This window comes from Onychomys torridus, chromosome 2, assembly GCF_903995425.1.
Source record: "Onychomys torridus chromosome 2, mOncTor1.1, whole genome shotgun sequence".
Lineage (NCBI taxonomy): Eukaryota > Metazoa > Chordata > Mammalia > Rodentia > Cricetidae > Onychomys > Onychomys torridus.
Window position 1 is genome coordinate 116,337,452 of NC_050444.1, and position 61,111 is coordinate 116,398,562.

General features: G+C 42.2%; 1 protein-coding gene and 1 pseudogene across 1 annotated transcript; one reads left to right on the forward strand and one right to left on the reverse strand.

Annotated features, from left to right (window-relative positions):
• Window positions 1-13,874: 13,874 nt before the first annotated feature.
• LOC118578893 lies at window positions 13,875-14,320 on the reverse strand (annotated as a pseudogene).
• Window positions 14,321-15,661: 1,341 nt separating this feature from the next.
• Alg6 (ALG6 alpha-1,3-glucosyltransferase) lies at window positions 15,662-58,509 on the forward strand. Its single transcript, XM_036177036.1, has 15 exons — window positions 15,662-15,757; window positions 22,064-22,325; window positions 32,373-32,457; window positions 37,310-37,399; window positions 38,492-38,580; window positions 40,930-41,012; window positions 41,772-41,836; window positions 43,295-43,480; window positions 44,063-44,198; window positions 46,051-46,136; window positions 48,158-48,242; window positions 51,300-51,370; window positions 53,798-53,866; window positions 53,967-54,165; window positions 58,014-58,509. The coding sequence occupies exons 2-15, from the start codon at window positions 22,244-22,246 to the stop codon at window positions 58,209-58,211; spliced, it is 1,524 nt and encodes a 507-aa protein (XP_036032929.1). The 5' UTR covers window positions 15,662-15,757; window positions 22,064-22,243; the 3' UTR covers window positions 58,212-58,509.
• Window positions 58,510-61,111: the final 2,602 nt, after the last annotated feature.

The following is a 61,111-nucleotide window of genomic DNA, read 5'->3' on the forward strand; positions in this document are numbered from 1 at the left end:
TCATCCCAAGGGCTAGGGTATTAGACCGATACAAAGAGAAAACAGAGAAAGCTAGCTGAGCACCAACATTCTTCTTTCTTTGCTTCCTGATCTGCAGAGAGGTGAGCAATCTCCCCCTGCCACATTTGCAGAGATGTGCCCAATCTCCCACTGCCACATCTGCAGACATGTGTACAATCTCCCACTGCCACATCTGCAGAGAGGTGCACAGTCTCCCCCTGCCGCATCTGCACAGATGGCAATCTGCCCCTGCCATCTACAAGTGCGTTTGCAGCCATGCTTCCTCACCCTGATGGGCTGCACCCTGAGACCATGAGCCAGAACAAACCCTTCCTTGAGTTCCTTTTGCCCAGGATTTTGTCACAGCGATAATAAAAGTCACTAATATAGGAAGCTAGTATCAGAGAGTGGTGTCATTACTGTGATGAGCCTGACCACGAGGTTCTTCATTTGTGGGAGGAATGTTGAAAAGTTTAGAACTTTGGGCTGGAGAAGTCCTAGAATGTCATACATGAAATTTAGTGGACCATTCTGATTTGAGCTCAGAAGACTAGGATGCCAAGAAAAACCAAACAGTGGAGGCTAGGCTCATGAGGTTTCAGAAGGGAGCAAAGGACTTGTGAGAAATGAATTAGAGATGGTGTTCTATTTTGGCAGTGAAGTTGGCCACATTTGCTCTTGCCCTAACAAGTTGGGTGAGGTAAAATTCAACATCTATAATTTTAAATATATTAGTATAATTAAGGAGGAGCTTCACATTTTGCCTTGAGAGCAAGACTCGACTCATCAAAGGCCCTGGCTTGTAAAAAAATGTAAATTCCACTGAAAGGAGAGAGACTGAACTAAGCATGCCACTGAAGGAGTTCCTACTGAGGAATAGTCATCTAGGGAAATATTTTCCCAGGTTCAGCCAGCAAGGCACACAAAGGGTACACTTTTAGCTGCCAGTATAACTTGACAAGTCATCTATGTGATGATAATTTTGCAGGCATGCAAAATGCAAAAGTTATGGAACTGTGGAAGTTGCAGAAAGCTGCTGAGGCAAGGCAATGTTTGGCACTATGTAAGTACAGATGCCCAGGTCAGATTCCCTGAAAGGATGTCATGCGAATTCATTGAGTAAGGCTGGGAAGGGAAAGCCTATGTTGCGGTAGATACTCTAGAATATGTGAGATACTAGGACTGTGGGCTCTGCACTTAGGAAAGCCATGGGCTTGGAGTAGCACTTGCTCAAGAGAGAAGCTGTATGTACTGCAGATAAAACTGGAAGGGAAGGGCTACTCAAGGCTGTTGGAAACCAGATGATGCCACCAAGAGTCCCAGATGCTGAACATAGAGCTGCATGATGTGTTTTCCCTGCTTAATCTTATTTTAGTCTGATCTTTCCTTGGTATGTTCCTATTCCTCCCTTTTGGAATGGGAATGTTTAACCTATGAGTATTTTTAAAAATTAATTAATTAATTAATTTTTGGTTTTTTGAGACAATGTTTCTCTGTGTAGCTTTTGGAGCCTATCTTGGAACTTACTCTGTAGACCAGGCTAGCCTCAAACTCACAGAGCTCTGCCTGCCTCTGCCTCCTGAGTGCTGGGATTAAAGGCGTGCACCACCACTACCTGGCCTACCCTATGCTGTTTTATATTGGAACTATATATCTTGATTTTTTAATTTTATAGTGGCTCACGGATAATAAATTCTGTTGGGTTTTAGAAAAGATTTAAAGGTGGGCTTTTGATGGCACTAGAACTGTTAAGTGGGAGTTTTTAGAAATGGACGAAATAGAATTTTGCATTATGAGATGAACATGATACTTCAAAGGCTAAGGAGGAAAGTTATGATTTAAAATGATTTGACTGGGTGTCAAGTTGACAAGTGGCGGACCTGAGATAGTTAATTGTCATTGCCAATTTAACTGGGTTTAGAATGACCTAGGAGATGTACCTCTTAGCATATATTTCTGTGAGAGTGGGAGAGGAGGGAAGACTGTTGTGTGGCCTTTTTTCTTTAGCCTTAACATGTTTATCTCATTGCCATGTTGCCTGACCTAGTGGCTTTTTTTTTTTTTTAAGATTTATTTATTTATTACATAGACAGTGTTCTGCCTGCATGTGTCCTTGCAAGCCAAAGAGGGCACCAGATCTCATTATAGATGGTTGTGAGCCACCATGTGGGTGCTGGGAATTGAACACAGGTCCTCTGGAAGAACAGTCAGTGCTCTTAACCACTGAGCCATCTCTCCAGCCCCTCTAGTGGCCTTTTATGAAACTTGGACAGGAATTGAGTAGAGACTGAGGCAATGTTTACTGATACTGGTCATTTCTAAGTACATCACTGGCTAAACTCAGCCAGTAAAACTGGTTCCAAGGGATCTAATGCCCTCTTCTGGCCTACTTGTGCACCTGCACTTACATGGTGCACATGCAGACATGCAAGATACATTCACATAAATAAAAAATAATGTTTTCAGTTACAAAAACATGAGTGCCCAGAAGTTGAGAGTACAGCTTAGTGGGAGATCACTTGACCAGCATGGGTTGAGGGGCAGGAAAAAGAATGGGTATGCTAGGAAAGTCAGCATATTAGCATACACCTGTAATCAAAGCTACTTGGAACTCTAAGTCAAGAGGATCATTAGTTCAAAGCCTGCCTGAGTTACATAGTGAGTTCAAGTCCACCCTGAACTACATAACAAGACCCTATGCCCCCTCTAGAAAAAGAAGAAAAAGAAAGAAAGAAAGAAAGAAAGAAAGAAAGAAAGAAAGAAAGAAGGAAGGAAGGAAGGAAGGAAGGAAAGAAAAGAAAAGAAATCCTAGGCAGAGTGGTACATGCCTTTAATCCCAGCACTCAGGAAGCAGAGGCATTGGACCTCTGTGAATTCAAGGCTAGCCTGGTCTACACAGTGAGTTTCAGGTCAGCTAGAGCTGTACAGTGAGAGCCTGTCTCAAAATTAATCAATCAATTTTTAAAAAAGTGAGGATGGGCTTAGGGATACAGCAAGTATAAAAACTCTTTCTAGCATGTGGAAGCCCCTAACCTAATCTGAACAACAAGAAGAACCCCAGGGATCTCAGTTTTATTGACTTTCAGATCTGCAAAAAGGTGTCAAGGATATGAAATTTAGAAACTGATTTAATTAAAAAATAAAACTAGATAAAAAAAAAAAAAAACAAGTTCAAAAGCAAAATAAAATTAAGAACACTAGTTTGGTGGGCTGGGATACAGCTCAATGCTTTTCTAGAATGCAGGAGGTCTTAGGTCCAGTCCCCAGGACCAAAAAAAGAGGAAGATTTGTGTTTCCTGTAGACTTAGCCACACAAAGTGGGAGTTTTATGGACCACACTTTAGTAAAAATTGGTCTCAAGTTTTCTCATCTGTAGGAAGGGGTTAATAATGCCCATCTACCATTCTTTCAAAGGGACTTTGAAGGTCAAGTGAACTGCACACAAAAGCCTTTTGTCAGTGCCTGCATGGTACTTAAGGATGTGGCAATTCTAAGGCTACACTATTTAGGTAACTTATGCCCTGGAAGGGGAGAGGGTGGGATGAGACTTGACAACTTCAGAAGAATGGACAATGGCAAGAGAAGGTCAACCGAGGAAGTGCTACTGACAGGAAAGGAGACTGAGTCAAGGAACAATTGTGAGCAGATAAATAGTTGTCATTAGAAATCAGGACGTCCGTATAGTCAAGGGGTCCATATAGTCAAGTGCTTGTTTTCTTAGTGAACGGAAGTGCCTAGGGGAGACTAAAAGCTACTCTTAAAGTGTGACTTGAATCTAGACATGGTGGTACACCCATATTCCCAGAACTTAGGAGATGGGAGCAGGCAGAGGAGGAACTGAAGTTCAAAGTTATTCTGGACTACATACCAACACTGGGGCCAGCCTATGCTATCTGAGACCCTGTATCAAAACCCAAAGATTTGTGTGAGGAAGTTTGCTTTAATCTCTGAGGGCTGGAGAGATGGCTCAGAGGTTAAGAACATTGGCTGCTCTTCCAGAGGACCCAGGTTCAATTCCCAGCACCCACATGGCAGTTCATAACTGCTTGTAACTCTAGTTCTAGGGGATCCAACACTATTGCACAGACATATAAGCACACAAAACACCAATGTACATAAAATAAAAATAAATAATTAAAATTATTCTAATAAGATATATATTAGTTATGGTTTTAGGTAACAAAATGTCACAGGCCAAGGGGTGTAAATAACAGAAAAATGTTTCCTCAGGATTCTGGAACATGGGGCTATGCTGTGGTATGCCACTGAAACCCTAGAACTCTGTCTCAAAAATACCAGAAGAGTTCTGGAATCTTCAGATCTCACATCAAAGTGCCTGAAGGATTTATCATTCATTCATTCCCATCTTCCTTCCTTCTTTCAACTTTTAGACAGGATCTCATGTAGCCAAGGCTAGCCTCAAATTCACATGGCCACCTCAAATTAAGTAGCCAAGTTGACCTTGAACTCTTGATCTTGGCCTTCCTATCTCCATCTAAAGAGTCCTGGGATTACATGTATGGCTACCAGGTCCAGTTTGTTGCTGGAAATAGAGCCAAGAGCTTCATGCATATTAGGGCAAGCTCTCTACCAACCATGCACCATCACCATCACTGTCCCTGAGGGGTTGACTTCTTCCCAGCCCCTCTCCTAACCTCATAGGTGACTTCTTCCTGTCTTTATGTAATCTTTGTTGCATGCATATATATGCCTATGTCCAATGTTCTTATTTTTAAAATTTATTTATTATTGATGTGTGTAGTGATTTGAATCATAACTGTCCCCCTAGGCTTAAGTGTTTGAACAGTAGTTGGTCTAGAGTTGGTGACAGTGTTTGGAGAGGTTATGGGAGGGACAGCCTTGCTGGAGGATATACACCACCACCTGGTGAAAGTTTATTTATTTTAACATTTATTATTTATTTATTTATTGTGTGATTGTGTGTGTGTGTGTGTTCCCACATGCATGAGGTCAGGAGTTGGTACTCTCCCATCATGTGGGTTCTGGAGATCAAATTGAAGTTTGTGTCTTTAGACTTGGTGGCAAGTGCTGAGGCATTCCTGGCCCTAAGAGATGGTTTATTGAGAATGGAGAAGCATTACTGAGAATGGGTATGGTCAGAGGGCACCAGACCACAAGATTCAGGACCTTTACAAGCCATATACATGGTACCCAACTCTCCTAGGTTGTGGATCATGGCTTTTCTCCAGCTCTTTTTTCTGGCATACTGATTCTCCACTCTCCAGGGCCAGCTCTGAAGTCACAGCTTCCCTCAGAGAGCTGTGGTGCAGAGCACTTTGAGGGAAGCAGGACCAAGAGCAGTCAATGTTCTACAGAGAAGTCCATGCTCATGAAGGGTGTGGTTCCCAGGTATGAGGGGCTACAAGACTTTCCCTTCTTCATCTATTAGTTGGAGAAAAAGCTTTGGATTTTCTATAGTAAGAGTTGGCTGAATCCACATACCACATGAAATTTAGTTTGATGCCCTGTAGCCTAGAAAACAAATATAAAAAATTTAAAAATTCTTTGACCGTTTCATACATGCATTTAAGGATATTCATCATTTTCACTCCCCATTGCCCTCTCTCTCTTGCTTAAACTCCTCTTCTATGCAGCCCTCCTCCTACCCTCGTGTCTCTGTGTATGTGGCCCAGTGAGTTTCATTAGGTTGCTTGCATTAGGTGGGAGGTTATTTTCTAGGCCACATATCAGTGGACACATCACTGAAGAAGTGATTACCCCTCCCCTAGTATCCATTATTTGGCAGTAGTCTCTCAGGGAGGGATGAAGCCTCATGAACCAACCCCCCCCATCTTATCTTTTTCATTTTACTTTCTTTATTTTCATTTCTATTCATCTATTTAGTTTACATCCAAGCTGCAGCCTCCCCTCCATCTCTCCTCCCATTTCCTATCTCCCAATTTCCTCCTCTTCCATCTCCATCCAGGAAGGGGCAGGTCTTTCATGAGTATCAACAAAACATGGCCTATCAAGTTGCAGTGAGACTAAGCACCTCCCCATGTATTAAGGCTGGGTAAGGTGACCAGAGGGGTCAAGGACATCACAGGAAGGCTCACACAATCAGCTAACCTGGGCTCATAGGGGCTCACAGAAACTGAATGGACCACCAGGAAGCCTGCCTGGGACTGACCTAGACACCCAAGCCCCTCTTTTTATGATGGAATGTCTCATATGCTCAGTCTTGAGCAGGTGACCACAGCTGTAGTGATTTCATAGTGCAACAGCGGTGTCACATCCAGAAGACAGCTTTTTGTGGCACACTTCCCCATCCTCCAGCTCTGACATTTTTTGTGCCCTCTCTTTCAAAATGTTCCCTGAGCCTTGGGGACTGATATAGATGCCCCATTTAGGGCCAAGCATGCCGCTGTCATTTATTGTTGGCATTTTGACCAGTTATAGGACTCCCTCTTTATTAACCACCACCAGCCGCCATAAAAGTGCCTCTGACAAAGGCTGAGAGTAGCATTAATCTATGGATAATAAATATGAGTATTTAGAAGACAGCTTGTGCCTGGCAAGATCACTCAATGAATAAAGGTATTTACGCCAAGGTTGACGACTTGAGTTCAGTCCTTGAGACTCCCATGGTGGAAAGAGAGAATGGACTCACAGAAGTTGTCCTCCTGCCCCCGCCTCCCATCACACACAATAGATGTGATAGAAGTATTTTAGAAGATAGTAGGACTATAGGGGCAAGAATAGTTGCAGGGATGGTGGATTTGGGCTGAAGGCAGACTGGGAAGAGAAAGGAAGGTGAAGGTGTACCATCCGGCCAGCCCTGTGTTTCCGAAGGCTGGCACAGGGGCCCTGGCAACCAGGCAAAGTTATGACATTAGGGTGATGAAAAATAAGGAGAGGGAAAATGGATAAATGTTCTGGTTTGTTTTCTGATAGTGTGACTAAATGCAGTTTGGGGGAGTAAAATCTGACCTGAGATAATGATAATCAAATAACATCTTTAAATTTTTTCTTTTACATTTATGAATGTGTGTGCATGTGTGCTTGTGTGTGTGTTTATGGGTGGGTGGGCATGGGCATGGGAGTACAGGTGCTCTTACCGAATCCCCCTGGAGCCGGAGTCACAGGTAGTTGTAACCTGTTCAATGTGGGGGCTGGGAACGGAATGCCAGCCCTCTACAAGAGTATGTGCTCTTGACTGCTGAGCTATCTTTCCAGCCAGAATAACATCTTAACTAAGATAGTTTAATTACACACACTTCTTGAAATGTTATAAATTACAAACTAAAAGGAATTTGGGGTAGCTTGACAGGTTTAATTTATATGACCATTTACTTATAAGTCAGTTTGGTACCAAGCAGACATTCAAGCATATGTACATAGTATACATGCACATAGTCCTATATAAAAATAAATTTTTTGTTTTCACACTGATTTTTAAAGAAGTTATTCTTTGATAATCTCATATACTAATACAATGAATTTAGATCATATCCCTCCTCCTGCTCCCTACCTTAAGTCCTCTAGGACACCCCCTCAACATCTCCCTCTTAACTTCTCTCCTGCTCCACCTCCTCCTCAGTCTCCTATAACCTACTGAGTCCAATTAGAGCTGTCCTTTGTTCCTGGATGTTGGAACATGGGTACCTTAACATGATCTACAACACTGAAGAAAATGGACTCTCACTCCCCCAACAGCCACCAAATGCCAATCAGCTAGGTGTGGGACCTTGTGAGCCCCTTCTCTATTCATGCTGGAGTGTTGATTGGCTTGGTCTTGCTTAGGTCTATGCCAGCAAACATGTGCTATGTGTTCATGGGTGCAAGAGCCCTGCCACGGCTAAAAGACTTCCAGTAGAATTTAAAAATATAGCAAAAATCCCAAAACATTTACTATAATTATTCAGTTTTAAAGGTAGAGTATTTATCTGGTATTTTATAGCATAAGGAAATCCTTAATCTAAAAGCTATACTTTAAAAGACATAACTTGATTTCTGAGGCACAGAGCCTAACCTGGTCATTGAGCAAGAAGACTGAGCAGGCACTCATAGTTTGGATTTATTTAAGTTATTTTTAGAGATTTATTTTAGTTTCAATTGCATCTCTGTGTGTCTCTCTGTGTGTGTTATGCATGTGAATGCAGGTGTCTGCAGAGGTCAGAGGTAACAGATACTCTGGAAGTGGAGTTACATGCGGTTTTAAGCCACCCACATGGGTGCTAGCTAGAAACCCATCTTGAATCATCTATAAGAGCAATATGTGCTTTTAAAATGACTGCTTTAAAAAATTTAAATCGGGTAAGAACTTTGAAAACCTGTTTTGAAAGAGGAGAATACACATAGACAGGCAATAGTGTGCATGTCCTGTGCACATATATGAACACATCTGTGCTTTGACTGGGTCATAATAGTAAAATCGAGGCTGATGAAGTAGGTATCTTGGGTGTGATGGCAGCTTGTACTCCCTCACAGTCTGCCAGCCTTTTCTCCACCTGCTACAGGAACTGGGGACTACCTGCTCTTCTGCCCCTTACATTTGTCAGACCAGGTTGTTGCTGGGTCTGCCCCTCTACCGTCTATTACACCTAACAGCCTTTGGCTTTCCTTTCTCATCCTCTTCCCCCCTTTGGGGGCAGGCTCAATGTAGGAGTTCCACCTGATGAGAGTGAAGACCCCAGACCTGCCACTCCCCCTCCTGCAGGAGGGAATCCCCAACACCAATGTGTGTAGATTCCCCTCATGCTCTCTCCTTCCCCACCCTTCTTTTCTACCACAGCAGCGCATACATCTGAATGCCTGGTCTGGCAGCCATCTGTAGGGTCTGTGGTGATGTACAGACAGGATATCTCTCCCGAGGCTGCCATTTTGAGATCTCTTTGAGGCTGCAGCAGGAGCTCTTTCCCACTCTCCTACACAGCAGAGGCACACTCTAAGTGCTAATGGTCTTCATCAGCCCACTTGCATTTGGAGCCTCTTGCCTCATCCCGCTTCTAATTTGTTTATCCTTTTGGCTTGGAAACCATCCCAGGCCCATACCTGGGACTCCTTTACATTTCATTGATTGATTGAGTGAGTGAGTGAGTGAGTGTACACACACACACACACACACACACACACACACACACACAGAGAGAGAGAGAGAGAGAGAGAGAGAGAGAGAGAGAGAGAGAGAGAGCTCAGAGGATGGCTTTCAAGAGTCAGGTCTCTCCTTCCACCATGTGGGTCCCAGGGATTGAACTCTGGTGCTTAGGCTTCATGGCAGTGAGTGCCTTTCCTGCTCAACCATCTCTCTGTCCCCATAGCTGGGGGTTTTGATGGAAAGCAAAAGGAGGGAAGAGGAAACACAACCAGAAACAGATTAAAAATCACCAGGCTTTTATGTCCAGACCTTTTTGAGAGGGGGATGTCGAGGCAATAATGAGGGGAGGGACAATGTCTGCATAAAGCAGGGACAGCCTGCCAGGTCCAGTGATGGAGACACTGACCCAGAGCTAGTCAGCCAGTGAGCAGCCAATCAGGAGCGGGGCAGGTAGTCCACTCTTCTCACCCCTTGTACAGCATTCTTGTAGAAGAGGGGTAACTTCAGTGGCACCTCTCCCTGGAGTGTTCCCCGACTCGGGTCCATCCTGGACTGTATCCTGTATTCCCAGCACCTGTGTAATTCATCATCCGATCCTGCCACGGAACTCAAGGATATGGATCATCTACTCTCCTCTTGTTTCAAATGACAGCAACATTCTGTTCTGTATCATACTTCTTGGTTTTGGGAACCTACTACCCCATGATCATATTGCCTCTGCCACGTGCAGTAAGTTTTGGGGCCAACTGAAAGTTGTGATCACCCCTACCAGATCCACTCCTCAGCTCTAGTCTGGAGTCCTTAATAAGCAGCTTTCTGGGAGGAACCCAGCTGCTTCAGCAATAGCCTTCTGCATAACCTCTCTGGCGGCCCAGTCTCCTAAAGGCAGCACAAGTTAATCAGGACTTAGAAGCATGAAGTCACCCTGGTTTGCCTGTGGCACACCTGTCACAAGGCCAGGTGCTTTGCACATGGCTACTGTCGTAACTTCTCATGTTAGAATTCCTGCTAGCCTGCCTGGCTCTGGGAATGCACCTCACCATTGTCCCTGTTCCACTCCCAGCACGCCAGTGTTTATGAAAGCTGCAGCTCCATCAAACAGAGGGAACTGGGTTTAGCCTCAAGTTGAGAGCATGCAACTTCAAAGATGTACTGAGGCGGGACAGGCGGTGCCGCTGAAGTTACCCCTCTTCTAAAAAGTTGCTGCTTAGACACAGAAAGAATGCTGTACCAGGGATGAGAAGAGTGGACTACCTGCCCCGCTCCTGATTGGCTGCTCACTAGGCTGACTAGCTCTGGGTCAGTGTCTCCATCACTGGACCTGGCAGGCTGTCCCTGCTTTATGCAGACATTGTCCCTCCCCTCATTATTGCCTCGACATCCCCCTCTCAAAAAGGTCTGGACATAAAAGCCTGGTGATTTTTAATCTGTTTCTGGTTGTGTTTCCTCTTCCCTCCTTTGGCTCAGTGTGGAAGAAGCAATCTTATCTTAGTGACTGTCTGCTGAACCAGACTTGTCTCTGACTCAGGGGAGATAGTGGACTTTCTAGGAGACACCATGCTGATCTAGACTTTTCATTCTTGGATTGCAGTTTGTGTGCCATTTTTTTTTTTTTTTATCAGAACAATACCAGAATGTTTTATTTGCTTCTACAATAGCACAGGATTAGTCTGCATCTCAGCAATATCCCAAATAGGAAGAAGGTGTTATTGAGAGTTGTATGCTTCATATGCTTCTCCATCCAATCTGGAAAGCCTACAGGAGGAAATGAGTGCTCAATTTCTTCACTTTTTTTTTTCATTTTTCTTTATTAAGAATTTTTCTACTCACTCTACATACCACCCACAGATCCCCTCTCCTCCCTTCTCCCACCCTACAGCCCTCCCTCCAAAGCCACCCCACATTCCTACATGCCCCAAATCAAGGTCTCCCGTGGGGAGTCAGCAGAGCCCAGCACACTGAGCCTAGGCAGGTCCAAGCCCTTCCCCAGTGCACCAAGGCTGTGCAAGGCGTCACACCATGTGCCTGAATTTTTTAATGGCTCTGTTAAAATATAATTGGCATAGAATGAACTGCATACCCTTTAAACACACAATTTGGGGCTGGAAGGATGGTTCAGAGGTTAAGAGCACTAACTTCTTCCAGAGGTCCTGAGTTCAATTCCCAGCAACCACATGGTGGCTCACAACCATCTGTAATGACATCTGGTACCCTCTTCTGGCTTGCAGGAATACATGCAAACAGAACACTGTAAACATAATAAATAAATCTTTAAACACACACACACACACACACACACACACACACACACACACACACACAGAATTTGACAAAATTGCTATAAGGAGACTCCCAAAGCTCTTATCAGAAAACAAACACACAGGTCACTCACAACTGTTTCCTTGTGCTCACTGACATGGTCCTCTTTGCTCTTCCCACTGTCTCTCCACAGCCCAGGACAGTGCTGGTCTTTTCCGCCATGGAGTGGCATCATTGATAGAAATGTCAATGACTTTTTACAGTGCCCCTTCTTTGTGGCTCCTTTCACCAGAAATGACTATTGCGACCCTAACCTGGATTTGTGTGCTACTGAGTTATTTGCTAATAGTGTTCTGAGTATTGCGACCCTAACCTGGATTTGTGTGCTACTGAGTTATTTGCTAATAGTGTTCTGAGTATAACAAAATTTATTCATCTACATGTTGAAGGGATTTGTTATTGTTTTCAGTTATTAAATATGACATTTTTTTTTTTTTTTTGGTTTTTTGAGACAAGGTTTCTCTGTGTAGCTTTGGAGCCTTTCTTGGAACTCACTCTGTAGCCCAGGCTGGCCTCAAACTCACAGAAATCCGCCTGCCTCTGCCTTCTGAGTGCTGGGATTAAAGTTGTGCACCACCACTGCCTGGCAAATGTGAAAATGGTTTAAAAAACAATAATAGGAATATATATATATATATATATATATATATATATATATATATATATATAAACCTACAAACACAGGAGCAAAAAAAGACAATCAAAATCCTGAAAACTGACCAATTAACCATAATAATCCCTTAGACAATTTATTAGAGTGACTTCTTTCTCCCTCTGGCCTGTGAAGGACACACACACACACACACACACACACACACACACACATTTACCCCTTTACACCCCACACATACACACACTGACCCCCCATTTACCTCCACACTTACACACACTCACATATCACACATACACACACCCCACACCTCACACATACACACACACTCACCCCCATTTATCCCACACTTACACACATTCACACCCCCCACATACACACCACACACACACCACACACATATACACATTCACATTCACCCCCCAAATACACACACACACACACACACACACACACACACACACACACACCACACACACACACACACACACACACACACACACACACTTCATGAAGTGATTGATAAGACAGTTGAATAGTGAAAGGAAACATAAAGTCAACTGAACAATAATCAGCAAGCAACACAGAGCGGGGCTGTACAGCTCCCGGCATGGGGGCGGGTGGAAACCTCATCCAAAAGATAAACCAGATGGCCCTGGTGAAAGTCTGGCATCCTATCCACAGGACAAGTCCATAGTTCCTGCAAGCCTCAATGTCTTTGGGGTTCTCATGACACACTGATGCTTTTGGCAGAGGTCAGCAGAGGAGAACAGGTTTTTCCTGTCACTTCTTCTGTCTTGGAGGCCTATGTCTGGGTGCCAGTTTGAGAGGGAACCTATTGATTGAGACTAAGCTATCCCAAGAGCCTGATAACAAGGAACAAAGAAAGTTCGGGAGCCTGTGGTCAACTGCTACATCCCAGAGTGGATGGACAGATGGCGGCTGCAAGAAGCAGGCCTGGTGTTGGGGAGAGCTGGATGTTCGGGCATGCTGACGACCAGCTGGGCTTGCACACCATGTATAAACATGCTATATACTTTCTCAGCTCAGCTTTCTCCTTGTGGGTTAAACATACAGTCACTTAAGTACAGCTGTCTACTTCTCCATTAGCTCTCTCATGCTTCGGCAATAAAAACATTTCATCTATCTTTAGCTCCAGCTTCTTCCCTGGGTTCTGATTCACAACTGGCACCCAAGTATCACTATTTTGTTGTGTTGATGTCACACATCAAATTTACTATAGCATAGCATCTTCCCCCGAGGCAGCTCTAATGTTCTGGGTTCAAAACCTTTGGAACCATTCCCCAATCTTCCTTCCTTTTCACTTCACTTCTGCACACTTAGTATGTTACAGAGACCTGGACACATCCCCTCTTGCTCTGACCCTTTCTACTTCTCACCCTCGTCTAGCTGTGAATTACTATAAGACCTCCTCCACCTTTCCCTCTGACTCATCTAACCCATTATCACCAGTTTAGGTTTCCTCTAGCCCAGCACCATATACACTTGACTCCCTGCTAAATGTCACTTAACGGCCCTTGCTGATCACCAAATGATTTCAACACCACCGCCTGCAGCTCAGAGTTCCTCCACCTCTTCTCATTCATTAACCACCATGAAAGCAGGGAGAACTGTGCTGCACTTTTTCAGCTGCTCTGATTCTGGTGTCAATCATTTCCACTGTCTAGATTCTGACACCCACGCTCTTGGCTTTCTCTACCTCTGTCTAGTCTTTCTTTCTTTCTTTCTTTCTTTCTTTCTTTCTTTCTTTCTTTCTTTCTTTCTTCCTTCCTTCCTTCCTTCCTTCCTTCCTTCCTTCCTTCCTTCCTTCCTTCCTTCCTTCTTTCTTTGAAAATGTTAGCATTTAATTAACCTCCTTGGGTGGCTTCAAGCCACCAGGACACAGGCACTTCCAACACCCTTTATCTTCTCTTCCGCTCTTCCACTGAAAAATTTGGCTTTCACCATGACAGGCTGCTTAGGAAGCTTTCCCTTTCCCAGAAGTTTGCAGTAGCCGGATCGCACAACATCAATGATGGGAGCAGCTCCGGTCTTGTTCTTTGACGCGTGTCTGCTCACTGACCAGTGTCCACAGTTTATCCAGGTTGACAGTCGGACAGAAGCTCTGGTTCCTCTTTGAGTGGTAATGTCTCATACCAACTTTCCCAAAGTAACCTGGATGATATTTGTCGAAGTTGATCCTGTGGTGATGCATGTCTCCAGCATCCCGGCGGCCTCCTGGGGTGCTTGCGGTGTTTACCGATGCGGCCGTGGCCGTGGCCGTGGCTCACGTGGCCCTGGAGTTTCCGGGTCTCCCACAGTCTGGATGGCATGGCCGCAGCAGATCGGAAAGAGCCAGTTTTTCTTTCAAAGCCAAGGTGGCTCATCCAGGAAGAAGCATTTCCTGATAGTTGATGGTTTACATGGAGCCCAAGTCTTGTCTTAACTCCTGTGGGTTGTAATGTAAACACCATTAATGTGAAGTGTGCACTTCCTTCTACTGCTTTCTAACTTTCTTGCATGGGAAGTCCTTTTCAAAGAAAATTAAATATTGTGAGAGCAGGGATTTGGTTATAGAATGTCATATTTCCATAATAAATATTTTTTCTTGTGAGTTAAGATCTCCCGTAGCCAAGACTGGCCTTCAATTCCTGGGGATAGCTACTTGCAAAGACAGGCAGACATGCCTGGAATTCATTGGCCAACCAGGGTAGTCACACAGGTGAACTCCAGATTGAGTGAGAGATGCTGTCTCAGAAAATAAGGTGGAGATGCATTGAGGAAGACCCCAGTGTCGATCTTTGGCCCCCATAAGTACACACAGGTACACATACCTGCACACACACACATACACACACTAACACACACACACACACACACACACACACACACACACACTTCAAACAAAGTAGTCCTAGCAATAGCCAAATATTTGTTTTTACTTATATCAGTTAGTGACTGTAGAATGGCACAATTCAGGAGCAGGGTGACGAAAGCTGGGGAATATTATTTTTGGCAAATGTGGGAACAGGCGATTCAAGTTGCCTGATGGGGCATGCAGAGTCTATTCTGGGATGGAGTTGTTTTTGTTTTTGTTTTGTTTGTTTGCTTTTTTGGCGGGTCAGGAACAGGGTCTTGCTATGTAGCTGTAACCCCTGATCCTCTTGCCTCAGCCTCCCTAGGGCTGAGATTGTCACCATTTGTGACAGGCTCGACCAGAGGCTCTAACGGTTTCTCCCTAGAAGAGACTTCCCAGCCTGACTAGGCAGTAGTCTTTCCTTAGCTCCAAGAAAGTAGGCTGGCTTGGTGGCTGCTGGAGGGCACTGGCCCAGGAGGAAGACCTGCTGCCTGGGGTGAGGACTGACCAAGGGCTCGCCACTGCGAAGCGGGCAGGAGCCGCCCCTCACAGGAATCCATGGGCTAAGCAGCCGCTCGGGCCTTGGCCGTGATCCCGGGAAAGAGGAGCAAGGGGCTTTCCACCTGCCCCTGACCTAACCCCAGCCGCCAAACTTCTCGGGTTCCAGGGCTTGGACCACGCCCGCCGAAAGGCGGCAGCCCTGCCTCGGCCCGCTCAGCCCCGCCCACCGCCGAGCCCCTCCCACAGCCCACCCACCGCCCCGCCCCGCCGAGCCCCTCCCACCGCCCCGCCCCCTGGCCATACAGGCTCGCTTCCGTGAGGGGCGACGGAGGCGCGCTTGCACCGTGGGCGGTGAGTGCGCAGGCGCTTTCGCTGGATCTCCGCGGGCGCCAATTCTGGAGGCTAGGAGCTGGTAAGAGTCTGGGGTTGCCGAGGTCTGGAGCCGGCGGCAGGCGTGGGGAGGTGCCGGTAGCCGGTGCGAGCCGAGGCCTCGGGGGCTTGTCGCAAGGCCTTGTCCAGCCCCGTGGCCCTCGGCGTGCGGCCGTTCTGCAGTGGTGACGCGGCCTGGTGGCCCCGGTGATGGTGATCCTGTCCCCTCCGTCCTGCGGGTCTGTCTCTCTCCCGAGCTAGGTAGGGGGCGGGAGTCCCCAGGGCCCCTCGTCTGGGAAACGGAGCACCCTGGGACTAGGCGGCCTGGCCCCTGTCGTGATGGCGCCAGCTACCTGCTTGTGGCTTCCTGAGAAAGTTGCTGAGCTGTGCTTGCAAGTGGAACCCCACTCACAGTTTGATGGGGACATCGCAGGGCGCGGTGGCACTGGGAAGCAGAGGCAGGCGGAACTCTTGGAGTTCCAGGCCAGCCTGGTCTTCATGAGCGAGTTCTGGGCTAGCCAGAGCAACACGGTGAGACCCTGTGTCTCACTGAATGACCACATAGGACTCTGAAAAGTTAGTCTTCCTCCCCTCCACCCCCCATCTCCTCCCTGCCAATCCCCTCTATTTAAGTGTGTTCCTGCTTTCTGCCAACGCTAGCCTAAGTGTGGAAGGACACTGAAAAAGGACTAATGATCTTTGCTCTTAACAGCATTTTTGTTCTAAATGACAAGTAAACGACATTTCCTCCTAAGCTGCTTTGTTGGAATAGTGTGCTTGCAGAACCATACTGTAGATAACTGTACTGGGAATTGTTGCTCATTGATTTATCCACCTAGTGAACACATTTTTACTGTTACTCAGTTCAAATAACAATATTCATAGCATCTTAGAAGACCTCCCCAGAGACCCTTTCCCCTAACCCCTTAGGTAACTTTTTTTATTAATTTGTAACACCACACAGGTGTGCCGGCTAGTTTATTGTCAACTTGACACAAGCTAGAGTCAATAGGAACTTCAATTAAGAAAATTTGGCCTATGGGCAAGTCAGTGGTGCATTTCTTTTTTAATTTATTATTTATTTATTTTTATTTGTTTATTTATTTTTGAGACAGGGTTTCTCTGTGAATCCCTGGCTACCTGGAACTTGCTCTGTAGAACATGCTTGCCTCAAACTCATTTGCCTCTGCCTCGCAAGTGCTGGGATTAATGGTATATATCACTATGTCTGGCTGCATTTTCTTGATTGATGATTGATATAAGAGGGTCTAGTACATTGTGGACAGTGCCACCCCTGGGAAAGTAGTCCTGATTGTATAAGAAAGAAAGCAAGGTTGAGCAAGCCATGAAGAGCAAGCTAGTAAGCAGCACTCCTCCATGGCCTCTGCTCTAGTTCCAGTCTTCAGGTTCCTGCTTTGTTTGAGTTCCTCTCTGCCTTCCCTTCATGATAGACTGTTACCTGGAATTATAAATGAACAAGCCCTTTCCTCCCCAAGTTGCTTATGGTTGTGGTGTTTATCATAGCCACAGAAACCCTAAGTAAGACAAAAGTGGAGCCCCATATTCTTTGGTGTCAAGCTTCTTTTATTCAAAAGTATGCATATGAGAACATGCTGTGTGCCGAGGTGGGGGTACACCCCTTTAATCCCAGCACTTGGGAGGCAGTGCCAGGTTTAATATCTCTGTGAGTTCGAGGCCAGCCTGGTCTACAGAGCGAGAGCCAGGACAGGCACCAAAACTACACGGAGAAACCCTGTCTCAAAACAAAACAAACAAAACAAAACAAAACAAAACAAAACAAAACAGTGCTGTGTTGTGAAAATACAGTTCTGATGGAGAAAAAGTGGGAAGAAAGCTAAAGAAGGCAGTCGTACAAACGGGGAGGAAGTTTTCATTAGGGAGGAATGGTCTTTCCAAGGGATGACTTTATAGCAGAAGGTTGACGGGGAGCTGAGTTACAAGCATGAAGAGAAACTGAGCTTGGATGAACTTGACAGGTTCTCCCAGAAGAAAGACCTGTCGCAGAAGGTGTGCGGGGGAGATGCAGCCAGAGGCAGGCAGAGGCCCGATAGAAAAGGCTCTGGCTAGGGTGTAAGGGTTTGAAGTGTGCGGATGTAAGAAGGATGGTCTTGATGTTTTCCACATGTTTGCGGTGTGAAGGTCCATCCATTTCCTTCATCAGAGAGGCTCTGCAAAGGTGCCAACATGTCTTTGTGGCTGGGAGACATTGACTCAGATGTAGAAGACACCATAGAAATTAGTCATTCATTCCAACTCCTGGCTTTTCTTTTTTGGGACACAGTCTCAATATGTAGTGCAGCTGTCCTGGAACTTGCTCTGTAGATCAGGATGGCCTCGAACTCAGAGATCCATCTGCTTCTGCTTCCTGAGTGCTAGGATTAAAGGCATATGCTACCACCACCTGGCTTATTTCAACTCTTAAAAATATTCCCGGAGGGCTGGGGAGATGGTTAAGAATGCTTCCGTTGCAGAGGACCTGAGTTCAAGTTCCAGCACCTGGGTCAGGCAGTTTACAACAGACAGTTCACAGTTCCAGGCGACCTGCCACCTCTGGGCTCTGAGGGCACCTGCACTCTTATGGACATATGCATATACCACACATACACACACATATACACACAATATTAAAAAATAAATCTTAAACATTCCTATGAAGTCAGGTGTAGTGTATACCTATAATCCTAGTGCTTAGAAATCTGAGGCAGGAGGATCCCAAGTTTGTGGCCAGTCTAGGCAACATAGCAAGACCCTGTCTCTACATCTAAAATATTACCATCCAATAGTCAACCAGTTTCTGTTTGAACTTGAAGAGGCATTTCCTTCATGAGAAGTCCATTTGTGTTTGGACACCTATCCTCACAGATGCTTTTTCCAGTGTTTATCTACTTATTGATATTGGGTGTTGGACCCAGGATCTATATGTATAGAGCATGCATTTTACTACTGGCCTACACTCCTAGTCAAGTCTCCCTGTTAATAATCAGAGCCTGGTAAATGGGCCATCCTTTATAGGACCAGCAAAACGGAAGACTGTTAGTAGTTATCCGTTGTCTTTAGTCAGTCAGCACACACTAGTTATCAGTTGCCTTTAGTCAGTCAGCACACACTGGTTATCTGTTGCCAACTAGTCAGTCAGCACACACTGTTATCTGTTGCCTTCTAGTCAGTCAGCACACACTGGTTATCTACTGCCAACTAGTCACTCAGCATACACTTGATTTTTCCCCCACATTTAGGTACAGTGCTTTGAATGTACTTGACTTTATAAATTCTTGTTAGTTCTAGAGTAAGATTTACTCCATGGTCGCTAGAGAAAACTTTGGATCTGAGTGTTTCATCTGTCACATAGTTGTGTCTTCCACCATTGTGCTCTTGGCAAGCTGCGTCAGCATGATACCTATTAAGCATTCCATTGTTTGTAAGTTCATGATGCTGATGATTCAGTGTTATCAATAGGCTTGTTTTTATTAAATAAAACGATCTAGAACAGAGGACAGTTCATTTAACCTGGTTGTTATCAGTCTCCCAAGTTTGCTTTGTGTTGCTATGGTAACCACCATAGCCATAGCCGACATTAGGAAAAAAGGTTTGTTTTATCTTATAGGTTATAGTCTATCATTGAAGGAACCCGAGGGAGGAGCTTGGGCCAGAAACCATTCTGTTGCTTACTGTCCTGCTTCCTGGCTTGTTCAACTATGTTTCTTATGCAGTCCAGGCCCACCTGCCTACTGTGGTGGTTTGTAAGAAAATAGTCCCCCAAAGGGAGTGACACTATTAGGAAGTGTGGCACGATTAGAGTAGGTATGCCCTTGTTGGAGGAAGTGTGCCACTGTGGAGGCGGGCTTTGAGGTGTCATATATCCTTAAGCTGTGTTCAGTATGATACACAGACCACTTCCTGTTGCCTGAAAGATGTAGGATTCTCAGCTGCTTCTCCAGCACCATGTTTCCCTGCATGCACCATGCCCTACCATGATGATAATGGACTAAACCTCTGAACTGTAAGTGAGCCACCACAATGAAATGTTTCCCTTTACAAGAGTTGCCATGGTCGTGGTGTCTCTTCATAGCAATAGAAGTGCTAACTGAGAGAACCCTTCTCTATTAATTAATTAGTAAGCAAGAAAATGTCTCGCTGACATGGCCATAGGCCAGTCAGAGCTGAGCAGTTCTTCAGTTGAGGTTCCCTCTTCTTGGGTAACTTTAGGTTTATGTCAGGTTGACAGCTTAAGCTAACTATGACCATCAATGATTTCAGTTTCCTTCTTAGAATATTATTTAAGCTACATGTTAATTAGTTAAATATATATGTATTTAAGCTACCCAGGAATTAGCATTTGAATTATTAGTTTGAAGTATCCTAGCATATGGTAATATTTTATTTGTACTGAAATGTGATTTTATTTGTATGTTAATAAAGTTGCCTGGGGGTCAGAGCTAATAGCAAGCCATAGCAGAAGCTGGGTGGTGATGGCACACGCCTTTAATCCCAGCACTTGGGAGGCAGAGCTAGGCGGATCTCTTTGTGTTCAAGGATACAGCCAGCATGGAGACACACGCCTTTAATCTCAATACCAACCATAGAAGACCTGGAGGTCTGTACAGACAGGCAGTGATGAGGAGGTCATGTGGCTGGGTTTACAACCAATGAGAAGGCAGAACAGAAAGTCAATAAAAGGACAGACACACAGGAAATAGGTCTCTTGCTGAGGGGAAGGACAGCAGCAATAGTAAGGGTAAGAAAGGGTTTTCAGCTCTTAGCTATTGCTCTGACCTCTTGGGCTCTCAACTCTGCATTTGGCTGTGTTTCTGTCTTAATAAGACTGTTCATCTACACTAGGAGAACTATGTTATGACATTGCAAGTCTGACTACAGCACATGTGCTAGACGAGACTTTAGTGATAGACCACAAAAGCATGGGAGTGGATGATCGTGGTCTCTAACTTGTGCCAAATCCAGAGTCCGCACTGGAAAGTGATTTCACTTTAGTTTTGTCTTGCCTCTGAGATGGCAGATAAAGCAGCAGTCGAAGGACCAGAGGAGCATCACAGTGCAGAGGAAGGGTGTGTATGTCATCTAAGCCATAAGAATGGAGTTATAGAGAGAGCCTCCTCTGTGCTTTGAGTCATTCTCCCAGGCTCCGTTAGTTCTGGCCTTGCTTTTGATATTTTAAAAAATTGAAAAATTACAATATTTTTTAGTATTAATTTTTTAATATTTTCTTTTTTTATTTATATGTGTGGCTGTGGATGGGTGAGTGTATGCCAAGCATGCCAGTGCATGCAGAGGCCAGAAGAGGGCATCAGGTCCTCTGGATTGGGGTTAAGGTGACTGTGAGCTGCCTGCTTTCGGTGCTGGGGATGAACTCGGCTCCTTTCCAAAAGCATCAAGCACACCTAACTGCTCAGCCATCTCTTTAGCCCCCTGATATTTTTAAGTAAGAAAGTAATTTAAGTTTAAGAGGTAGACTGTTCCAATTTTCTCCAAAAATTCTCAGTTGAATTATTATTTGTATTTGTTTAATATGGCTTACAATTTTTCAAAGGAAGGTGTCCATTTGTTTCTTGCTTTTAGCCTACCGGCCTATATCTGGGATATGCTTCTGTGATGTGAGTATTTACTAGTGTGTGTGAGACCCTGGGTTCCATCCCCAGTACCCCAGAAATAATATAACAAAACACACTATTCGAGCTAAAGAAAAAAAATAGAAAAAGGAGTTTTCTGGGTGGTTAGTTATTATTTTGTTTTATTTTTGCTTTTGCAGGTTCTTTTCTAAGACTTGGGCCATTCTTACCTATTTGTCTTGGAAAGTTTATTTCCCTCCCAGGGAAGCTGATGTGCATGGTTAGCACACAGATGGTGTGAGAGAAGGAACTGAAAACGAGACTAGAGAAATTCCACCAATGGAAGGTTTTTCTAAACTAAATGCAAAGGCAAAACTCCTCCTTTGTACCAAAGATAACTTACCCTTTCCCCACCTCTGTGGACTCAGTGTGCAGGGTCATGTCTTAGCCTCCCAAGTGCTAGAATTGAATTGGAGGTGTGTGCCTTTTACCTGCTGTACATAGATTGTGCCACTATCCACACCTCTCAGAAATTCTCACCTATAAAAGCAAGCCTTTGTCTGTCTTATCTTTAGACATGATTGCTTTGCATTTTACAGAGAATTGCCTTTTGCAGTGTATTTCTCAATCCTGGAGATAAAGAGCCTTTGGAACTCTTCCCAACCCACTCCCTCTCCCCTAACCTCCCATTTGTCTGAGTGGCTTCATGGGTTCCTTGTTACAGTGCTGCACTGATTGAAATTTTGGTTCTGTTTTCTCCCTAGGCTACTTCTCCACAGACATGATTGATTTTTCACTGTGCTGAAGCAGAGCATCCTTTAAAATCCTCTCAAGCTCCTAACTTCGGAGATGGTGACATTGCTTTGAACAAGGAGACCAGTGACTGACTTTGTGGGACGTGTTCTGGTCTTGGCTTTTGTTTTCCTCCCCGAATTTGGAGAACCATGGAGAACTGGTACTGGATGACACTAGTGGTCTTAATAGGACTCACAGTGCGGTGGACGGTGTCTCTTAACCCTTACTCAGGTAGTGCACTTTTCCTGTTCGAAAGACTGGTAGACATTCCTGAGTGGGTTGCTTCTGCTTGTTTTGATAACTGTTTATAGTTTTTGATTGAAACAGAAGAATTTGATGCTTTATTAAGAAAATACTGGGGTTGGGGATTTAGCTCAGTGGTAGAGTTGCTTGCCTAGCAAGTGCAAGGCCCTGGGTTTGATCCTCTGCTCAAAAAAAAAAAAAAAAAAAAAAAAAAAAAGTGCCTGGCATGCCTTTAATCCCAGTACTCGAGAGGCAGAGATAGGTGGATCTCAGTGTGTTTGAGGCCAGCCTGGTCTACAGAGTGAGTTCTAGGAGAGCCAGGGCAGTTACACAGAGAAGCCCTGTCTCAAACAAACATCCATGCATTTAATTATAATGAGAAAGTATAAGAGGTAAACATACTTTGTGATATGAGCAAACAAAAATGTATTCTAGCTTGGAATATGACAGATGGAGGTCTTGAGCTAGTCCTTGAAGATGGTCTTGGAGACAAAGGTTTCTGTTGGTTGATGTTGTTTGTGGTAGAGAAGACCCATGACTAGACTGAGAAAATAAAGAGCAGTGGAGAAGAAGTAAGATTCAAACGAGGGATGGAGTATGACCCTGCAGACCGGGGTGGGGTTGGGGGGGGGATAGCAGACTTAATTCTGCAGGTATGTAGTTAGTGCTTTGTTGCAGGTATCACATGTGCCAGGTGTGAGAAATAGAAAGTGAGTCATAGAACCCGGTTTCAAGTAGACAGTCACTGTAGGGTGTGGTAGTTAAGATTTAGTTATGTTGGAGGTACAAGGGTGACAGAGAGGTGACTGATGAAAGTGTACCAGTGCAGATTTCAGATAAGATGGCTGACTTGGGGGTTTGAGGGATTAATCAGAATTTGCTAGACAAATGGAATGGGTACAGTGTTCTAGAGAATAGGGACTTGCCCAGAAACGTAAGAGAATATAGTTATCAGTATGTAGTATTAGAGTGACCTAAAAAGCTAAAAAAATATATTGAGATTAAAAATGGCATCAAGAGGAATAAGAATGGAAGAAAAAAAAATGCAAAATCGATTGTGTCTGTGGAGAAGTAGCCTAGGGAGAAAAAAGAACCAAGATGGAGCTCAGCATCAACATTTTTGGAAATGGCTGGGATTTTGGCTGTACATTTATATAGGCAAATTTGGTTCTAGAAAAATTTTCTTGTTATAAAAAAGGTTGTAGGAAAAAGGTCAGAGGTAAAGAGACAATAACACCAGTAGCAATGACAGTGTGTTTTGAGCATTTACTGATGTTTGGCACTGTTTTCTTTAGGATTTATTATAAACACTGAAGCTGGGGTAATATCTAAATGTACAAACACAAAGTGGGACAGTCCTAAAGAGTAGGGGTTTTCATACTGGACCGTTTGTTCTTAGCTTGCAGTTAACATTTGCCTGTGCTAATAAATCGAAGCAGAATTTGGAATAAGGAAAACTGAACTTGTGAAAAGGCTCAAGGTCTGAGCCTGGTTCCTGCACCCACATGGTGCTAGTTTCTGGCTGTAACTCCGTTTCCAGAGGGTCCAGTGTCTTCTGTGGCCTCCGTGGGCACTGTGCACATGTGGTACATAGATGCACATGCACATGTAAATGACAACTGGGCTCGGATGTGATGACTTGATTCCAGCTAGCACTTTTGGACTCTGCCCTGAGGCTTCTGAGAAAGAAGAGGACCTGACCAAGACAGTGAAAAGGTGGATTTATATTATGATGGTTGTGACAGTTGCACACCTACACAGTGGTGTATTGATTGTGTCCAGCAACCTATCTTCCACCCCTGCTCCTCGGGTTAATTCGTATTGTTGAGGCAGTTAACAATCACTTAAATGTTGTGTAGGAAAGCACGGGCTTGCTTCTTAGTTTGCCTGTTAGTTGCCTAATATTGGGGAAGATATTTCATTTCCCTGAGCTTTTCTACAAGGTAGGACTGTCAATACATGTTTCAGCAAATTGCTTGAGGGATTAGTTCAAGTAATAAGTATGAACTGTATTTTATATAGGAATAGAATCAGCACATTTATGGCCATGTCACACCTCTATTGATCATCATATTAGATTATTTAACTCCAAAATATGGCCAGGTGTGGTCACACACCTGTAATTCCAACACTCAGGAGGTAGAGGCAGGAGGGTCAGGAATTCAGGGCCAGCTTTGGCTACATAGTGAGTGCAAGGTCAACTTGGTTTTTATGGGAGCTCATCTTAAAAAAAAAAACCAAAGAAACCCTCCAAAATATTATTATTTGTTGTGTAGCCAAAAAAGAGGTCTTGGTAATTATTAAGGCTTTAATAATAAAGAATGATAAATGGTATCTTCCCTACAGAAGGTAACAGTTTGGTGGGCAGGGTTGGTATACAAATATATATCACATTAAAATTTAGTGCAGTATAAAGTGACTAGATTTAGAACACTAGATGTTTTCTAATTCGGCTGAGAAAATCTTGGTATGTTTGTTAACATTTAAGTATATTCTAAAAGATTTTACTAGGTAGAAAATGGATAGAAGAACATTCTGGTATAAGAAAACATGAAACAAAGCTGAGACATTTTTGAAAGATGGAGGAATACAGAGATGTGTGTGTGTGTGTGTGTGTGTGTGTGTGTGTGTGTGTGTGTGTGTGTGTGTTAGGCTGATGGTAAGCCAAGCTAGTTGCGAGGGCAGGAAGGTCCTAAGATCCTACTTGTTTTTACGAGCTAGTTCTAGAAGCATCCTGGACTTTGGAGTAGGGTGAGGAGAAGTAAATGGGATCATCTGTGTGCAGTGACCACAGTGTGCTCACCACGTGTATTAGTATTGTTTCATGAGCTGGTTATGTGGTTCAGGTCAGCTACCAGGCAAACAAACAACGAAGAAGGGGTGTGGAAGAGCCATGTAAGCCTCCTAGTTGCCTAGCTATAGCTACAGAACAGCAGTTAGTGAGGAGAAGGGCGTGTGCTCTCATGCTGTGCTTTTTTATATGGGTGCTGGGGATCCAAACTCAGGACCTCAGGCCTGTGCAGTAAGCATTTTGCCAACCAAACTGTCTCCCAAGCCCCAAGACATTTTTTCCCCCAGTGCTAAGGATGGAACCCAGGGTCAAACATGCTAGGCATATACAGTATCACCCTCCATCTCCAGCCCACATGTGAAGAACTGTGACATGGGAAGCTAAGAGAGTTAATGCATGGCAGATGGAGAGTTGTCTCAGCAGTCAAGATCTTGTTGCTCTTGCAGAGAACCTGGGTTTAGTTCTCAGGACCCATATTGTGCAGCTCCCTATATATCCAGTTCTGGGAGATCTGATGCCCTCTTCTGGCCTCCAGAGGCACCTACATGCACATGGTACACATACGTACCTACATATACTCAAGGCACACATACAATAAATACATATTTAATTTCTTTATTTTAATTTTTTTAAATAGATATATTTTATTTTCCTTTTGATTTATTTTCTTTTAAGAGTGTAATTAAGAAGCATTTGTTAGAGAGGAAAAAAACTTTTCCTTCAACCCTTCTAAGTTGTCTGTTAGAGTATGTGTAACAAAAGATGTGTTCAGTGTAAGCTTTATGTGACATGGGGGCCTTCATGAGGAAATGAGAAACCAAAGGAACACTTAAACCTGGGTGTTTTGCACTAGGTCTGATAAAGCGTAGACAGGTTCAATCCTGCTGCCACATAATCTAGGTGTGTTGATGCATGCCTATAGTCTAAGCACTGGGGAGGTGGGAATGGGGTGTGGGGGGAATCAGGAGTTCAAGGTCATCCTTAGTTATGGAGAGTTTAAAAGATCAGCTTGAGCTACCTGAGATGCTGTCTCCAACAACAACCAGAAACAATCAGAAGGGATGGATATAAGCTGATAGTTTCTTGGTTCTTCTGGCCTGGCCTCCCATTTTTTGGAGATAAGGATACTGCAGAGCACTTCTTGCTTGGTGGTCTTGTGACTTGCTTTGGGGAAAGGTCAGAGAGACCTGTCTGCGCCTGCTGTTTCTCAGATAACCTCAGCTTAATATTTGCATTGTGTCACTTTGGTAGTATGTCCCAATCCCTGTCATACTCAAGTATAGAAGTTCAGGTTAGTGTGCGTTCATTTTACTGAATTATTCTTTCTTTGAAATGTATATATCATTTGGGCAAATTAATTAAATACATTATTGTAATTTAAATTTTTTTAAAATTTATTCTCTATTGGTGAAATTATTAAGGCCACTCCACGTAGTTAAAAGGGAGGTTTATTTTGTGGGGTAACTTACAAGCGAAGGGATAGTTTACAGGGTCTGGGAAAGGCGAGGAACAGTCCAGCGGTGTTCTCTGGAGAACTCTGCTCGGTCTACCTCCAGCGTCCAGGGTCCAGGAACTAAGAGCAGGCACATCTGGATCTCTTTAGCGTCCTCTATCAGCTCCTCCTTATAGGTGTGACCCTTACCGAAGCCTCAATGGAGGTTGGAGCTTCCAGGTCTAAGCTGGAATGGCTACCCACTACAATTCTCTTTATATTTTTAGTGTTGCTTTTTCACAGAACTAAGATACTGAATATTGTAGGTTGTATTAAACGACCTATGGGGAATAGACAGGTTCTTATTTTAGTATCAGTTTGTCATTTCTTTTCTTTTCTTTTTTTTTTTAACTTTTTTTTCAAAGACAGTTTCTTTGTGTATCCATAGCTGTTCTGGAACTTGCTCTGTACACCAGACTGGCCTCGAACACACAGAGATCCACCTGCCTCTGCCTCCCAAGTGCTTAAAGGCATTCACCACCACTGCCCAGCCAGTTTTGTTATTTCTTACAGAGACTTACAGTACCTCTTACATTCCACCCAAAGTATTATAACAACACTTTGTTGAGGAGGGCTGTTTTTTGTTACTTCCCTCTAACCCCCATCCCAAGTCATATTGGTAGCTAAGGGAAGCATCATTTAAAAAATCAGTTTTTGCAAAATATCTGTTATTAAAAAGCATGACAGCATGTGATTTAATTGGTTGATTTCATTTGACTTACCCATTACTGTTTGTGAAAGGTTACATGTTCTTACCAGAAACAAGAAGAAATCCATGGAAAAATGTAGTCAACTCTTCTCCTAGAATGTTTAAAGCATGACTGTAAAGTATGTTTTGTCCACAGGTTGCTTATTCTTTATATTTAAACACAGTTTTGAATAATTTGGTAATTAATAAAATGAACATTTTTTTTAGTGCTACTTAGTCCCATTTTCCTGGGAGCATGACAGAATTGAGGTTCTGTAAATGCACGTTGGTATGTTTTCTTTCCATGGCTCGGAATCTCATGTGAGTAAGTTTGTAGAATTAATCACTGTGGAAGGAATTCTTTTGCCCTTCTGAGTGAAGCTCCCACAGGCACAGTTGGGCTGTCCTTCTGGGTTGCTTTGAGGGCACTTTAGCAGTTTGAAAAACTTAAGTACTAATTTCATAGCCAGTGTCAGCTGAATTTATTGAAGTAGGTCAGACTCTGGATAAAAACTTGTTTCCCAACCCTGAAGAGAGTCGTTATCCATTCTTCTGTTTGCTAGAGAGTGTAATCAATTCTCCCACGCCGACCACACGATTTCTAGAGTAGTTTTAGGAAATCCAGATAGTTTGATTTTTTTTTTTCAGGTATAGGAAATTACCTGCAATCTTTTCTGACTTAATTATCCTAAGGGCATTGATAAAAGAAAAAAAATTAACTGATTTCTCCTTCCAAAGAAGCCATATATCCAGTGGTTGTGTCATTAGATTGGATTCACACACACATATCCATGTCACATGAAAAAAATGTAAAAACCCTAGGAAGAATTCTTTTCTTTTAAGAAATTAGTTTTCCTCCTGTTGAGTTTAATCGAGTACCTTTTAAAATTACTACATGTTTAACATGTTGCTTAATTTGATTTATGGAAAACATTTTTTTTTTTTTTTCTGTTCCAGTAACTAAACTTTCTACCTGGTTATCAATCAGGAAGTGGTGTAGGCATATGACAAACATGATATGGAAAGTATACATATCATGAGAAGTCAATAATTCACCTTTTATATGTTATATTATATGTTAATTTGTAAAGGGGGACTCATGGGAGTTGGGACTTGAAGTGATTTTGTTTGTTCTTTTGAGACAAGGCTTGCTTTTGTACAAGGGTGTTTGTACTATGGGTCATTTCTTATACCAGTTACTCAATGTACATGCTGTAGAGCTGTTAGTCTGATCTCAGTGTACACGCTATAGACTTGTTAGTCTAATCTCAGTGTACATGCTGTAGCCTTGTTAGTCTGTTCTCAGTGTACACGCTGTAGACTTGTTAGCCTGTTCTCAGTGTACACGCTGTAGACTTGTTAGCCTGTTCTCAGTGTACATGCTGTAGAGCTGTTAGCCTGATCTCAGTGTACACGCTGTAGACTTGTTAGCCTGTTCTCAGTGTACACGCTGTAGACTTGTTAGCCTGTTCTCAGTGTACATGCTGTAGAGCTGTTAGCCTGATCTCAGTGTACACGCTGTAGAGCTGTTAGTCTGTTCTCAGTGTACATGCTGTAGAGCTGTTAGTCTGTTCTCAGTGTACACGCTGTAGAGCTGTTAGTCTGTTCTCAGTGTACACACTGTAGACTTGTTAGCCTGTTCTCAGTGTACACACTATAGAGCTGTTAGTCTGTTCTCAGTGTACACGCTGTAGACTTGTTAGTCTGTTCTCAGTGTACACGCTGTAGACTTGTTAGTCTGTTCTCAGTGTACACACTGTAGACTTGTTAGCCTGTTCTCAGTGTACACACTGTAGAGCTGTTAGCCTGTTCTCAGTGTACACGCTGTAGACTTGTTAGCCTGTTCTCAGTGTACACGCTGTAGAGCTGTTAGTCTGTTCTCAGTGTACACACTGTAGACTTGTTAGCCTGTTCTCAGTGTACACACTATAGAGCTGTTAGTCTGTTCTCAGTGTACACGCTGTAGACTTGTTAGTCTGTTCTCAGTGTACACGCTGTAGACTTGTTAGTCTGTTCTCAGTGTACACACTGTAGACTTGTTAGCCTGTTCTCAGTGTACACACTGTAGAGCTGTTAGTCTGTTCTCAGTGTACACGCTGTAGAGCTGTTAGTCTGTTCTCAGTGTACACACTGTAGACTTGTTAGCCTGTTCTCAGTGTACACACTATAGAGCTGTTAGTCTGTTCTCAGTGTACACGCTGTAGACTTGTTAGTCTGTTCTCAGTGTACACGCTGTAGACTTGTTAGTCTGTTCTCAGTGTACACACTGTAGACTTGTTAGCCTGTTCTCAGTGTACACACTGTAGAGCTGTTAGCCTGTTCTCAGTGTACACGCTGTAGACTTGTTAGCCTGTTCTCAGTGTACACGCTGTAGAGCTGTTAGTCTGTTCTCAGTGTACACGCTGTAGAGCTGTTAGTCTGTTCTCAGTGTACATGCTGTAGACTTGTTAGTCTGTTCTCAGTGTACACGCTGTAGAGCTGTTAGTCAGCTTTTCTGGTAATTACAGATTGTTTCTTTAGAAATTCCAGCATTCAAAAAGTACTGGTAGGATGTAGCCAACTAATGCAAGCAACCAACTTCATTAAATCTGGAGAAAATCTGGGTTAGAATTCAATGAGCAGGTCTGTTATTATTCAGTGTGACACCTACCGACTGGGTTAGAAGTATAAATGGCTATTTTGTTTTCTACCTTATTTGCTGACTTAACCTGTGACTCTATTGTACCTTGTTGGGCTTCCTCACAGTTCAACTGCTAGTTAAATAAGGTGTTTGGTATCTGCTATAGAGATTTATCATCTATGTGGGCATGATAGGGTAGGAGTCAAGAATGGGTTTTAGGGGCTGTAGAGAAGGCTCAGTGATTAAGAGCATTGGCTGCTCTTCCCAACACCCACATGGCAACTCACAACTGTCTGTAACTCCAGTTCCAGGGGATCCGACACCTTCACACACACACACACACACACACACACACACACACACACACTTAGAGAAAACACCAATGCACATAAAATAAAACAAACCATTTAAAATAATTTACTTTTTTTTTTTTTTTTTAAAGCTGAGGATGGAACCCAGGGCCTTGCGCTTGCTAGGCACGCGCTCTACCACTGAGCTAAATCCCCAACCCAACTTACTTCTTAAAAAAAAAAGATTCAAGACAAAATAACAAGAAAGGGTTTTAGAGCCAACCTGCTGGGTTTATATCTTCCTTGCTTTTTGACTACTTTAGTGAACATTTTCTCTTCCCCAGCCTTTGAATAGGGAAAATCATAACAATTAATTCATAGGATTATTGTATTTAGCACTACAAGATACATGTTAGTTATTAAAGGTTTATTATCCCTTATTTATAAAAAACAAATTACAAGCTGTTGTGTTTTTTAAACATTTCTTTGCATATTTATTATGTGTGTTGCATGTGCTCCATTGCTTGGCGTGTGGAAGTCAGGACAACTTAGTAGTTGGTTTTCTGATTGCATGTGGGTTCTAGGGATTGGCCTCAGGTTTGGTGGCAAATTCCTTTAGCTGCTAAGACATCTCACCAGCCTTTGAATATTTATACAAATCATTTGATAGTACAGGCTGACCTTTGTCAATACATAGCCTGTTTTTTTTTTTTTTTTTTTTTTGAGCTGAGGATCGAACCCAGGGCCTTGCACTTGCTAGGCAAGCGCTCTACCACTGAGCTAAATCCCCAACCCACATAGCCTGTTTTTATTCTGTCTTCGACCTTAAGTTTTTATTTTTAGTTTGTAAATGCAGATATTTGTTGTTAATTTATGGTACTTTCATGAAGTATTTGTGTTGTTACTTTTCTTCTTGCTGTGACCAAATGCCTGACCAGCAACCACGTGGGAGAAGGGTTTATCTCCCTCCATTTGCGGGTCTGTGGGATGCCGCTGCAGCGGAGTGGAAGAAGGCTGCTCACACTGCATCCCCACTTGGGAAGAGTGGAGGACTGGAGGGGCTCTGGCCAGCAAGCCCCGAGGCCCCGTCCCAGGGACCTACTTCCTCAAGTCTCTACCTCTCAAGTGTTCCACAGCCTTCCAAAACAGCTCCGCCAGCTGTGGACCATGTGCTCAAACCGGAGCCTATGGGTGACATTTCATATTCAGACCACAGTGTGGGTGACAGTTTTTCTCATGAAGTAAAAGTCAACCTGGTGGCTGGCAAGGTGAATCGTTGGGTGCTTTCATGCATGCTGGACAACTCGAGTTTCATCTCTGGATCCCGTAAGGTGGCAGGAAAGACCCTCTCTTGAGACTTGCCTTTGACGTCTACACGTTACACACACACGTACACACACACTAAAAAATGTTGTTGGGTTTTTGGTTTTGTTTATTTGTTGGAACAGTCTCACTGTGTATCCCTGACTGGCCTAGAACTCACTATGTAGACTATACTGGCCTTGAGTGAGTTCATAGGGGTCATTCTGCCTGTCTCTCCAGGACTGGGATTAAAAGTGTGCACAGCTAGCAAATACAATTAAAAACAAAATACAAAACCCGATCATAGATACCTGTACTGATAACGAGTGAGTGGTGCTGCAGTGGCCCTGCTTACTGAGTATCTGCTATGCTAGGCTCTGTACTGGCTGTTTACACTTGTTTGGTATTTGCTCTAGCAGTTCTCCAAGTAGACTGTGTGGCTCATGACTTAGGGAGGGTAAGGAACTTGCCCATCACATGGTCACTTGGTGACCAGCAGTGCTGGGTTCAGGCCTCATCTCTGACTTTGATACTCCTGTGTTCTGTGTTCTTTCTCTGGCTTGCATTACCCCTGTAATATAGGACATTAAAAAAAAAAAAAAGATTTATTTATTTATTATGTGTACAGTGTTCTGTCTACAAGTATGCCAGCAGACCAGAAGAGGGCACCAGATCTCATTACAGATGGTTGTGAGCCACCATGTGGGTGCTGGGAATTGAACTTAGGACCTCTGGAAGAGCAGTCAGTGCTCTTAACCACTGAGCCATGTCTCCAGTTAGGACATTTTTATAAGGAAAAAAAAAAAAACCCTCATGTGCTAAAAGTACGTTTTCATCCTCTTTCTGTTTTAGGTGCTGGAAAACCTCCTATGTTTGGTGATTATGAAGCTCAGAGACACTGGCAAGAAATTACCTTTAATTTACCAGTAAAAGAGTGGTATGGATGATTTTGGCTTGATTTTATTGTTATCATAGTTAACATTTTCTTCATCTCTTGCAGATGGTGCTTTGTATATGTTGTCTTTCATATTGCATGTCATCTTTGAAGTTTCACAGTCCTGAAAATTACCCACATGCATGCTCAGTTAGCTAGGATGTGCTATTGATCTAGAACTTCTCATTTTAAATAATCTTTAAATTTTATTTCTTCTCATCATGTGTGATGATATGGGGGTACACTCATGCCACAGTGTGCCTGTGGTGGTCAGTGGACATGTGGAGTTGGTTTTCTCCATCCACATTTACATAGGTTCCAGGGATCAAACCCAGAGAACCAGGCTTCTGGACAAGCATGATTACCCACTGAGCTATCTTGCCAGCCGTAAACTCAAAGTTTGAAGCAAGAACACTGTATATCTGGGAAACCTCTCTGGATGGATGTAAGCTAAAATAGCAGCAGGAGTGGACAGAATTTTTGTGCTGTTCCCTCACCTGTACTTTTTTCACTAAAGCTTACTGTGACATCAGCTCTAGGTAAAAACAGAAACGTCTTGGCAATAGTAATTGGCTATATGTGTGGCGCTGAAAAGAAATAAAAAGGAGATTTGAATTTGTTTTCAACTGAAAAATTTACTTCTGTCCCTTGGCCACCTAGAGTACTCTGCATCTAGTGTGGGTCCTGGCACAATGCAGACCCCCTGTGAACATCTCTCGAAGGAAGGAATATTCATTTGTTCTTTCTTACATGGCCTTATTACTATAGCTCTCTGTGTAGTGTAAAGAAAAGGTCACTCTCCTATCAGTGGTTTCATGGTATGGTTTGTATGGATCTCCTGTTTTGTAGAACTCAGAACATCATAGAGATTGCTGTTATTCTCAACCACTGAAGCAGTGGTAATTAACCTTCATGTTGTGTGCACATCTGCCGGGAGGTGTCCAGAGTGTCTCCTAGGGACCTTAATGATGGGAAGCGTGTAGGTGCCGCACAGACTGCCTGAGTTCAGATCCCAGGTCACTGTTGGTTCCACCTTTGCAGACTGTTGGACCCTCTTCTAGCTTTACCACCTGCAGAGTGGAAGTAACCGTCTACATAATTCACTGGGTCAGCAAGGTGTTTTTTGTTTGTTTTTGTTTTTTTGAGACAGGGTTTCTTTTTGTAACAGCCCTGGCTGTCCTGGAACTCATTTTGTAGACCAGGCTGGCCTGGAACTCAGAGATCTGCCTGCCTCTGCCTCCCCAGTGCTGGGACTAAAGGCAAGCGCCACCATATGCAGTGAGCAAGGTTTTATTAAGGCATTTCCACACATGCTTTGTTCTTACCTACTCCCTTCTCTTCTCTCACTCACTCTTCCTGGTTCCCTTTCTCCCCAACCAGGAGCCCCATTTCTGCTCTCATGTCTTACATATTCTATAGCCCCTTCTTTTAAAAGGACTTTAAATTTTTTTGTGTGCCTGTGTGTGGGCATATGTATAATTGAGTCCAGAGGATGACGTTGGATTCCCTGGAGCTAGCGTTAAGACACTCGTGAACCTCTCTGGATACGGGTGCTGGGAACCAAACACTGGTCAATACATACACCTTAACTGATGAGCTGTATCTCCAGCTCCACCCCCAACCCCATTAGTCCTTTCTTTCTTCTCAACCCCTTAAGATCTTTTCTCCTTTCATGGTCCCCTTTTTAATTTCTTCATCTACACTTTCATATATGTATGTATATGTGAGAATTAAAATTTAGGATCCACATATGAGAGAAGATGAAGCAGTAGCTCAGAGCTACATCCTCATCTGCAGGAAGAAAGAGAACTGGGCCTAGCATAGGCTTCTGAAACCTAAAAGCCCACCCCTGTTGAGTATACTTCCTCTAATGAGTTTACATCTACTCTAATAAGACCACACCTAATCCTTCTAATCTTATCAGAGTTCTACTTCCTGATGACTAAGCATGAAATATATAAGCCTAGGGGAGTCATTTTGTTTATTTATTTTGTTTTGGTTTGGTTTGGTTTTTCAAGACAGGGTTTCTCTGCATAGCAGCTCTGGCTGTCCTTGAACTTGCTTTGTAGAGCAGACTGGCCTTGAACTCACGGAGATCCACTTGTCTCCGCCTCCCGAGTGCTGGGATTACTATGGGAACCACTCTTATTCAAACCACCACACTGCATACTAGGCAAGGACTGGTCCACCAAGCTGCAGAGCTACACAGCCATCTTCTATACTTCTTTTTTCTTTTTCTTTTCCCTTTAAACAGCCCTACCGCGTAGTCCAGGCTGGCCTTGAATGGTAATTTTTTTTTTTTTTTTTTTAAATATCTATTTATGGGGTTGGGGATTTAGTTCAGTGGTAGAGTGCTTGCCTAGCAAGCGCAAGGCCCTGGGTTCGATCCTCAGCTCCACAATATATATATAAAAAATTTTTCCATTTTACATACCAACCCCAGTTCCCCCTCCCTCCCCTTCCCCGATTCCTCACCTCCCTCCCATTCTACCCCCATCCGCTCCTCAGAGTGGGTAAGGCCTCCCATGGTAGTCAACAGCGTCTGGCTTATCAAGTTGAAGGAGAGCCTAGCCCCTCCCCATTGTATCAAGGCTGAGCAAGGTATCCTACCACAGGGAATGGGCTCCAAAAAGTCAGTTGAATGGTAATTCTATTGCCTTATCCTGAGTGGCTGTGATTACAGGCGTGTGCCTAGGAGCTGGCTCCTCTCTTAGGAATTACCCTAAGTGGGGAGCGTAGTCTTAACATTGCCTTCTTTCGATAGCAGAAGTCTCTGCCTTTTACAGCTCACTATCACTCCAGCGCCTCTTTCGCTCATCTTTAGTGAATTTCAAGGTTAAAGTAAATGAAAATTAGCTTTTCTTTATAAGCTGAAAACCACATCAACTTGTTATGGTCAAAATGTAATAATCTTCAGGGGTGGGGACGTAGCTCAGTGGTAGAGTGCTTGCCTAGCAAGTGCAAGGCCCTGGGTTCGATCCTCAGCTTCCAAAAAATAAAAAAAAATGTAATCTTCAATTACTTGGTGACTTCCCCTTGCTGTATCCATCCCAGTAGTTTGGGGGTTAATGGCAAATTAGAACTACTGCTAAGTACTTAGGTTTTGCCAAGCAGTGACTTGGCAGCTTTACACGTTTAACTGAGTGCTTGAACAGCTCTGTGAGGCAGATGCAGTGAAGCATTGTGCAGTGTGCCTTCCGGTGGTATGAATTTGGACGTAACACAGTTGGTGCCTGTCATCAGGCAGCCTTCCCAGAGAACCGAACCCTTGTGCACCATTTTTCCTGGCAGATTCAAGATTCCTGTGGAGGGGACCTGCAGCTCATGAGGAGAAGACACTGCTTTTTGGCTTCTAGTGCAAGCCACACACAGGACTCAGGATGGTCCTGTGGATGTTTCTGCTGGAGCATCCAACTGCCACCAGCTATACTGTACCATAATGCCCCAACCCATGCCATTTAGCTCTCTAGTATGCTTCAGACATTTTACTAATTCTCAGCTCTATACATGCCCACATTTAAAGAAGAGAAAATCTGGGTATGAACAACAGATTACTTGATGGAGATTCCTTTAAATACATTTAAAATATATTCTTTTGAGAATTTCATGTATGTATTTTGATCATATTTACCTCCCCCTACTCCAGCTTCTCCCAGAGACCTCTCTGCTTCAGTCTCCTTCCAACTTCATGTCTTCCTCTTGTAACCCACTGAATCCAGTTACCACTGTCAGCATGTTTATGGGGGTAGGGCCATCTGCTGAGCATGGCACCCCACCAGACATCTGACCCTCCCTTGCCTAGCAGCCATCAACTGCCAACAGCTCACCTCAGGTGGGCTAGATCCTTCCTCTTGATGAGAATCTTGTTGAGTGCTAACTTAAGTGTTAATGCTGGAGAAGTGAGAGCTTGTGACCCATTTGAAACAAGATGATGAGTGGTTATTTGGGGTGATGCAGTTTGCTCTGCATTACTGTAAATTGCTTCTGAGACAGAGTAAAGTGGATGGAAGAAGTTGCTTATCTATAAAGGACATAACTAAGAAATATATTTATATAAGCTTAGTTTTCCTTTTAGAGGCACAGTGTTGTTTTTGTTTTTTTTTAATAATTCTTTCACAGCTGTAACTGGAGGAGTTGAGCACTTTTATGGACTCTAGACAGGTTTTTCCCATTGGTTCACAGACTCTTTTCTGTAGTAGGACTAAATTATATATACAGCTAAATTGTTTTCAAAATCTTCATCAAGCCCGCTGACTCTATGAAGTCTTCCTTTTTCCATAAGCCATATCTTCTTGGTGTTATTTGAAACTGTTTTTGTATTTTTTTTTTTTTAAATTTTATTTTTTTGGCGTCCCTGGGTGGGCTCAAATCATTTTTTATTTTTTTAAAGATTTATTTACTTATTATGTATACAGTGTTCTGTTTGTATGTTTGCATACCAGAGAGGGCACCAGATCTCATTATAGATGCCTGTGAGCCATCATGTGGTTGCTGGGAATTGAACTCGGGGCCTCTGGAAGAGCAGTCAGTGCTTTTAACCTCTGAGCCATCTCTCCAGCCTTGGCTTTGTATTTTTTAATTATGCTTTAGGAATGCTGTTTTTCTAATTTGTTACAGTATCAGAAACAAATTGTCCTTGTTGCATATATTTTGTTGTATGAGTATAATTAATTTACTAAGTCTGCTAAGAATAAGTCCTAGGCACCCGGGGCATCCCTGTTTGTATTTGATGTCATAGGATAATTATTAATGTCTTAATTAGTCAAACCATTAAGCTTAATTTTAATTAAATGGCATGAGATATTAAATTATGTCTTGAATATTGATAATGAAATTGTGCCTTTTCTTTTTCTAGGTATTTTAACAGCAGTGATAACAATTTACAGTACTGGGGATTGGATTACCCACCTCTTACAGCCTATCATAGTCTCTTATGTGCATATGTGTGAGTTTCTCTTTTTAAAATAGAACTGAATATTTATGCCCTTAACACAGCGTGATCTGGTTTATGTAAGACTGATTGCTTGTAGCTTTAATCATATCACAAGTTGAAGAGCCACTGTCACATTTTGAACATCTCTGTAATGTTTGTGGTGTGCAGGCAAGAAAGAATGCAAAATTTACATTTGTTTTGGAGTAGGGCATTTACCAACTGCACATGACTGCTGAGCAGTGTAATACAAGAAAGCTTTGATTTTTCTGGAGTAGCAAAGTAAATGAAAACCGTAGTTCCAACTCCCTGACCCCCCATTTCCCTGTGCATCCCTGCCTGTCCTAGAACTCACTCTGTAGGCCAGGCTGGCCTCAGACTCAGAGATCTGCCTGCCTCTGCCTCCTGAGTGTTGCCAAATGGCCTTCTTAACTGATCTGCTAAGGTAGAAACTTGTAGGATAGGCACGCCTCCTTTAAACAAAATAAAGAAATGAAGTACTTTCTAGAGGAGGACTTGTGTTTTGTTGGTGAACCTGTTCACTTCTGGAGCACCATTCCTCTTAGACTTCATGTCTCAGCAAAAATTTGAGAGACATCTTTAGTGTCTCCTGAGCTCATTTTCCATGGTTTATTATTTCAACATTTAACTGTTTCATATTTTAATAATGGGTTGAAATTAAGTTCCTAAACATCATGGTTAGTTATGCTTTGTAGTGTCCAGGATATTATAATACGATTGAAAGCTAGGTTTATCAATAATAATGGCTGAATTTTATGTGAAATTTATGACTGATATGTTTATTATAGCCAGTTGTATTGGTAACTGAAGATGTTCTAAACAAAGTATGTTTTTAATAATGAAATGTGATATCAGATTATTTTTTTACACTAGAATGACAAGAGTCAGACATCTGCATATTATATGGTTTTATTGGAAGATGATGAGCAAGGTAGATGAGATACTGTTTTGTATCCTCAGTGAATTTTACAGTATTGACCCTATTAACAGCAGGAGCCAACTCTTAGAATTCTATGTTCTCAGATGCCCTTATTACTAAAACCAAGAAGAATAAAGTGCGGCATGTATATATGCTTTGATTTGCAGGGCAGAGTTTATAAATCCCGACTGGGTTGCTCTGCATACATCACGTGGATATGAGAGTCAGGCGCACAAGCTCTTCATGCGTACCACAGGTAAAAGAGCAGTTGGTGTGGGGTCAAAAATTTGATTTTTAGAAACAATTCGGGTAAATTGATACAAATTGCATTATTGTTCTTTTTTTGTTTTTGAGACAGTGTCTCACTGTGTAGCCCTGACTGTCCTAGAACTCACTATGTAGACCAGGCCAGCCTTGAATTCACAGAGGTCTGCCTGTCTCTGCCTCCTGAGTTCTGAGATTAAAGGTGTGTGCCACTATGCCTGGCTACTGTTCTAATGGTTTTAAAATTGTATAATTATGCATATTTGTGTGTGTGTGCTGCAAGACTAAAAGTATATGTAAGCTTTAAACCAAGAGTAAAGGAATAAGTCTGTATTTCACATCGATTATCTCACTTGATCCCATGAGCACCCAAGTGCGATGAATATTCTTACCCTTATTTTAAGCTGAGGACATGCCCGAGGCTCAGTTACACGAGGCGGAGAATGTCAGATAGTTAGGAACCACAGCTGTACTTGTTTGTGCTGCTGCGTTAGTGTCCTAATCCCAGGCTCCTTCTCCCTTCTTGAGGCGGTCCTTCCAGTGGGGCTTCATACATTGTGCTGTTTGTACATTAAACAACCCACTCAAACACTCCCCTCTCTCTCTCTCTCTCTTTTTTTTCCCTTGGTTTTTTTGAGACAGGATTTCTTTGTGTAGTTTTGGTGCCTGTCCTGGATCTTGCTTTGTAGACCAGTGTAGTTAGAGTTTTCCTGCCTGGCCCACAGTCAGGACAAATCTCTGTCACCCGCCAGTCCCACAGTCGCTCAGACCCAACCAAGTAAGCACACAGAAACTTACATTGTTTAGAAACTGTATGGCCGTGGCAGGCTTCTTGTTATCTACTTCTTCTGTCTTAAATTAACCCATTTCTGTTAGTCTATACTTTGCCACATGGCTTGTGGCTTACCAGTGTCTTTACATGTTGCTTCTCATGGCGGCGGCTGGCGGTGTTTCTTTCCACCCAGCCTTCCACCTCCCAGAATTCTCTTCCCTCTCGTCCCACTTATACTTCCTGCCTGGCCACTGGCCAATCAGAACTTTATTTACACAGAGTGCTATCCACAGCAGACCAGGCTGGCCTTGAACTCAGAGATCCACCTGGCTCTGCCTCCTGAGTGCTGGTATTAAAGGCACGTGCCCACGCGCCACCCTCCTCTTTTTTTGAGTGGTGCTGGGGACTGAACAAAGGGATTTAAAATGCTAGTCAAGCCCTTCCCATTGAGCCACACCCCCAGCCTGTCGTCAGTGTTTGTAGAGCGTTGTTATGCACTGCTCTAGGTTGAAAGTAATAAGCTTTGATTTCTTTAACAGCATTACAGAGCTAAGATTTAATTCTGACTTGCATCTTTTGTTGTTAATTAGCCCAAGGACTCTGTTATCTTTACTGCTCACCTCCTGTAGAGTATCACCCCGGAGGCAGCTTGTGTTTGTCTGCCCTCTTGCTCATCTCTCCTCCTTCCAGGGCTTTCCACTGTTTTCTTTTTTCTGCATGTTCGTCCCATGGTTCTCATCACCCACACTGATATCTGCATCCCCAAGAGTCACTCTGGCTAAAGGCCATTTTAGTTCAGAGAGTGTCCGACGTTCAAAGTGCCTTCCTTGTGCAGGATAACACAGACTTTTGGGACAGCAATGTTGTCCTGTTAGAATTTGTTGTTGTTTCAAAACGACTGTTCAACACGGAATTATACATCGCTGTTTCTCTGTTTTGTCCCTGTCCCTATTCTCTTGTCCCCACCATCCCTTCTTATGTACACACAGACACACACTCATAAACGATGTGTGTGTTTCCAGTTTCTTACTTACCTCGTCCTCTCAAGCTCTTTTTTTTTCCCCTTTGAGACAGAGTCCTGCAATGTCTTCTATCATGGCTGGTTTGGAACTCTTATGAAGCCCCAGGCTTCATCCTCATGCTGCCTCCTGCTGATGGATAAACATTATTTTTAATGTTCATAAGACACTGTGAGGCTCTCTCTATATATGCATCGACCAGTTAAAGTTTGTATGTTTTTATAAATAGCAGTAAAGACCCTCCTTGGAGCTGTTCTGAGCAGAACATATTGAGTGTGCAGATACGAGAGAACCCACTGGTTTCCTGTGCTCTGAGCGTTCACTGGCGCTCAGATCAGAGCAAGAGCATGACTGTGGGTCCTCATCTCATTGGTTGCGTGTATTAAAGTCAGAGATGCGTCTTGGGATGCAGCCTTTATAAGCAGAGGGAGTGCAAAAGGCTAGTTGTGTAGAGATTTGTAGGTAGTGTTAATACAGTTCTCAGTCAAGGCTGTAGGAGGAAGGTGGTTGGTGGGGAGCTGATGGACGTATGGTATTTGCTTGTTTGCAGTTTTAGTTGCTGATTTGCTCATTTACATCCCAGCGGTGCTTTTGTACTGTTACTCCTTAAAAGAAATCTCACCTAAGAGAAAGGTAAGTTTTAAAGCTGCCTGACATTTCATCTCTGAAATGTTTATTGCTAGCATACTAAAGATTAACTTTAAGGAAGCCCTGCTCTTTGGGAGTAGATAGGATAATGAATATTTTGTCTTCTGTTTATTAATTTTCATTTAGAAATAACAGTTTAACTTACAATAATTACCTTAAGTGTGCTCTATAATAACAGAATGCATTGAACTTCAGAAGTACTGGACTATTGACCCATGCCATGCTGGACTTATTGCTAAGCTTGTAAATCAGAATTCTGAGCTGGCTGGTAACAAGGACTTGACTAAAGGGCATATTGGAAAGTTTGTATATCTGTTCACAGCATCCTTTCTTGAGAATTTTACATGATTAGGTAGCCAGTCATTCGATTAAAAATGCCTTTTTGGGTGTGGTGGCAGGGGTGCCTTTAATTCCAGCATTCTGGGAGGTAGAGTCAGATGCTTCTTTATGAGCCTGAGGACAGCCTGGCCTACATAGTGAGTTCTGGGACACCCAGAGCTACATAGTGTGACTCAACAAAACGACTGAACTTTTTCAGTAATTTTTACTTTTTATTAAAGTATTTTCTTTTGCCTCCATGAAAACTTCAGTGTTTTAATAGGTGTCTCTTGAAAGTGGAATATTTTGTATAGGGAAGGAAGGACAGTGCCTCAGGAAGATGGATGTTTCCTGCATGCTGGCATCACTGTGCTCGACACTCTGCTGTAATAATGACCTCTTTATCCACCATACTTCTCTTCACAGATCGCTAGTGCATTATGCATATTGCTGTATCCAGGTCTTATTCTTATCGACTATGGACATTTTCAGTATCCTTTATTAAATTAGAAATGAAATCAGTTATATATTATGATGTAGGCTCACTGCACGTTGTAGCTGAAGTTTTCCTGTGTCCCTCCTGGCCCACAGTCTGGATAAATCTCTCCCACTCGCGTCCCACCAAGTAAACACACAGAGGCTTATATTATTTACGAACTGTATGGCCATTAGCTCATATTGACTAGTTCTTACATTTAAATTAACCCATAATTCTTTCCTATGTGTAGCCATGTAGCTTGGTACCTTTTCTCAGTTCTGCTTTCACATCTTGCTTCCTCTGTGTCTGGCTGGTGACTCCTGACTCAGCCTTCCTTTTCCCAGAATTCTCCTTGTCTGTTTATCTCCCACCTTCCTGCCTGGCTCCTGGCCAATCAGCATTTTATTTATCAACCAATCAGAGCAACACATTCACAGCATATACAGCGACATCACCCATCAGCATGTATTACTGCCATCCTGTATTGTCATAAGTACTTGTATACTTATATGAACTTTCTTCAGTTGATAAAAGTCTGGTGTGGTGAATTAAAGTCTTCCAATTTCTGAGTTACGCAATTTTGTGGGGATATATATTTTTAAACAATTATGTATTCTTTCCTTATTATTTATTTATTTATTTATTTTTGGAGACAGAGTATCTCTGTATAGCCCTGGCTATCCTGGATTTTGCTGTAGACCAGACTGGACTTAAACTCATAGAGTATACCTGCCTCTGCCTCTCCAGTCCTGGTATTAAAGATGTGTACCACCATATCCAACATTTTGTCCCCATATTTTTTTTATAGTTTATTTTTATTTTATGTGCACTGGTGTTTTGCCTGTGTGCATATCTGTGTGAGAATGTTGGATCCCCTGGAACTGAATTTACAGACAATTGTGAGGTACCATGTGCATGCTGAGCTTTAGTCAGATGTTAGATTTTTTTATTTTCCTGTTCTGCATGTTTGCTTTCTGTTTGTGCCTTATAGAAAATTACTCTGTCTTTACCATTAACACCTCTATTAAATTCCATTTGTTTTGTTAGGCATATTTTGAATTTCTAATTAAGATTTTCTTTCTCTTCCTACTCCTCTTTTTCTTTTGGTTGTTATCTGATTGACAGAAGCATACGGTGACAACAGTGATTTTGTTGTTGGTATTGAACTTGTTGCCAGAGTGGTTTTAGTCTGTAGATTTGGAATATTATTATAATATTGTAAAGTAGTTTAACAGAAACAAAACTATGTTGTCTGTATTTATAACTTTAGACCTTTACACATTGCTGTTTAACAGCAGACAATATATTTGAGCCTGCTTTGTATACATTTTTATCACTTTAATATTTTCAGTTTATATTTAGAAGTAAGCTTTCAGTTTACATGTTATTTTTAATCACACAAGAAATATGTTTTATGAAATGCAAGCTCTGTGGCTTAATTACTGAGTTAATTTCCTTGACACAGGGACATATATAATTCTGTGAGTCTTGGTTTTGCTTTGTGGGGTGTTCTTGGAGTATCTTGTGACTGGGACCTGCTAGGGTCATTGGCATTTTGCTTAGGTCTAAATTATAAACAGATGGAGCTCTACCATTCCCTGCCATTTTTTTGCTTTTTACTTGGCAAGTGTTTTAAAAGAGGCCTCAAAGGAAAGGGGTAAGTGACTCGTAGAACACAGAATTAAAAACTTTTAGAGAATTTATTTGCATACTTTTCTGGAGGAAGGTGGTCTTTGGCTTACATGCTTTCTTATAAACATGTCTGCCATGCATGGATGAATGGGAAGAAAGCTATTGAGCCATGTTCTATACCCTTGCAAATCTTCATAACTATAGGACTGTTTGGATCCATGTACACTTTGGAGGCAGTCTGGGCCAGTTTTCCAGAGTACTCCTATGGAGTGCTATCACTTTAGAGCTTATGATGCTATCCACTTATTAAAAATACTTCTGCTTGACATTTTTCTTTATGGCTGTATTCCTTCATGCCTGTACAGTGATATCCAAGCTAAATGCTAGTTATGATAGTGGTGGGTTCTTGGCTGGAAAAATGAGTCTTTTAACAGTTGTGAAAATTTCAGCTATGTTGTGAGTGGATTTCCATCTTAAATCTTTATTGATGGTATCGATTGACAGTGCTGTTATATTTGCAGTCATTGTATTGAATGATAGTCACATCACTTTTCAAGAATTGTTAGCCTTCCTCTGTCTTACTGCTCATCTCCGCTCTTTGTTCTAGATTTGAGTCGTTGATGAAGATAGCCTGTACTGTCCTGGCTTCCTTCCTTCTGTGTTGGTTGCCCTTCTTTACAGAAAGGGAACATGCCCTGCAGGTTCTAAGAAGACTCTTCCCTGTTGATCGTGGATTGTTTGAGGTATGTTTACAAATGGACCTTCTTCTATTACTGCACCTCCCTTTTAACTTTCTCATGGAGGAGATACCAGGGACAGTAACTTCCATTTCCTCCTCCAGTCAGCCTGTCAGTTATTAATCCAATATAGCACCCCTGACTTAGTTGGCACTTTTTAGTGCCTTATATGAATAGGTAATATTTTTGCCATACTTAGGTTCATAATTCAGTTGTACTTTTTTTAAAAGTCAGATTGGTCCACAGTAAAAGAGCATTGGATGCTGCAGCTACCGAGTTAACCAGCCTGCACCGTGTTTATATTCTCTTCTTAGTTTGCCAGAATTATTTGTTAAGCTGATAATCCTGTTTGCCTCAGAAAGACCTCATAATTCCTTATGAAATATATAACCTTCATCCATGGTAATTTTTAATGAGAATCCTTCAGTTAATGCTACTTTAATCACTCTTGTTAAACTTTTATTGCATGAATAATTTGATCATTTAGATTTAGTAATTAAATTAAACAAACCATTTATTTCTGAAGCAAAAGGTCTTTTAATAAACTTAGAGACAACATATTTATAGATAATTTGCTTTTGAATAACATTTCTTTTGAAAAGAATTAGAAAGCATCTCTAAGTTTTGAATACATAATTCTGTAAAATACTTTTCAGTGGATTTACAGGAGGATGGGCTAATCTTTTGAAAGAGACTAAGCAGTGTTGTGAATGCAGAGGCGTGTGGACAGTGTCGCTGTACCGATTGGTGGTATCCCCGTTGTTGCTAACATCACTCATTAGGTGCTAGTCCCTTCTGCATGACTTACGATCCCCACAGCCCTAGGATGGCTCTTGTCCCTGTTGTACAGATAGGAAACTGAGGTCAGACATTCATAGACATGGTATGTGGCAGAGGCATGATTTCAAGTCTTGATAACCTTAACAGCAAAGCAAAGCTTGATTTTCTATAAAGGCTGCCTGTTATTTGTTGTATCTTCCATTTCAGAAAGTGTCTGTGAAGGTGAGTGTGGAATGGTGTCAGATATTCAGTGTGTCACCAGTCCCCTGTTCCTTGTCAACCACAGAAGCTCCAGAGCAGTGGTTCTCACCCTTCCTAATGCTGTAACTCTTTAATACAGTTCCTCATGTTGTTGTGACCCCCCCAACCATAAAATTATTTCTGTTGCAACTTCATAACTATAATTTTGCTACTGTTATGAATCGTATTGTAAATATCTGGTATGCAGGTGGTCTTAGGCAACCCCTGTGAAAGGGTGGTTTTGACCCACAGGTTGGGAACCACTGCTCTAGATCTTGTCTTTGACCAGGAAGTAGGTGGGGCAGTTGTTGGAGGCCTCCCCCCCTTGATGTTTGCAGCTGTGTAGAGGATGGGTTGCACCAGCTGGGGAGCTGAGATAGCAAATCTCCTTCTGAGTGAGCCCAGCACAATTGCTAATGTTTGAAAGCTTCTTGATTTATTAGCAATTAGTCTTGTCATTGCTAGTACCTATTAGATTATGTGACAGAAAGTTACATTTGTAATAAAATGGTGCAAATGTAATTCATATTTATTTTACAAATTTGGGGAGAATTTTGCTTAATATACTGCTTTTTGAAAAATATTAAGTAGTTTACTAGAATGTGGATTATGGTTGACTAATGCTTTATATAATCTGCATTTCAAAAAAGAAAAAAAATGCTTGAGGCTGTGGGTATATATTTTTATTGCTTAAAGAGTTTAATCTACTTTGTTATAAATGTGAATGAAAGTTTCATGTCTTTTAAGTTTATTACCTGGAGATTATAGGCTATACTTCATGGGGTTTAATATTTCTTTCAATTATACCAAAATGTAAAACTAACAAATCTCTTTTAAGGATAAAGTAGCCAATATTTGGTGCAGCATTAATGTTTTTCTGAAGATTAAGGACATTTTGCCTCGTCACATCCAGCTAGCAATCAGGTAACTAACATAATATATATACATATATATAGTGCTTTATAAACTAACCTTCAAAATACTATAGTAAGCGGAGCAGTGGTGGCACACGCCTTTAACCCCAGCACTCAGGAGGCAGAGGCAGGTGGATCTCTGTGAGTTCGAGGCTAGTCTGGTCTACAAAGTGAGTTCCAGGACAGCCAGAGCTACACAGAGAAACCCTGTTTCAAAAAAATCCAACCCAGTTACAGTAATATGCTATTTATCTGAGCTGGTCATTAGTGGCTTCTCACTTAATACAATACAGTCCTGTCTTCCTCCTCTTTCTCCCCACAACTCTACCCCTTTTTTCTGTTTATTTTTTTGAAACAGGGTTTTTCTGTGTAGCCTTGTCTGTCCTTGGTACTGGTCTGAAGACTAGGATGGCCTCAACTCAGATCTGCCTGCCTCTGCCTCCCCAGCTGGGATTCAAGGCAAGTGCCACCACCGCCTGGCTTCTCTTCCTCTTAATCTTTGTCTTTCTCCCTCTTCTCCTTCCCAGTTTGAATTATTTTATGTGAACATTTTTCCTATTTTTCCTTTAACTAGAACATACACTATAGTTTAACATTATCTTGAAGAATTCTTGATTGTCACAGGTGTGCAGCCAGCATCAGCCAGCAAAATAGAGCAAGTTAGAGATTATTCTATGTGTGAACCTATCACAAGAATTGGACAGTGCAGTTGTAGGGTCTGGCTAAGCAAACCAGAAGTCCACATGGCAGGCATCAGGAATGTCTTGGGAATGTACCTGACCCATCATAGCTATTAGGAGGCCTAAGCTGTCTTAGGGGCTTCCGGCTGATTGCCAGGCCCTGGGACAGACTCCCCTTTGCTTGAGTAGCAGATGGGTGTTGCCTTTCTTGTGGGCTCTGCCTGTAGATGTGCTAAATGGTTTTATTAAACAAGAATCCTGGTGCCAGATACTGAGGTGAAAACCCGAGAGATCAGAGGAATAGGAAAAGCTACAAGCCAACCTCACCTCACCAACACCTCAGCTTCCAAAGAGACCTACTTCCTGTATACCCACGCCTATATGCCTTTCTGTTCTTCTGTATTTGCTCTCTCTGTCCAGCTACATCATTTCCTCTTCCTGCCCAGCTCTGTTACTTCCTGTCTGCCTGTACAGACCTCCAAACCTTTATGGCTAACTCGTGTTGGAATTTAAGGTGTGTGCTACCATGTCTGGCTCTGTTCCCAGTGTGGCCTTGAACTCACAGAGATACAGACAGATCCCTACCTCCTGAATGCTAGGATTAAAGGCATGTCCTACCATTGCCTGATTTCTATGTTTAATATAGTGGCTGGCCTTTTCCTCTGATCCTCAGAGAAACTTTATTGGGTTGCACAAATAAAATATCACCATTTCCACCTCTCAGAATAGAATTTTTTTCCTCACAGGAAATACACAAAAAGGGAGTCTGGGGACTTCAGTTTAGCCTGTGAGCTAACTGAACCAGTAGTAAGGCAGTCAGTAGGTTCTGTGCTGAGACTCATACTGTGTTCAGGCTCTGGGAGATGTCTCTCACAGTGCCATCACCAAGAGAAGCTGCCCACTCCTTATGAATTGTTCTTTCTGGACTTGAAAACTCAGATTGTCAACTTTTGTGGCGTGGGGGCCAGGACTCCCTTGAGAGTAAAGTTAATGAGTATTTGTGTTGGAAATACAGTGTTGTCTCCTTAGACCTGGTAGTGTTTTCTTATTTTCCAGTGTTTGCTAACTGACCTGCAACTCTGTTCTTTATATCTTTATACATGATATTAAATGCGAAATGACAAATGCAATACTTAATATTGTTTGGTTTTGTATTATATTGGAAAGTGTACAAAAGTGTATACATACTTCAATGTGTTTGTTTTATTTAGATTCTAGTCTGAATTATAATAAATAATATAGTTTAATTTGGGATCAAATTAGATTGATGAATGATATAATCCTTATATTTTAAAAAGTAGTTGTTTTAGCTAGATTTCTGTCACAGAAAACACATTTTATTGCTTTTTAGCTTTTGCCTTACATTTGTGAGCTTGCTTCCTGCATGTATAAAATTGGCCCTTCAGCCTTCTTCTAAAGGATTCAGATTTACTCTGGTAAGTTTCTTATGTTTCTTATAGTTCTTGCTGTAGCTGACATTTTAAAAACATCACTAAGTATCTTCTGCTTTGGGGTAAGATTGACTGGGCTGCAAAATAAAATACTCGGTTATTTGACCGACACTAAACCCTGTCCTTGTGCAGGTGCTGGATTGGGCATTAGGCTGAGCAGTCAGAATCTTTAGTTTACTTCAGGGGCTGTTCCGTCTCCACTTTGTAGCGATTGGGGGAGTAAAAGGTGGTGATGACATATGCGCAAACTGCCCTGGCTGGTTTTGTGGGTCAACTTGACATAAGTTAGAGTCATCAGAGGAAGGAGCCTCCATTGTGGAGATGAGATCCAGCTGGAAGGCATTTTCTCAATTAGTGATCAGTGGGGGAGGACCCAGTCCATGGTGGGTGGTGCCATCCCTGGGCTGGTGGTCCTGGGTTCTATAAGAAGGTAGGCTGAGCAAGCCGTGAGGAGCAAGGCAGTAAGCAGCATCCCTCTATGGTCTCTGCATCAGCTCCTGCTTCCAGGATCCTGCCCTGTTTTGAGTTCCTGCCCTGACTTCCTTCAGGGATGAACAGCAATGCTGAAGTATAGGCCTGATAAGCCCTTTCCTTCCCAACTTGCTCTTTGGTCATGGTGTTTCATCTCAGCAATAGAAACAACAGCTAATGCTGTTGAACTGCTGAGATTATGCTTGGCCAGGTACAGATCAAGTCTGTCGTGATGGGGAAGGCGGAGATCTTGGAGGAGGATTTTAGACTGTTGCTGGGCAAGTGGGATTTCAGCCAGATTTGGGAAGCTAGACAAGGCTTGGAACTTCTGGACAGCAGAAAAGAAACTCAAGGCAGACGAGAGCTTGAGCTAGGAAAGTACAGAGAGCAGCCTGGGAATGGATGTTAAAATGTGTATTTGTGTGAGTTTAAGGGTAGGTGAGGAAAAGGTAAAAAATGGGGCAGATTTCAGAAGATGTCAGATGTCTGGTTGACAGGCTTCTGTATGAGATTTGGGAAGAGGAGAGAACAGAAACACATTTGCGTTGCTCAGAATAAAGGGTAAGGAGAGTGGCTGGGGCGAAGTGGAGTGGAGGAAACAGTACCTGGTGGATTAGGAAAGACAGTTCACAGGAGTCCAGGCCTCATCGGAGGTGTACTAGGAAGCCCGTGGGGGTTTGAGACGGGCACCATGTGATCTGACACAACTGTGAAGGTTCCTGTGAGAGGCAGGAGTGCCTCCAGTTAGCTTACTGTACTGGGCCAGGTGACGTGCAGGGTGCAGGGTGCTTGCCAACATCGGCAGAGCAGAATGGAGCGAAGTGGATGGCTGATGTATGTGGGAAGTGTCAGCATATTTACGGCAGGGTGTGTGGGATGTGTAAGTCACGAGTTGTGCTTCAGCAGCTAGAAACACACAGATCTGAGACACGTACTGAAAACCCCAAGTAGCAGGGTGACTTCACAAAACAGTTGCTATGTCTCATTGGGGCACACTTTTTAAAAACACTGCAATAAATTTGATTTTTCAGTTTTAGTTTTTGACCCGTTTGTCTTTCATGCTTAACAAATTACATTTATTTTACTTGCCTGTTTGTGTGCACTTGTGTGCGCGTGCTATGGCATGCCTGTGTGAAGCAGAGGACAGCTTATGGAAGTTGGTTCTCTTTTTCCTCTAATTGGGTTCTGGAGATGGTACTTCTGCCATTGGGCAGCAAGGGCCTCTACCACTGAGCCAGCTTGCTGGCCCTATACGTTTTAAGTAGTTTGCCAGGATCCAGGGGTAATGGGGGTTCGATTGTTATATTATCACCTGTAAATGGTAGTTTTGTTTATTTATTTATTTAAGAAAAAAATTTAATTCATTTTACATACCAACTGCAGACCCCCCCCATCCCTCCTCCCACTCTCCCTTAACCTCCCCCCCTCCCCCTCCTCCAAAACGGTAAGGGCTCCTATGGGGAGTCAGCAAAGCCTGGTGTATTCAGATGAGGCAGGACCAAGTTCCTCCCCACTGCATCAAATAGGTAATGGGCTCCCAAAAGCCAGCTCATGCACCAGGGTTAGATTTTGATCCCACTGCCAGGGGCCCCAAGCTACATAACTGTCTCCCATATGCAGAGGGCCTAGTCTGGTCCCATGCAGGTTCACCAGCTGTCAGTCTAAAGTTTGTGAGTTCATACGAGCTTGGTTCAATTGTCTCTGGAGATTTCCCCATCATTGTCTTTTATTATTTATTATTACTTTTTTATTGTTTTTTTTTTTGTTTTTGTTTTTGTTTTTGTTTTTGTTTTTTTTTTTTTTTTTTTTTTTTTTTTTTTTTTTTTTTTTTTTTTTTTGAGACAGAGTAGTTCTGTGTAGCCCTGGCTCTCCTGGAACTTGCTCTGTAGACTATGCTAGCTTTGGATTCATAGAGATCCACCTGCCTCTGCCTCCTGAGTGCTGGGATTAAAGGCGTGTACCACCAAGCCGAGCTGGTAGTTTTGTTTATTAGTAGCTGAGTTTCCGAACCATTTTGGATACTTCTATGTAGCTTTTTTTTTAAAAATAAGATTTATTTATTTATTATGTATACAGTGTTCTGTCTGCATGCATCCCTGTAAGCCAGAAGAGGGAGCCAGATCTCATTACAGATGGCTGTAGCCACCATGGGGGTGCTGGGATTGAACTCAGGACCTCTGGAAGAGCAGCCAGTGCTCTTAACCTCTGAGCCATCTCTCCAGCCCCCTATGTAGCCTTTTAAGAAAACATTTATTTGATTATTTCGGCGTGGGAGCTTTACTGTGCCGCCCAGGTCAAAGGAGAGCTCGTGGGGCCGTTCTCTTCTTCCACCAGGCGGGCCTGGGGATCGAACTTACGTCGTCAGCACCTCATCCTACTGCACTGCTCACCAGCCCAATAATTCTTTTTAGTTTTTAAGATCTACACGCTTAAAACTGGTTAAATATTATGCATATTCTGTGTTTAATTTTTCTCTCTTGGCTAGTAACTACACTATTTAAACTTGGAATGTTTTTATTTAGATGTTTTCAGGTTGTTAAATCATGTTTTACCCTCTTCTTCTTCTTTAAGGTTAGCTGTGCACTATCATTCTTCCTGTTTTCTTTCCAAGTTCATGAGAAGTCCATTCTCTTGGTGTCATTGTAAGTAGACAGCTTTGAAGTATACATTCATTATAATTTTACTATATATAATTTTATATATAAGTAAGTTTATAAAAGTGTTAATTTAAATAAAAAATAAAGCAACACAATATTTTTGCATATAATTATTTTAGTCATTCTCAGAAAGATAATGCTTTATTTTACTTTATAAAATATATTTTAAACCAACACAGTTGATAAAATTGTTATTGATCTATTCTTATGTCTTTCTGGTCTTCATATTTTTCTCTACTAATTAAACACATTCCTCAAAGTGGCTTTCCTGTTTCTTCTCTTTGCCTTTTGCATTTTATTCATTTCTACATCTAATGGATAGCCTTATTCTCTACCATTTATCTCCATGAGGTCTTCCATATGTTGTTTCTCTTGTGTTTTGTTTTTGCCCCCCCTCCCATCCTCCACACAATCACAGCCTGTAGATGAAGGTCTCAGACCCTCTTGGCAACCCTTCAACAGATTACTTTAAGAGCATTACAATTTTCCGTTCTTCATAGAAAGAACTGGGTGACAACTGGGCCGTGTTATCCTAATTCTAAAGTAGTATAGGCTTAGAATAATGTGCAATACTGGAATCCTCCCCAGGTCAGTCCCAACTGTCTGGTGCCCTACGCCCCACCCAGTGCTCTCAGTGGGCTTGTAGAAGACACTGGTACAAAATGGCCAGGGAGATGAAGGAAATGCTCGTGCTTTTCTTAGGTGGAGCTCTGGGCTGCAAGCTCTGGGCTGCCTCTGTGGAAGCACCTTGGCATACAAGCTGCTGCACAGGGTCAATGCAGATGGGAGGACATGTCCGCCCCTGAAGCCTGTACCTGAGTTAGGGCTTCCCACTTCAAACCACCTGCACAGTAGTCCAGGTCAGGTGAGACCTTGGAAGGGCTACTAGAAACTTTGGCTTTTTTTCTGAGGGAATGGCAAGCCAGGCATGGTTTCTGCAGGTGAAGGGGGAAGAGAGGTCATGAGGACATAGAGGACTCTGCTGCTTGATCCACTTTGAGGCTAGGGCCAAGTAGTGTTCCATCTTTATTATTTTAGAGCAGTGCCTTTGTGTATACAGTTTCATTTGGTTTGGTAGATGAAAGAGTCCATGGGAAGGAAGACTCAGAAAACCTTACTTATTGAATACTTACTATGATTGTGCTGATACACCCCTTCTGGTATAGCATATTGAAGCACTGGAAAGTCCTCTAGTGTGACCCCGTAATAGAAAACAGTGGTTTTCAACATCAAGCTTAAATCTTATATGCTGGTTGACATGCAGAAAAACATTCCTTTAAGAAAGGGGATATTAGTTCTTTTTCTGTGGTTGTGATGAAACACCATGACCAAGGCAACTTATAGAAGGAAGGGTTTATTTGGGTTTATGGTTCCAGAGGGCTAGAGTCCATCACCATCATGATGGGAAGAAGGCAGGTGGCTGGAGCAGCAAGCTGAGAGCTCACATCTTAACCGTTAGCGTGAAGCAGAGAGATCAAACTTGAATGGCACATTTAAGCTTCCAAGCCCACCTCCAGTGACATACTTTTCTCCAGCAAGGCTACATCTCCTAAGTCTACCCAAGCAGCACACCAAATAGGGACCAGGTATTCAACTATCTGAGCCTATGGAGGACAGTTCTCATTCAAACTACCGTAGGAGGAGAATGTCAAGCCTTTGGAACCTTTTTAAACATAAAGGGAGAGAGATTAGTAGAAATGGCAACAGAAATTCAACAGTGGTCACTCTTAGAAAAGCTAGTTTTGTATTGCTAAAAACAAAGACAAGTGATCCTGCGGAGACATTCTTCCGTGGCCCAAGTCACACAGTGAGTGGCAGGCATGGGACTAGGACTCAGGGCTTCTAACTGGCCTGCTTCTCCATGAGTGTGGATGCAGTTACACCCCAAAAACATCAGTCAGAGGCTGTGGGAGAGCACCCTAAACACCAGATAAGAAGAGGGGGCTCCACTTAGCAGCACCCCGTTCAGGCCTGTGTCCTTGTCCTTTCCTGTGGCCTCTACCTATTTAGTTTTCATCTTTGTTTTTAGTTTACTAGTTTTAACCTGTCCCCTCTCCAATAACTCACCTGTGTTTCCTGTCTTCATTGGTGTGGCAATCCTGTTCTTCATAACTTTAGTTTGTAAGCAGCTGAGTAGTCTGGGATTCCCTTTGTATCTGCCAAGTGACTGAAATGCGAAGCCTTCTTTCTCTGGTCCTTTCCTTCGGGACTGTTCGCGTGGCTAGAGCAGTGACCCAGTCAAGTGGCCGTTGTCGGGTTCTGAGGGTGACACTTTCTGAGTAGTCACATGGAGAACTTCTTTTTCTTTTAAACTAACCTTGAAAATCAGACATGTAGAGTATATTTAGATGTTTACAGGTTGAGATAAAACTATATTCTGTAATATTACAATGATTTTTCTTGTCATTTTAGACCAGTTTGCTTAGTTTTAAATGAAGTTCCTTTCATGTCGACTTGGTTTTTACTGGTGTCAACATTTAGGTGAGTCAGACCAATTTCCATATAACATTTCCAGTACGGTTCTTACAGATTCACATTGCAGTTTAACTTGCTGCTTTTGATTCCCTGTTTTCCTTTACAGCATGCTGCCTCTTCTATTGAAGGATGATCTCCTAATGCCCTCAGTTGTGACAACGATGGCGTTTTTAGCGGCTTGTGCCACCTTCTTTCCAATGTTTGAGAACACTTCTGAAGAAGACCTGCAGTTGAAGTCCTTCGCAGTTTCCGTGAGGAGATGGCTTCCGGGCTTCACGTTCCTTCCCAGGATGATCCAGTATCTGGTAAGCTAGGTAGCTCGTTTTTAACTGTATTTTGTGCCTGTGTGTCCTCACGCCTCATAGCTCATGTAGAGGTCAGAGGGTAACTTTTGGGAGTTGGTCATTTCCTTCCACCATGTGGGTTTCAGGGATTGAACTTAGGTTGTCAGGCCTGGTGGCAAGTGCCTTTACCTGCTGGATATCTCACTGGCACGGTGCAGTTTTAAGAAGCATATTTTCTAGCATGTTACTATTTTTTTCAAGTTACTGAATTTTTGTTGTTGAGACAGGGTCACACTTACTATGTAGCCCAGGCTAGCCCGAACCTCACTGTAGCACATGCAGGATTTGAACTTTGCTCCTCTTGCCTTAGCCTCTTGAGTGTTAGGATCATAGATATCTGGCTTGAAATACCTTTTGTAGATTTTTTGAGGTGGTGTTCTATAATCCACCATTTAACAGATGTGGATACCTGTCACTATCATCTAACTTGAGATTATTTTTATCCCCCTCCTCAAAGAAAGTCCCCACTTAGTAGCAGTCATATATCATTACACTGTCATTGCTAACCCAGCCTTGGGCAGCCACTAATCTGCTTTTAGTCTCCAAACTTGCCTTTTCTGAATATTACCTATTAAGGGAATGACTCAGTCAGCGCAGGCTGCATAGTAAGATACACAGAAATGTACTTCCTCCCGGTTCTGGGGCTGGAGGCACTGAACAGCATGGTTGGTTTCCAGTGAGTCTGTGGTTCCGGCATAGGTATATTGCTTTTCCTCATGTGGCCTCTTGTCTGGTATCTTCCTTATTATAAAGATATATAATGGATTATAGTAGTCATAATTGCCTTTCTAAAAGCCAGTGTCCAAATATTGTCACATTGAGGGGTTCAGGCTTTAACATGTGACTTTTTGGTTTTACATGTATTGATGTGCATGTGTGCATGTCTGTACTGTGGCACATGTGTAGAGTTCAGAGGGTAACTTGGAAGTCAGTTCACTTCTTTCACCATGTTGGAGTCAGGTTAGACCTGGGTTGTCAGCTTTGACAGAACATTGTACCTGCTGAGTCATCTCGCTGGCCCTCCATGAATTTTGAGGTAGGACATAGTTGAATTCATGACATGGAATCATAAAATATGCTCTTCATGACTGGTTTCTTTCATGGCAGAGTCATTCATGCTGTAGTGTATTATCAGAATATGGATTTCTTTTGATTGACAAATTATATTCCATTAATATGTTCCACATTTTTTTTAACCCATCAGTTAACAGACATTAGGTTGATTTTGGTATTATGAGTAATACTTTTAGGAATATCGGTGTACAAAATATGGAATCCCCTGCTTTCATTCCCTGGAAAGTAGAGTTGCTGGACACCATAGTAATTCAATGCCTGATATTTTAGAAAGTCAAGCGTGATTCCGAATTGTCGTGAACCTGGGAGGATGGTTCTAGCGCCCCCGTCTTGGACGGTATTGCTGCTGTCTCTTTAATCACAGCTGTCCTATTAGCTGGGAGTGGTGCCATTTCATTTCAGTTGCAGTTTTCTGATGAAAAATGTTGAATATCTTTTCATTTCCTTACTGGACTATCTTTTTTTGGGGGAAATTACTCAGATCTTTGTTCTTCCTATCTCCTATCAGCTGGTAATAAGATTTGCACATTCTAGGTGACCTCTCAATGATGGCTGTCACTTCAGCCACCTTTGCCTATTTTAAGTTCAGTTGTGTATTTTACTTTTGAGTCGCATAAGTCTTTTACACATTATTTAAAATATGTAATTTTGATTGGGTGGGAGACATGGCTCAATGGTTAAGAGTGCTCACCGCTATTGCAGAGGGCCTGAGTTCAATGATGCACACGTGAGAAAAAATATTTGCTAGTCTGGTTTATTTCTCCTTTCCTGTAAATGTCACGGTTTTCTCCTTGTATATCTATCTGTCTTTCTGTCTGTCTGTCTTTTTCTTTTGTGGTTGAATACAACATGGTCTATATGTACCATGTTTTCTCTATAATCTGTTGGCCTGCATCTAGGCTGGTTCCATTTCTTTGCTATTATGAACAGTACCACAAAAAGCATGGATGGTACAGTTATCTGTCGTGTGTTGTCTTGCAGTTCTTTGGGTATATCCCCAGGAATGTAACAGTGAAATTATATAGTAGGTTGTAGGCTTTTGTTGTTGATCCTGCACACTCCGTTCTGCATGGCTGCTCAACGTTACATTACCATCAGCAGAGTAAGTGTTCCACATTCGCTCCCCACAGCCTTACCAACAGGCTGTCCTTTACTTTCTCTGGACAGTCATTCTGACTAGATGGCAATCACAAAGGAGTTTTAATATGCATTAACCTGATGGCTAAGGGCGTTGAATACTTTTGAAAGTAGTTAGTAGCCATTTGTATTTCTTTTGAGATCTGTCTGTTTGGTTCACTCACTGGGTGATTTATTTTTATGATGTTTTATGTTTATAGTTCTTTATGTATTATACATATGAATCTCGTATCTGGCAGATTCCTTCACTCCCCACCTGTAGACTGTCTTTTCACATTGGTGATTGTTTCCTGGCTATACAGTTTTTTTTTTTTTTTTTTTTTTTTTTTTTTGTAATTTTTGTTGTTGTTGTTCTTTTGTTTTTTGAGACAAGGTTTCTCTGTGTTAACAGCCTTGGCTGTCCTGGAACTCACTTTGTAGACCAGGCTGACCTTGAACTCAGTGCTGGGACTAAAGGCATGCACCACCATCGACCAGCTGCTGTACAGTTTTTTAAATTCCACGTTACCTCGTTAGCATTTTTCCTATTAGTGGGTCATTTCCAGAAAGCCTGCCAGCATCTCAATGCAGTCACCTGGATTTGCCTCCAGCACTTTCAAAGTTGAAGGTCTCCATTTTGAATTGAATTTTATGCAGGGTAAGTTATGGATGTAATTTCATTCTTCTACATGTGCATATCCAGGTCTCCAAAACCATTTTTGAAGAGGCTGTTCTCAACGTTGGCTTTTGACAACTTTGCCAAAGATGAGTTGGCTATAGATATTGGGTTTATTTCTGGGTCCTCTTTCCATTAGTCTACTTGCTTATTTTTGTGCATTTATATGAAGTTTAGGAATTTTTCCATTAGTTCTTTGAAGAATGCCACTGGAATTTTAATGGAGAGTTAATGCTGGATATATAGGTTGCTTTAAATAATATAACTAATTTTACAATGTTATTTTTTGACAGAGACAAAGTCTCATGTAGCCCAAGATGGCCTAGAACTCACTGTGTATATGAAACTGGCTTTGAGCCTCCTGCCTCTCTCTCTCTTGAGTGTTGGAATCACAGGCTCATGCCACCATGCCTGGTATTTAGGCTGCATTCTTTTTTGATCACATTTTTTCCCTTCCCACAGATCCTCCCTACCCACCCAAATTTATGTTTTCTCATTCTGTAAAACAAACACAAACAACCCCTCATACACGGAACAAAGCAAAAGATCAACAAGACACAAAATACCCAAACAAAGCAGAATGAGACAGAAAGTTTACAAAAAACCAAAACAAAAAAACCAAAGAATTGAGTTTGTTTTGTGTTGGCCAACTACTATTGGTCACAGGGTCTTCCCTGAGGTGTGGTTAATATACTCAGTGAGATTCCATTAGAGAAAACTGGTTTTTCCTTTGCCAGTGGAATCACTTGCTGATAGCTTTGTGGTTGGGGGAGGGAACCCTTGTTTACTTCCTCTTATTGCTGGGACATGTCTGGTTTGAACCTGTGTGGTGCCACGGAAGTACGGTGCCACGGAAGCTTGTGTCAGGTTGACAAGCAACGCAGCCAGCACACTGGCGTGGCCTTCTCTTCCGTTCAGTGACAGTCTTCCTTTTCTCTTACAGTTTCTGTCTTCAGTCGTCACCATGGTCCTTCTGACGATTTTGAGTGTCACAGTGAACCCTCCCCAGAAATTACCAGACTTGTTTTCTGTACTGGTGTGTTTTGTGTCCTGTATAAACTTCATATTCTTCTTGGTATACTTTAACATTGTAATCATGTGGGATTCCAAAAATGGAAGAAATCGTAAGAAAATCAACTAGTTATTTTCCCAATCACATGCAGTCTTTTGTTATGTATCAGTGAGTGTACATCTTTAGAATCATGGCGTCATAGGAAAAGAGATGGTTACTGCCTATTGTTATCTACATACACTGCCTGTGGGACCAAAGCACTTGCTTTTTAAGTATTTTTTGGTAAAGCATATTGTAGTTTTGGTAACAATCACAGATATTTAAATGATAAAACAAGAGAAAAAATGTTGCAGTAGCTCACATCTTCAGTCCCAGTACCAGGAGGTAGAGGCAGGTGGACCTTGGTTCAAGGTCATCCTTGGTTACATAGAAAGTTTGAGGCTAGCTTGGGCTACATGATACCCCTGTCTCAACAAAAAAAAGGGAGAGAAAAAAAATGTCCTTATTGCCAATATTTTGCCAATAATACATTCTGTAAATTATGATTTTTTAAAAACTGCAAATATATTGAGTTTATTGGAAGAACTAAGCTTCTGTCTTGTTTGAGCTTTAGCATATGAGTAATAAGCATCTCATTTAAAGTTGTATCTCAGGGAATTAACTTTTTTTAACTGCTGAAAAGGTATGTTATACTGTTTGAAATTGAATACGCATCATTACATATGCAAAACTGGATGCTAATTAATTAAATGGTGTTTTTGTTTCCAAGAATGTAGAATCACTTTATTCCATTTTTAAAAAGAACTATTGACTATAAATCTAAAAAGTTTGAAGCGTTTTTGGTTACTCATGGTCATTAGTTCTACATTTCTAGTCATTCTAAATTAAATTATTTTATCCAGATTCCATCTCCCTTTCCGTCCCCTTGTTTCAGGTCTCCACTGACATAGTGTTTACTCAGGCCAGGCCTCCCGTCTGCTTTGTCCATAGCTATGGTTACCTGTGCTCACTGTACTGGACTCAATTGGCAAAAATCATGTAGTATGGTTTTCTTTCTCATGGAAAACTCCTTTAGTCTCTGATAAAAATTAAAGTCACCTTACCACTAGCCTATTTTCTGTATATTTCTTTCATAATATAGTTATGAAAGAATTAAGTCATTAATGGCATATTGTAAAGTAGTAGAAAGAATTGGTTCTGGACATGAATAGGAAATGTGTATTTCTCAGTCTGATAAAGGAAGTGGGATTGAAAGGCCAAGATCAGTACAGAGAAGCAGCAGCCTTGGTCACTGTCCAGTCAGCAGGGGCATCACTGTCCATGCCACTGTCTGTAACCACTGGGTCCAACTGACAGCATCTTGGCTGGCTGGCTGGCTTAACTCTAACACTTTTTTTTTTTTTTCAATAATGTATCTGAGTTTAACACAGAAATGCTGATTTCCATTAATGACAAAGGTCTAACTTATCAGAAATTCAATTGAGCAACCTTATTACTGAAAAATAAAAGTAATTAATAGTATAACATGTTGCTAGATTTAGCATTTCTTATATATGCAAATTCTTTCAATAAAAACACTTTTTTTTCCAGATGATATAGCCTAACCATACCAAGTAACCTTCAGCTTTAAAGAAGACTTAGGATGGGCAGTGTAAGTCAGCAGCTCTTATATCCATTAGAAATGAGCTTAAGATGCACTTAGAACTGGGCTTGGTGGTACACACTTGTAATCTCAGCACTTGGGAGCTACAATCAGAAGGATCATGAGTTCGAGGCTAGCCTGAACACAGGAGGTTTTTATAGATACATACTTATACAAAATTAAGTAAAGATAGGAAGCCATGTTTTCTTATCTGTCAAAAAATGAAGACGTCCACGTTCTTTCTAGATACATTTTTGAGTGAAGAGGCATTTTTGAGAAATGCAGTGTTCTCCATTGCTAATACACTCAGGTTTGCTTCTTGAAGAAGAGAATAGGGTGTGGGCTCGTGTATCATAGGAAGCTCACTAGAATCATTATCCTTTGAGGCCTTGGGGTGGGGTGGGGAATCTGTCCAAATCATAAACTACAAGTGAGGGAACAAGACACACACAAAGGTCAAGGCAGCCAAACAGTCCACTGTTCAATAGGAAGGAACAAGAGACAGCTAAAAAAACTGTAGGGGAACACAGTGGTTCCTTTTTTGTTGACTGGACTATCTGGGCCAGGTACATCCCTCCTCCTCCCCCATATAAACATTAGTTTGTGTGTGGATCCTTCCGCTTTGTCCTTCATGTGGCCTCTAAGGGTGATAAAGCGAGAGTCATCTGATCTACAGTGAAGAGAACTGGGGATGATTCTCAGCAGACCCAGCTGTTCTGAAAGGCAAATGCTCAGTATATCAGGAGGTTAAACACACGGTAACTGTGTTAAACACATACCTACATAACACATTACATGGTAACTGTGCTAAACACATACCTACATAACACATTACATGGTAACTGTGTTAAACACATACCTACATAACACATTACATGGTAACTGTGTTAAACACATACCTACATAACGCATTACATGTGACACCAATCTACTTCTTACCCCTTCGTTTCCTAACTAATGCAGGGTACTTTGTAAAATGTTTTGGCTTGTGCCCTAGTTTTCACTGTTAGAACAATCTATATTAGTATGTTTTGGGGAACATATTTGAAGGATTATATTAAGAAGTATCCTTGATATTTAGTCAGCAGATACACAAAAACTCTTGCTTAAGTAGTTCCTAGAGTAGGTTGAACAGTTGACTGAGACCGAACTACTTAGTACTACATTTGTAGTAACAGATTTTTTAAAGACACCTTTAAAATATCAACCTGAAATGTTTCTAAGTGGAAAATGAATTCTTTTCAATCTTGATTTTTTTTTCACATTTTCATACAAAATTTTTATTTTCTGTATCAAGTGACATCTTAGACTAATTTTGTCAAAACTTACTTAGGGCAAGTACCAAGAGAACAGCACTTACTTCCTTGTAGCAGTGTTTGAGTATGTA

Bases quoted from the DNA above. Each gene is read 5' to 3' on its own strand.
- Alg6 (XM_036177036.1), top strand. From the start codon at position 22,244: ATGGAGAACTGGTACTGGATGACACTAGTGGTCTTAATAGGACTCACA. The intron at 46,137-48,157 runs GTAACTAACATA...ATTGCTTTTTAG, and splicing joins CACATCCAGCTAGCAATCAG to CTTTTGCCTTACATTTGTGA. The intron at 51,371-53,797 runs GTAAGTAGACAG...TTGTCATTTTAG, and splicing joins TCCATTCTCTTGGTGTCATT to ACCAGTTTGCTTAGTTTTAA.